Below are 72,089 nucleotides of genomic sequence, written 5' to 3'. Positions count from 1 at the left end.
AATGTTATTTAAAACCCCCCAAAATTCCAATTCAGATTCATGCTATTTTTTTTTAACTAAACAGATTGCCAGTTGGTGGTCCAAAAGCAGATTTTCATTCTGAGATTTCTGGGAAACACTCAAAGATAAGTGTATAAGCCAAAACTCATCTCTGTAGAAATCAAAGATCTTATACTTTACAAAAATCATATACTTTACAAATTTGCCAGTTGTATTTGTATCTTGTGGTCATGTGGCTATTATGTCTATCAAGTTGTACAAAGGGTCATTTTCCAATGTGCATTTGCACATAATTTATGATCTTCATTTAAAAGAAAAAAGGAAACAAATGTTGGTTTATTAAATGCCTAATATATGCTAAGTGCCTTATAAAATATTATCTCATTTGATCCTCACAACAATCCTCAGAGAGTGTTGCTAATCTTATCCCTATTTTACAACTGGGGAAACTGAGGCAGGCAGCCTTGCTCTGGGTCACATAGCTAGGAAGTGTCTGAGTCTAGATTTGAACTCATGTCTTCTTGACTCCAGTTCTGGTACTCTAAACATTTGCAGATGACTGGCCAACAGCCTTGCATAAACCTGTTTGCCTCAGTTTCCTCATCTGTAAAATGAACTTCAGAAGGAAATGGCAAACCTTTCCTGTCTCTTTGTCAAGAGAACTTCCAATGTGCTCACAAAGAGTCAGACACTGCTAAAACAACTGAATGACAACAATTTCCTCACTCTAGTCCCTAAGTTTTATCTACCCCACCACCTACAAATTGTTTTTCCTAACAAAATGTAAGCTTTTTGGAGGCAGCAGCTATTTCACTTTTTGTCTTTGTCTTCTCAGCAGAGCATGGCATTTGGTGGGTACTTGTTGGCTGTAAATGAACTCAATTATTGGAAAACCTCTCATGTAGAAGAGAGATAGACTTGTTCTGTTGGAGCCCAGAGGGAAAAACTAGGAGTAAGGAGTTGAAGTCCTACACAGGCGAATTCCATCTCAATATCAGAAAAAGTTTCTGAATGATTAGAGCTATTCAAAGGATAAATGGGCTGGCTCACTGATAGTGGGTTCCATCTCTTTAGACAACTTTAAGCAAAAGTCCTTATGGCTGAGTGACTACTTGTAGGAGATGTTAAAATAGAGATTGCTGGGTGTATGAGTTATAATTGGTAGCCTTTAAGGTCCCTTCCAAATCTCAAATACTGTGATGCTTTGAGGTCTTCTCTGAACTTCTACCCCTCAACTGTTCTGTTCCTACTCAGATTATCTTGGATTTATGTTCATGGAAATTTATTACACATTGTGATCCAGGACAACCCCTTCATTTTATGGATGAAGAAATGGATATTGAAACTTTACATGAGTAGTTACTATCAGAGAATAGGGATTTAAACCCAGGTCTTCTGAGTATAAACCCAGAACTTATTTCACCATGCTCTATTACATCTGTTCATAGCCTTTGGCCATTTATTCATTGTGAACTAGAAATTTCCTTTGTATATTTTAACTATTTCTTATATGTCTTAGATATCAAATTTTAAATAAATACTTGCCACGAATATTTTCCTAATTCATCATTTTCTTTTTTACTTTGGTTATTTTTGCTGTAAAGAATTTGTTAAAATAATGTAATTAAGTACATTTCTCTTGTATCTAATAATTCTTTCTCTTTATTCAATAGAAAAAGTCAGGCATTTCCCCTTCATAAAAATATGTTCAGTCCCTCTCAGTGAAATATAAATTCCTTGAAGGTACGGGTTGTTTTAGATTTGTTTTTGTAAGCTATGCTTGTACAGAGTAGGTGCTTAATAATTGTTGAGTTGAATAATTCTTGAACATTAGAATATTTTTTGATATTCCAATCATGAGAAATTCAGTTAATATTCATGTGGCTTTGATACAAAATTATATGGGAATTCTACTAAATTTTCCATAATTAATGCCTGCCAATTATAAAGTCCTACAGTTAGAACACTTGAAAGGACTTATGTTTATACATAAAAATATTCCAATCATCAGAGAAAATAATTTCTTACAACTCAACCCTTGACATTAATGAAGAAAATGACTTTGTAATGTAAATATGAAGAATATTTTCCAAATAGCAAACATAGAGGTACTGTTGGCTTAAAATGTAAATTCAATTTGGCATATTAAGTAAATGGGGACAAATTCCTATCGTATTAAGAGTCAAAAGCTTACTGCAAGTCATTCAATGACTATAGACATGATAGACATTAGGGGGAGCTATGTAGTATAATTAATCAAAAGAAGTTCTAAAGTTATCTGTGAATTAGTTGAATAAAAGACGACTAGAGCTAGAGGAAAATTTAGAAAAACACTCTCCTTTTACATATGCTGACCCCATGCTCTCAGGAGCTACAGGAAAATCCCTTTGCTTTGTCACTGGGTCAAGTTAATAAGCATTTATTTTATGGTTTTTTTTAACTCTTACCTTCTGTCTTAGAATCAATGCTAATTACCAATTCCAAGACACAAAAATGTGGTAATGGTTAGGTAACTGGAGTTAAATGGCTTGCCTCGGAAGTTAGGAAGTGTCTGAAACCAGATTTGAACCAAGTACCTCCCATTTCCATGCCTGGCTCTTTATCCATCTTTTATCCCTTCAATAAACATTTATTAAGCATTTACTATGTGTCAGGTTCTGTACTAAATGCTAGAGATACAAGGAAGAGATAAAGTCTCTCTAGGGACTTATCATCTGATGAGGGGGACAACACACAAACAAGATAGACAGCATAGATTGGAAATAGTCACTCAGGGAAGACACAAAGATTAAGGAGATCTGGGAAAGACTTCTTTTAGAAGTTGGATACTTTAGCTGAGATTTGAAGGAAGTCAGCGAATCTAGGAAGTGGAGATAAGGAGTAAAAGAGTTCTAGGCATGGGTGACAGCCAGGAAAAACATCCAGAGTAGAGAAATAGAGTATGTTGTGCGAGGATCCTTAAGGAGGCTAGTGTCGCTGGATTGCTGAGTATGTAGTGGAGAATAAGGTGTAAGAAGACTGGAAAATTAGGAAGGGGAAGGGATCAGGTTATGAAAGCCTTTAAAAGTCAACAATTCTGAGGGACTTATGGTAAAGAATGCTATCCACATTCAGAGGAAGAACTGCAGGAGTGGAAACACAGAAGAAAAGCAACTGCTTGAATACACGGGCTGAGGTGGACATGATTGGGGATGTAGACTGAAAACTACCACACCAATGCAACTATAAACAATTTGGAAATAGGTCTTGATCAATGACACATGATAAAACCAGTGGAAAAGCGCATCAGCCATGTGGTGGTGGTGGGGAGCTGGGGGAGGGGTGAAGGGGAAAGTAAGAGCATGAATCATGTAACCATGTTAACTTTTCTAAAAAATAAATATTATTAAATGTTAAAAAAAAAGTCAAACAAGATTTCTTCTTTGATCCCAAAGTCAATAGGGACCCACTGGAGTTGAGTGAATAAGGAAAAGATTTACTGAGATTTGTGATTTAGAAAAATAAAATTGACAGATCAAGAACCAAAGTATGGACAAGTTACTTCATGGTAATAAAAATCTCAGTTTTTTAGGGGCAACAAACAACAAATCTCACAAATTATAGTATCCTAGAAGGCAAAGGATGTATTTTTCAAGCTTAATAATCCTTCCCTGTTGTGAGAAAATGAAGTGAGCTCTCTCTAAACTCAATATACACATTGTAACTTGTAATGAATAGAATTTATTGCCTCAGAATTCCTTCCTAAATCAGGATTAAGTTATCTACACTGAACTGACTCTTAACTGGATGCCAGATATTGATTGGCAAACAACCAAAAATAGACCTACAGTATGTTTTGGAGTATTTAGGGGAAGAGGAAACTAGTTGTATTTGTCATAAGCAAATCATAGACTCCCAGAAAGTGAAAGCAGGGAGGAACATTATTAATTTCTAGTACAATTCCCTCATTTTATAGAAGGGGAAACTGAGACCCAGTAAGGCAAAGTAATTTATTCAACATCATATAGTGAGAGACAGAGCTGAGATTGGAACCCAGGCCCTCAGCCTCACAATCCAGTGTTCTTTCTATTTCTTCTCTTTACTTGGTGATTTTTAAAATCAATCTTTAAGGCTATTTTACAAAAAGAGAATTGGAGCTCATATGTATGAAATGCCCAAGTGTAAATTACACAAGAAACAAGGTGCGACATAAATCTAAGATAATATTTCTATCATTAATAGCTGAGAGAGAATAGCTCTTTTAATTTATTAATAGAAGCTATGAGCTAAAAACCTTCAATATTATCCAAGGGTTGAATGAGAAGTGCACTCAGTGAAATATTTCATGCCTGCCAATTCATAGGTGCTAGAGCTGGAAAAAGAACTCATTAGATTTTTTTTTAAGGCCATACTTTAGCCAGCATAGACAATGTGATTAAAACAAGGCCTGTTCACCTGATTATGTAGTGAGTGAAGTATGAAATCCTAGTCAAGCACATCATTTGCTGAAGTTGGCAGCTTTACGGTTTCCTTTTATTTTTTTCTTCTAATATTGGCATATGACCTATTTTAGACTTTACCAGAAAAAGAAAAGAGAACCAAAGGTCTTCACAGGGCTGATGAACCGCTGATGTATCTTGTTTCTTGTAATACTCTGAAATTTCTTTGTGAGAAGGGAAAAAAAAGAAAAAGGTTCCAGGGGAAAGGTGGTCCAATTGTGAGGTCCATATCCTGTCATTGATCGCTATGCAACACTCTCATTGACTTCAATGGGAGTTCCGCCCTTGGATCAATGTCAGGATATGGGCCTTTACATTTAGACATGAAAGGGTTTTAATAGTGGTCGGCAAACTAGTGATGAGTTAGGAATAAAGAAAGAAATCACAGGCTTTAGGCTTCAGAGCAATAAGCTGCCCTTGACCATTAGTGGAGTTATGAGTATTTCTATATGCAGATTCTGGGCAGCAAATGCTCCTGTGGACCAATGATCCTTGTCATTTGCTCAGAAGCTAGTCTGAACACCATGAAATGTTAAACATCCCAAGGACTAACTCCGCTGAGTCAATTTACCTTTTGGTCCAATGACAACTTAGATGCCCATTTTCCTCCTTTCTTTTCCATATCTTGGTTGTAAGATGGTCAAGAGTTCATCCTAAAGCAAGAATTGTTCACCTTTTATGTGTATGTGTCTTGGGTCCTTTTGGAAGGCTGGTGAAGCCTTTCCCAGAATATTGTTTTTCAATGTTTAAAATAAAATACACAAGATTACAAAGAAAACCAATCATATTGAAATTGTTATCCAAATGTTTTAAAAAATAAAAAAAGATTCATAGACCCAAGGCAAAGAAATTTGATAAAGGGTGATAATAAAATTCTTTTTTTTAATAGTATGGTAGAGAAGCAATGGAAGAAAAAATTAGGCAATTATTTCCATTTTCATGTTAAGAATAATGATGGTTGTTCTTCCATTTGTCAAGGGTTCCATCAATTACCCCAAAATAACTTGAACACCTCCAATATACCGTTACTATTATGTACTAGGTACCAGAGATACAAAGACAAAAATGGAACTGTCTGCTCTCAAGAAACAGTCATTTGAGGGGAAAAAAGCACATGCACAAAAGTCTATACAAAGTATTTATTAAATTAATACAAGTTGATACTAGTATCTGGGGAGATAAGGAAAGACCTAGTAGAGAAGATATTTAAATTATACTTAGCTTTACACAGTAGAGTTTGTCAAATATATAATAACAGAACTTGAGATCACCAATGGTCAAATAATCCATCTTTTCATTTATCTCTATGAGAGACATTATGATATAGTGGAGAGAAAACTAACTGGCTTTGGAGTCAGCAAGATTTCAAGTTTATTTCACCTAGGAGGCAGTTAGATGGCACAGTGGATAGAGAGCCAGGTCTATAGTTGGTAAGAACTGAGTTCAAATCTGAACTCAAGTACTTTTTACTAGCTGTGTGACTTTGAGCAAATCACTCAACCCTGTTTATCTCAGTTTCCTCATCTGTAAAATGAGCTGGGGAAATAAACCACTCCAGTATCTTTGCCAAGAAAATCCAAATGGGGTCACTGAGTCAGACATGAGTGAAAAACTATTGAACAAAGTAACAGTAGCAACAATATAGTACTAGACATTTGTCTCTGGGAAAATTACTTAACTTCTCAGTGTCTAAGACAACTCCCTAAGATTGTAATTTTGAGAGAAGGTACTTGTTTGCATTGTAGAGGATTCTCAGTGGGAGATCTCTACCCTGATAAAATCTCAGACTCAGTTCAAAAAAGTTCTCTAAATTATCCAGGAGAATCCATTCTAAATTTAAAGACCTCCAAAGGAGGAATCTCCTATGGTAATCCATTCTAATTAACACCAACAATTACAAGGAAAGCTTCTCCAAACCTGTTACTAATATCTAGGAATTGAAGTCCATTTCCCCTTGTCTTCTGAATATATGTAAAGAGCATGAGGTGATTTTTTTAAAAAGCAAAACCAAAAGAAAAATTTATTGTATTGTAAAGTTCCTTAATCAAGACAAAAATAACTTAGGTCACTGAAAATATCCTTTCCCTCTATTTCTTGTTTAAATATTGATAAGTTATATGAGTAGCTGAGTATAAACTACAACTTTTCTATATTTTTTTGTGAATCATCTCTTTTCCATTAGTGTAAACTATATATTTTCAAACTTAAAAATTTTTAAAAATCACATGTAGAAACAATTTTTGACAACTGTTATCTGACATATTTCAATTCAGATTCTCTCCCTCCCTCTGCACCTCTACCCCTTTCCCATGAGTTAAAATAGACTGATAAAGGTTACACCAGTGCTGTCATGCAATATATAATTTTCATATTCCTCATGCTATGAACAAAGACATATCTCACATACAACAAAAATCTGAAGAAGGAAATAAAGTGAAAAATGGCACTCTTTGATCTGCAATCAAACTCCAACAATTCCTTCTTTGGCTATGGATAGCATTTTTCATCATGAGTCTCTTGGGATTATTTTATTTTGTTGTTTTTTTTTTATTTAAAAATTTTATTTTATTTAAAAAAATATTGCATAATTCATTTTCTTTCCCTCTCCATTCCCAGAGCTGACAAGCAATTCCACTGGGTTGTACAAATGTTATCATTTGATACCTATTTCCACATTATTCATTTTTACCAGAGAACAATCATTTAAAGCCAAAATTCTTGGGATTATTTTTGAACCTTCCTTTACTGATAATAAGTTAGCCCTTCTACTTGGTGATTTTTAAAGACTATTTTCTCTTGTGAGACAGTGAACTCTTTGAGGACAGGGACTTTTTTTAAAACTTCCTTTGTATTCCTAGTGCTTAATTTAGGGAATTAAATTAGGGAAAAAATATTTAGTAAATGCTTGTTGACTTACCTCTAAAGAGGACTGTTTCATTTATAGTTAGATTAAGAATAAAAACCACTTCTTTCTTATGCTCCTTTTAAAAATATGTGTAAGTCATCCCAATGATCCCTATTTCTGTGTGCCTCTTTTTTTTTTATGCTCATTGGTAAATTATACTTAACTTAAAAAAAAACACAACAGATATTTTTGTGATCAACATTCACCAAGAATCCAGCAATGAAATACACACAACCTTTAGTAACATATTAAAATCAGACCTTTGCCAAGTCAAGACTTATTTGCCAGACTTCAGTGTTTTCATATGTAAAACGTGAAGTTCACTGGTCCAGATTTTGGCTTATGTTAAGATACAGTGTGCAGACCCATCTCTCCTTTCCAGCACTGGCCACAGTATTCTCCTAGTGCAAGATCATCAGTCTGAGGGAGGAGCAGAAGTTCAGGAATTTCCATTTCTGTTGAGTCAACATATCCTGCCTTCTAGTGCTCCCATTCACAGAGAATTCTGCAAATTGGGTATTATCCCAGCTCCATGAGTCTGCTTTCCAATCTTGTTTATATTCTAGTGTGTCAGCAGTAGAGTTATTTCTAGTGTGGAAAACTGCATTTAATAATAAATTTAATGAATAAAAAAACCTTTTATAAGAAAAAATGTTATATAGTTTTAATTATATGTTTTAGAGGGGAAAAGATTGGCACTCATCTTTCCACCTTTCTTTTTACCTTTACACGAAACATTTCAAAATCTTATTGTTAGTATTATTAGTGATTGGGTGCCAGGGATGGAAAGAAGTAAAGATACTCAAGGAGGAGGGAAAGAATAGATGCGAAGAAAGAAATCAGGAAGGGAATATCTCTTCATTGATGGAATAGCTAATGAACTCATAATTATGACAGTTATCCAAACATGGATCTATAGGAAAGAAAAAATGTTAATATAAGTTGAGGCATATAAAACATGGCTCTTTCCAGGTGATTTTCCCCCCATTTGTATAAGCAGGAATATTTTACTTGTCTAAAAAAAAACACCCTAAACAACAAAGTAAACATAAGACTTTTTTGTTGGAAGGCTACCTGCATAACTCTTTGCTGAGAGATTAGACAAGTGGATGCTGATTTAAGGCCCATCTTTACCCAGTCAGCTTTGCCTGCCACCACCCACTGACCCCTAATCAAAATCAAGTGACCAAGAGCAATATTATAAATAAAATGCAGGATGAAGGTTGTAATTTCTAGGGAATTATCCTTATGGATCCATGACTAAAGCCACATAGCTACTGGAGAGAACAATGGAGGAGAGGTACAATAGTGTAAAGGAAACCAAACTACTCGTTTTCACTTCCAAATCTGCATGTGATCGTTTGTCTTTACAGAAATAAATAAATGTCTGTTGAATTGAATTAAATTTACTGACTTTTTTTTTTTCTGGAAATCATTCCTCTTGTCTATAATTTTACCCAAATCTAAAAAAGAGATTAAATCGATCTCTTTACAGTGATGAGGTAAACAATTAAACATGCAATTAATCAGCAAACCAATTCAATCAACAGGCATTTAAGGGCTTGCCATATGAAAGATAATGTGCTCAGTGCTGGAAATAAAAAGACAAAAACAAAGCAATATGCTTTGAGATTCTGCTCAGAAGGCAATGCTCAATAAAACTGAATGCTGATTTTTAGAAAATTCTTTGAAAGGCTTAAAAAATAACTCACATTCAAATTCAATGGCACCTTTAAACATATCTTTCCTTCCAACATCTCACATTGCCAGGGCTACCATTTTAAAGTCATATTCGCTATAGCCACATCATACCTGTAAAGTGAAAGCTTGTCAACTTAAAACTTGAAGAATTCTTGATCAAAGCATATAAAAAAAAGCAAATGAGGAAATTTCTTTTATCAAATCTATGCAGAATGAATGTCTTTAATAATCAATGAGCATATATATACATATATTTATTTATTAACCACCTTATTTCCAATCCTACATTTTCTACTTAAGTAGTAAAATATCCAAAGCCAGTTTTCTAGTGCCTTTTATGTTAGAGCAGGAGATATTAGTGTGAGGGTCCATTGACTTTAAAAAATGTATTTTGATGACAATTTCAACATAATTTGTTTCCTATATAATTCTGTGCATTTTGTTTTATTCATTTAAAAATGTTCTCAGAAGGTATCTGTAGGTTTCATTAGACTATCAAAGGGGTCCATGACCTACAAAAATGTTAAGAACCCTTGTAGGAACTTAAAAGGTACTTTCCTGAAGTCCTAGTTGCCCAACATAAGTAGAGATTTGGATTGGTCAAATGATCATTACCTGATCTGAGACTTAGGTACCTAAGTATAAAGGAGTATTTTGCTTAATTATCTTTTATCTCCACTGGCCATTGCCCCCTCCCCCTTCTCCAGCTAGTTGTAGTACCAAACTTTTTGGACATAATGGAAACCCAGACAAATGTCATGCCAGCTCACATTAACCCAAAAAAAGTAATAAATCAAGGAAGAACAATGTTTAAAATATGCAAAAAATAAATTAATTTAACTATTCATTCTGTGGCCAGAGGATAGCCCATTTGGAAGGTTGCTCTGTGTGGATTTATGCTTCCCATTGCCTCTCTTTGGAGGCACTGTGCCTGGACACAAAGGTTGCTGCATAAGCCTGCTGGGGTGTGTGGCCAGGAATGGGGTGGAATGGAGATTACTGAATATAGGTCCAAATGTTCTTCCTGTCCCACAGCTGTGGGGTCTGTGAGCCCACCAACAGTTGACGAAGCAGCTGTGAGAGCTGTTCAGGGCACTAGAAGCCAGCAGCTGGAAAGATTGCAGGCTTCAGCAATATGCTTAAACTCAACCTCAAGGGCGGTTCCACAATAATCCTGGGAGGAGAAGATTTTCCCCTTTCTTTATTCTGACATTTTTTGCAGGCTCTGGAACTTGAAGGGGATAATCAGTTTGAAATATCTTGTTCTGTTTTAGCCACTTCTATTATGTCTCTCACTTGAATCTCAAAGAAAGTAAATATTTGGAACAGTTTAGTTACTCTCTAGAATGATAGTCATATTCATGACATTTTTTTTAAAAATTGGATTTAAATTTTAAAACCAGGAAATTTAGGAATTGATTTTTTTAGTAAAATATGCAAAATGGTGTTCTCATTCACAGGTTTTTTATGTCTCCTACTTGTTTTAAAAAATACAGTATATATGTCTCCCCATTTAGATGTCTTCCAAAAGATTTATTTTTAGCCACATCAGTATGAATAATATTTATACTTTAAAACTTGATTTAGACTTCCTTTCTCTTCCACCCTTACTCTATTTTATCAAGTCTTCAAAGAGAGTCTGTGTGGGACAGTGAAAAGAACCCTGGCTCTGGAATCACATGATCTAGATTCAAATTCTGCCTCTGACCATTACTAACTGGACGACCTTGGACAAATTATTTAGCATTGTTGGGTCTGAGTTTCCTTATCTATATGAGAGGGTTGGACGCAGAGCCCTTCTAGCTCTTGTTCTATGATCTTAATTCCATCTGAGTTTGTATAGTATTTGTTGAAGACCTATTATGTGCTCAGTGTAGCAGAGGGGGTTATCAAAGAATTATTGGACCTTTCCTCGAGGTACATCCAAATATAAAATGGGAAATGGTGCAAGATAGGATCTGATAAGTTTAAGAATAAGTAGAAGCAGTAGATATTATTTGAGTTGAAAGCCTACACCAATGGAGCTTTCAGGAACTATGTAGGATTTGAGATGGGCTTTGATGGATGGTAAGGAGAAATAGCTGATATATTCCAGGAAATGAGAATTAAATGAGAAAGGGCATGGTGATGGTAGGTATAAGGAAACATGTTTAGTTTGGTGGGCATTAGGGACATCTAGCTAGAGTAGAGGATTTTGTTGGAGAGCAGTTAGGTCATGTGTTTACAAGAGCCAAGATCTGGAAATATACATTTAAGTAGAAAGAAAGACAAATTCTTAGTCTTAAGGAGCTAATATTTTAATGGTAGAAGACAATACATAAAAAAGATGCTGAAAGGGAAGTGAGAGTGTTGGGAATGAGGTTACCCGGAGTAGGAATATAATAGATAAAATCCTGTGGAATTGAGTTTAGATAGGAATGAAGATATGATTCACCTGTTTTTCTTAAAAATGGAGGTTTTGAGAGAAACCCACCAATTATCTAAGGGGAAAGTCCATAGAGGTAGAAGTTATTTCCAATCTGAGAAATAATCCGAGCTTATATATACAAAATTATTTAGAGCAGCTCTTTTCATGGTGGCAAAATTAGAAATTGGGAGGAAATCCATCAATTGGGGAAGAGTTGAACAAATTATGGCATTTGAATGTGATAGAAAAAGTTGTACACAGTAAGAGCAATATTGTACAATGAACAACTGTGACAGCTATTCTCAGCTATATAAGATTCAAGCCAACTGGAGGACTTACAATAGAACTAAATGACTTATGGTGAAAAATACTATCTACTTCCAGAGAAAGAACCTAGGGAATCTGAATGCAGATTGAAGCATAATTTTTTAAGTTTCTTTTTATTTGTTTCTTCCTTTCTTTTGCAATATGAAAATATGTTTTGTGTGATTTCACATGTTTAAAAAAACAAGTAGTTCAAGGGTAGAGTGAGCTTCCAAGGTAAATTGTCCTTCATTTTGAAGACCAATGACATTATGAGGGTAATGCCTTAACTTGAGTGTAAATTGGATTGAAGTGAAGCAAAATTAGATAAAGTTGTCAGCTTTGTTCTCTCTTCCAAAGTCATGGAAGTCCTGTGGCAAGGCAAAAGTCAAGACAACTTGTGATGGTCCAGGATGCAATTGATGACTTTGGTGCTTTGATATCTGACCAAGTTCTAGGTGTTCCACAGCACCTGCTTCAGCTGCCTTCATGGCCATTGGAAAAAATTGTTCTTCTCTGCTTACATCCTGCTGGGGAAAATCTTCATATTAGAGGGTAAATATCCCTCTAAGTCATCAAGTCATTTCTTGGAACCACAGGTGAGAGTCGGGTGAAACATGGACACCAAAAATGGATGAGACACCCTGAAAAGTGTTTGATGAGCCCTTACACCAGAGAGATGTGAATCTTCCCTGCATATCCCATATACCCTCCAATGTAAAGAGTTTTCTATAGAATGGTAGAAAAAGTCTTATGGAGATGAATCAAGAATGAGGCCTAGAGAGAAGTACGGAGAGCTATAAGTAGGGGAGAGCAACTAATGCTTTCCCTAGGGTTTCGAAATTTAGAAGGCAGAACAGCACTCACTCCTTCAACATCATAGAAACAATGGAGCTTAGCACTACGTGAGCAAAAATAATCAGTTAAAATAGGAAGCTACCATATGGCATGCCTTTCTTCCCCCACAGCTGCATCCTGGACTGCTTTATCCCAATTATCCCTTACCTCATTTTAAGGTGGAGTTGTCTCTCTAAATTCCAGTATCCCCACCATGAAAACTGGAGTTCCAGGACCCCTTGTACCCTTTTACTAAGTGAATTTGTCTTTAAAAGTTCTTTTCTGCATACTTTTTCAGGTGTTACTCTCTACCCTGTTTTGTGAAGCTTGTCTAGTTAGTGGGATGAAAAAGGATAGATAAGGGGAGAATACAGATTATGGAAAGCAGCACTTTACACTTTGTAAATATTTAATAAATATTTGTTGAACTAAGTTGAATTGAATTTGAATGGGATGAGGCATTGGGCTTGATCTTATAAGCAAAGGGGAGCCACTGAAAGATTTTGTGTGTGTGTGTAGAGAGGTATTAAACTTAATGTAATGGCAATAAATAGGATATTATCTTGTCCCTAGCATGATGCATTAAATACAATAGAAGCCCAGTAAATATTTTTTATGATATAAATGACCGGTAAATATTACAGGATCTTACACTCTCCTAGTTGGCTGTTATTCTGACCTATTACCTGAATAAGAATTCCATCTGCAACACTGCCCAGTAAGTGGCTTTTGATGGCACATCTTTAGTTAGGGAGAAACCTAACACTAGAGGTAGTCCATTTCGCTTCTAAATAGTTACAATTCTTAAGAAGTGACTAAATATATAACTTTGGAACTTAAGAATTTTAAGAGTAAAATTTTGTGCTATTCTAAACTGAGAAAAGGTCCTGTGTATGGTTTATGAACTCTTTGTTTCCTTTTTGGCTACATGAAAACCACTTATATACTTCTTAAATATGCAGCATCCAACAGTTTAATCTCCCTGAAAAAGAACGATAATTACTTTCCCCCAAAATGACTTGTCATCATGGAGAAATTGGATTGACATTTAGATGGGACATTAGAGGCTATTTGCTCAAATGTCCTCATTTTATAATGATTATACTGAGACCAGGAGAAGTTAAAGGACTTGCCCAAGTCATATAATCTATGTTAAAAGTAAGATTTGAACCAAAGTTCTGTTACTCAAAATCTAATATTTAGAACCTGGAAAGGTTCATTTGAACAAGTGAAGCTCAAAGAACTCATCTGATTGTCTTATCCAGTTACTGGAAATATTCTGTCTTAAGTCAGTAAGCATTTATGAATCACTTGAGGTGTACTATGCACTGTGCAAAGCACAACATTTGAATAAATTAGAAATCTGAATTCTAAAATATATTTTAGATGTTTTAGTTTATGAAGTAGATAAGAAAAGTTTACCCAGCACCTCTTCCTTGACACCTACTCTCCCAGCCCAAACAGATGAACCTTATTTCTGAGACAGATTTCTAACTTGCTTATTAAACATTGATATTTTACCTTGTTTTTATTGTAGCTCATTTCTTATCCAATTTAACAAAATGTTTGGAAAAGAACAAGTGCTTAATAAATGCCTCTTCAGTCAGTCATTCCTAATGTACTAGGCTGTAAGTTCTAGATTTAATGGAAACAGTACTTGCATATGGAATGAATTTACCTAAGTTCAAGTCTTGCCTTTGCCACTTCATTAATCTATGAGTTTGAGCAAGTTAATTTGCCTCTTGCCTTTATTACTTTGCCTCCTTCTTCCTTGCCTTTGGATATCTGGAATGCATTCTTCTCCTCACCTGTTTCTCAGGATCTTTAACTTCTAAGTTCAGCTCAAGACTGACTCCTACACGAGATCTTTCTTAGTCATTTCAGTTGTGAGGACTCTCTACTTAAAATTATTTTACAACTAATTGGTTTGTGCTTGTCTGGGAATGCCTTGTATTGTTCTATTAGAACCATAACTTCTTGAAGGCAGGGTCTGTTGTTTTTTTTTTCTTCTTTGTATCTCCAGAGCCTAGCACAGTTCTTGGCACACAGTAGATGCTTAAGAAATATTTGGTGAATTGGATTCAGTTGGTTTTTCCTTTGTGGGCTTCAATTTCTTCAACTATAAATTTTGCTATAGGTGGGATTTCTAAGTTCCTGTTTACAACTCTGAGATTCTAAAAAGACTCATGACCTACTTTATTTTCTGTCCCCTACAGTGCCTTTAACTAAGCAGTTCCTCAATAAATATTAGGAAAAGAAATGAAAAGAAAGTGAACTGTGCCATTATTGAAAAAAGATGAGTAGTAGAGTGCATTATCTTGTCCCAGGAATTTCCTGTGTGTCTAATCATGACAAATATTACAATAATATGAGATGATAGATTTAAAACTAGAACAAAGTTTCCATCTTCCCCTTCCTTATTTTAAAGAAGAAGAACAGGAGCCTGAGAAAGATTAAGGTACTTGTCTGGGGTAGGATTTGAACCTAGGTACTACTTACTCTCATTCAGTGTCCAAGTCACTGCACCCTGCTGCCTCTCTGACTTAAAAATTAGAATGTGTTTTCTCTAAAAAAAAATAACTCAGAACCATGTAGCAGCTATGAACCTGGAAGGCTATGGGCTCAACAGATTTAGTATTATGTCTCAATCATTTCATGGTTATTTGGATTTCTTTGCTATTACTGGGATAAATCCACATACACTTTAGATGGAAGAGTAGGTCATGGTATAAATGTTCCATCTGGCTTCTTGTGAAGGCTCATTATAAGGACCCATGAGACATCCTTAACATTATTTAGCAAAACAGGATTACCAGTAATGAGATCCAAGAGTGCAGTCAATTTACCTCTACTGAGAGTGGTGCTTACTTTGCTGGCCTGGGTAAATATAGACTAGTGATGGGCAAACTGTGGCCCTCGGGCCAGATGCAGTGCCCTGAAATGTTCTATCCTGCTGTGGGACATTATTCCTAATCTGAGGAATACAATGAGTAGGATACAATACAATGAAACTTTGAGAGAGTTGCCTTAGAAACAGACCAACAGATGAGCATTTCCTTTCCTTTGGCCCCCTCTTTAAAAAGTTTGCCCATCACTGATATAGACCATAGCAAACAACAGAACCTTCAAACACCTATATGGTGACATGATAGCCAATCAGTTCACAAATGTTATTGGGTACGTACAGTATGTAGAGGACTCCAATGGGGAATATCATAAGGTAGCTTGTTAGAGAAATGGAACATCTCTCTCTCTCTCTGTCTCTGTCTCAGTCTCTCTGTCTCTCTCTGTCTCTCTGTCTCTTGCTCTGTCTCTATCTGTCTCTGTCTCTGTCTCTGTCTGTCTATCTGTCTGTCTCTCTCCTTAGGGAACTTGTAATCTAATTGAACCATCTCAAATAGGGTCAATGGAAGAAGTACTCTAAGGACAATGAAACATGTTGTCTATAAGCAAAGTAGCATGAGAGTAGAAACTCAGAACAGTGGAAACTCAGAATACTGAGTAGAAATTCAGTGACTCAGTTTCTTCATTTGTAAGTGAGTAGGTAGAACTTAATGACTTCGGAAAGCTCTTCTGACTTTAAATCTATGGCAACCAATATGGTCCAGTGAGAAGTGCTCTAAATCTAAAGTCTGAAACCAGGGATTTGAATCCCATTTCTGACACTATTTCTGTGACTTTTAGCCCTGCTGAGACCTCAGTTTACTCATCTGGAGAATGAGTGAAATCCCTTCTCTACACATATATTTCTATGGTCCTATGAGCCAACAAGTCAGAAAAAGGGTGGTTCATTTTGGACAAAGGCATGTGGAAAAACAGGCATCCAAGACCTTGTGTATAATTGAAACCAAAGGCTGCAGCCCTATAGTCACAAACCAAAGAGCCCTTAGTTACTTTGAAGATCTGCACATAGGACAGCCCTGGACACAAGTATTAAAAAAATACATCTTTGAGGCACTCTCTATGTACCTACCTCTCATAGGCACTCAATGTTCTCCTATGAATATTGGGTAGGGAATGGGGGATGGGAAGAGTTGAATATAATTTACTTTCCAGAGGAAAGTCATCAGATAAAGGAGTGATCTTGAAGGATAGGATGTAAAGAACAACGAACTAGGGGTCAAAATAGATGGATTTGGGTGTCGATTCAGGTCCTTACTAGCTGAGTAAACTTGAAGAAGTCATAATCTATCAGAGACCAGTTTTATCTGCAAAATGGGTACAATATTTGTTCCACATGGGCAATTGTAATGATCAAAAGAGATAATGTTTTCGAAAGTATTCTGTAATCATAAAGGCATATAAGGCAAGATGTCCAAGTTAAATGTTAGGAGTTTAATGTGTTGCTTTGCACAAGAGGATTTATTTTAATTTTAAAAAGAATTTAAATGGCTAAGGTACATGTCAAAATCTAGAATTTAGATTTTTTTAAAGTAGAAATATCCTTGGTGATGCTATAGGAAGGAATAGTCCCTGAAAATTTATAACTCAGTTTTATGCACAAGCACAGGGTAGGGATGAATAGAGAACCACATTTTACCAACAAAAACTTGTTCAAGAGAAGTAGCACAAGGAATGCCATCAGAGAAGTAGGACTGGAAAGGAGACTGGAGGTTTGGATACCTCACTAGTATTCACACTGTCAGCTCTAGAGGGAAGACTCCCAGAACTTTGGGCAAATCTCTTGGGGTGAATTACTAGAGGACAGTGAAAAGAGTCAGACAAGATTAGAAAGCCTGGATTGTTTTATTCTGTACAGTGGGAGAATACTTATCTGAAACCATAGATCCTTTAAAGAAAGAAGAAAGCTTAAAGATACCTTCAACTCCCACCCTAGTAGGTGACTGCCCACTCTACCCAACCAAGCACAAGGGGGAATTTTACTTTTACTTATTACCAATAGGTCCCCCTCCCCTCTGAGAAGGATAACGTAGGTTTTAGGATTTAGAGTTGAAAGGGACCTCATCTAATACAAGGCATCTTATCCTCATGTCCATACATTTATTTTTTAAATCTATTTTTAGAACTGTATTTTATTGTAACTGTTTTAATGTGGAATTCTGTGTATTTTATTTATGTTTTTAAAATGATATCCTGAAAAGGGACTCACAATTTTTGTTGTTCAATGATATATGACTCTACTGCAGTTGTACATGTGGGTGGTAATGAGTACTTATATTAGGTTGATGGAATTGTGGGAATAAAGAGGGAAATGAAATATATAACAACCAACCTTCTCCCTGCTACATCCAAACAGGGAGACTACTCTGCTGTTTAGTCATTTTCAGTCCTGTCTGACTCTTGACAACTCCACTGGGGAGCTCCTAGCAAAGATGCTGGAGTGGTTTCCCATTTCCTTCTCCAGCTCATTTTATAAATGAGGAACTGAGGCAAACAGGATGAAGTAACTTATCCAGGATCACACAGCTAGTAAATTTCTGAGACTGGATTTGAATTTAGCAAGACAAATCTTCCTTAATCCATTCTTGGTGACATGACTCAATCCAATTCCCTCATTTCTCATACGAAGGAGGAAAAATGATTCTCTCTTGGTCACCCAGCACAGTCAGAATTCACACCCAGAGCTTCTGAGACTACATTCAGAGCCCTTTAAGATTAAATTTAACAAATGGACATGCCATTGCACAAATGAATAGGACTCAACAATTCCAAAAAAAAAAAAAAAAAAAAGAAAAAGAAAAAGAAAAAAAGAAAAAAGTTTTAGAGCAGGAAATGCTCAGACCTGAGCTACCTGGGGGTTTGGATGGCATTTGGAATAATAAAGGCAACACTTTAAATATGTCACCTCCCGGTGGTTATTGAATAGGTTTGTAATTCTGTTTGCTTAGAATTTTCCTAGTTCCTTTTGTCCCTTTGTCTGTGATGAGCAGAGGCTGTGTACTAACAAGCTCTACCTAAGACAAGAGACTATTCTTTGAGGTGTGAAATCTTTCTGGCAGCAAGAACTGTGACCACATAGCAAAGAGGATTAGCTGATAGTCTATTAGGAGCAGCTGCAGAGGAGGCAGATGGTGCGCTCCTGCCACCTCGTGGCCCTTCACGGTCTTGCACACGGGATTTCTCAGCTCAACCTCCCGACAGCTGCCAGACTCCGAACTTGAGCAGTCTCTCTTTGCTTTAGAATGAGGTTAAGAGATTTACCTTCCAGGAATGGCAGATTCATTTTCAAATAGATTCTTATGCTCACCTTTCATAGTAAATAGCGCTAGTCTAATGAATGGATTAGAGAGCCTGAGGGAAGGATATAGGATCTAGCGTGAGGCTATCTGGGATCCAATCCTGTACTTCCACAGCCCCCAACCCAATTCCTTATGGGACATCTGGCAGGCAAATCACTTAGCCTCTCTTGGCCTCAGTTTCCTCATCTGTAAAAGATGGGATTAAGAGCGATTCACCTCTAAGGTCTCTTCTAGTTCTAGATCTGTGGTCTTGTCCAATCTATTGCTGTCCCCCCCAACTATCTCATTAATTTCTTGTGGTTTCTTGAGTTTAACAATTTTAAAATGACAACAGCTCTGAAATGATCTCTTTCTTGTTCCAAAACAATGATATTTGTGAGGCATGATGCCTTGGACTTTAGTTTCTATGACTCTGAGTTTGATCATTTGGTCACTGTTATTTTGTTTCATGAGGAACACATTATAACATAAAACATAACATAGTACATTATAGCATAACATAATATTACTTTACATAACCTTCTACTGAATTATATTACAATTTATAATTATTTTATTTCATCATATCACACATTTACATATTTTGGGTTAGGAGATCCAGCTCAGACATCAGCATTCTATAAATCATAAATTTAGAAGGGAAAAAATAGGGCTTTTCCACTTCTTTACTCCAACTCAATTCATAGGAACTGGAACTAAGTAGTTAAAATGAAAGCTGATTAATACTGAAATTTTTTAAATGAAGAAAAGCTCAGTTATGAGAAACAATTTTCCTCTATTTCAGAGACTTTAACACATTTGCCTACTATCTGCCTTATCCAAAAGAGTTCTAGTAATCCAAGGTTTTTTTTTTTTTCCTAGACCCAAGTAAACTTATGGTACGATAAAATAAGGTTCTTGATTAATATAACCCAGTGATTCACAAAGTGGGCACTACTGCCTGCTAGTGGGTACTGCAACATTCCAAGGAGGGCAGTGTTGGCCACAATTTTTTTGTATTACATTCTATTTGAGTACAATAAATAGTTTCATAATTTCCAGGGGGTGCTAAGTAATATTTTTTTCTGGAAAGGGGGCAGTAGGCCAAAAAAGTTTGGGAACCACTGATGTGACCCCAGAAATAACCCTATTCAATGACACTGATCAGGTAATAAGAAATCCTCAAAACAAGGGCATCAGTGTTATGTGAAGGAGTTCACTGTTATCATGGATGACATTCTGCGCAAGATCCTAATGGAAGAAGTTCACCATCATTTCCTAGAAATGATGAAGTCCTCCAAATGTTCCAGTTTGCAGATGATCGTATCAACCCCAAGAACATTATAGAATCAATTTAATGAGATCCATTGTAGCTGGAAAGAGTTTGCTTTAGCAATCTATAGAGCAAAAGCTAAATGGATAAATGATGCTAGACTTTAGCAAAGAATTGGATAGCCAATCCACTGAGTTAGTACATCACAGCATATAGCTGAGACAGGCACAGGAGGTGAGCAATGACTTGGGTCAAGAATTATATAGGAAGAAGGGGAATGGATTACCTTGAGGAAAATGCTTGTTTTTTTTAAAAAAAATATTTTTTTGTTGGTTACATTTAAGTGCTCAGTTAACTTTCTCCCTCCCTCCCTGCTTTTATTGATCCCAAGTTACTCCCCTGTGCAAAGATATAATTTTAACACAACTATTAAACCAAATAGTGATGTTATATGATTACAAATCTCAGAACACTGCACTCTCTGAAGATTTGAAGTTGTACATGATCCCAAAGGCAAAAAAGAGCTCCATGATAGCAGCAAGGAGGCTTCAACCCATTTTAGATGAAGGCTTATAGGCTAGTACCATGGCATACCATGGAAGAAATACTAAAAGTAATTTGTAATTGAAGAATGGTTAACATGTGGTGAGAGAGAGGAATAACAGATTTACAGCTAGTGTGTTTCTATAGTACTTGCAACATGTAAAAAGACCTGGAGGAAGACTTCTAGCATATTGTAGGTGCCATCTGTAATGCTTCAATAGAAGAATGTAAACGGAAATTCCAAAGGATTAGAAGTTATGAGTGTTGACGTATTTATGACTTAACAGACAGTGCCTTATGCATACTGAGTACTTAATAAATGTTTGTGGAAAGGATGGATAAGAAATAAAATATCACCTAGACATCCTTAAAGGGTCTCTGTATGATAGCAGGCAGTATGGTAGTAAACAGGAAGTAAACAGGAAGACCAAGCTGCAAATATTGCCTTTGAAACATGCTAACTTTTGTGATGACGGACTATCCAATATAAAAAGTACTTAATAAGGAGACAACCTTGAACAGAAAAGTAACAGTTGACTTCAGAGTCATTTAAAAGAGCATTCTTATATGCCAGGAACCATGCTAAGTCAGGAAGACCTGGGTTCAAATCCCACCTTTCACACAAAATGGCAGATTCACTGAGAAAATTAGTTTTTCAAAAACTCTGGAAACCCTGGAAATAAATACAAGTTTCAGAGATAATGCTGATCTGTATTTTTTGAAATTACTCACTAGGAGTTCCATACTAATGAATTTACATGTCCAGGCAGGGGAAAAATATCTTCCAGAAATGAACATGACTTTTAATATATTCCTAAAAGTCCTCCACCTTCTACTTAGAAATTCCCAGTTTTGGGAGAGGGGTATACACAACATCCTGAGGCTCTCTATTCCATTTTGGGGTAATTCTTATGTTCTCAGTCAACAAACATTTGTCAAGCACCTACTATGCACCAGACACTGTTTCCTAGAGATACAAAGACATAAATATATCAGTCCCTAGTCTCAAGGAGCTTTGATTCTATTTGGAAAGACAACATGCACATATATAAATACATATATATATATATAAACACATCCATATATCTGTGTTATTTAAACATGTATACACATATTATTTATTGTATGTATGTACACACACACAATACAAGGTATTAGAAGATAAGAGACTACATTCTCTCTTCTCCCAAGCAAACATATTCAGTTCCTTCAATCAATCTTAAAATGACAAGGATTCAAAGTTATCCTCTGGATGGTCCTTAACCTAATAGATCTCTCATAAGTCTGTAGAATGTATAATTAAACTAGATCCTTCAGATGCAGTCTTGTCAGGAAAGAGAAGTATTCCTATCATTTTCTTATACCTGAAAGTCGTGTTTTCCAATGCATGATCATATTAGCTTTTCTTGGATACCATGTCATAATATTGACTTTTAATGAGTGGGATAGAGGAAAAGAAATAAACCAGGAGAAATAGTTATCACATTAGGTTACAGCGCCTATTATGTGCAAGGCACAAATTATCTCATTGGATCCTTGTGACAACTCTGAGAGATAGGTGGTGTTATCATCCCCATTTTTTAGTGGAGGTAACTGAGGTAGACAGCGATTAGGGGATTTGGCTAGTATCTGAGACCATATTTGAACTCAAGGTTGTTCTGACTCCAGAGCCAGCATTCTATCCTGTGTGCCTCCTAGCTGTCTAATTTTCCTAATGAGCTTAGCAGTCCATTAAATCTCTCAGATCTTTTTCAGATGAAATACTATATAACTATTCTGTCATTATCTTGTGTTTGCAACTTTGATTGTTGGAACTTCTGTGTGGAACTTTAAATTATATCTATTAAATTTTGTCTTAATAGATTTAATCAGATGTTCTAATCTGTCAAAGTTTTGGGATCCTGACAGTCATGAAGTATGATAACTAGCCCTCCTAGTTTTATGTCATCTGCAAATTTGATGAGATAATATACATTTCTTCATCTAAGTCATTTGTAAAAATGTTAAATGGCATAAGACACAAGAATGTCCCTGGAGTACACTATCAAAGCCTCTTGCCAAACTGATGCTGAACCATTAAGAGCTACTTTTGAGTCAGTCAATTTTGGATCCATCTAATTGTACTGTTGTTCTAGTCCAAATAATTTCATCTTTTCCCCCAAGAATATCATAAGATATTTTATCAAGCAGAGGTAAGTAAACTATGAGACATATTTCCCCTGATTTATCAGTTTAATAACCCTGTCCATAAAAAAGTGCTTAATCTGGTATGATCTGGACTTGGTGATGTCCTGCTGGCTCATTGAAATCACTGCTTCTTTTTCTAGATATTCATTAACCATTATCTTAGATTTAAACTCCCTATCATCTATTTTTGTTCCATCCTTTCCTGTCTGAATGTCATTCTCTTTGGCAGAGAAAACAGGAGCAAGATAAGAATTGAACAGTTCTTTCTTCATTCTGTTTTTAGTTATCATTAGCTTCTTTACTTGAGAAGCATCCCATCCATTTTTTGGTCCTCCTTGTTTCCCCAAAAGAGCTTTTAAAAAATCCTTTTCACTATCCCTGGCTTTGTCCACCAGCCTCAGCTCATTCTTAATTTTGACACTTGAGACAATGTTCTTTTGAGACCATACTCTGGTATTTATCCTATTCCCTTTACTTGCCTTCATCTTCCATATATCTTTGCAAAATCTGAAATGATTAGAAAGTTCCTCATTCATCCACATAGATATCATCAGATAACTCTCATTTTTTCCTCTTGAAAGTCTTTCCCATCCTTTCTGGACAATTTCCCATGTAGAATTTTAGTTCATGACATCCTACCTATCCTTCCTTTGAGTTCTTTGTAATGTACTCTACCAAAATGAAGAGTGAGTACAAGACTATTCCTGGATTTTCTCTCTCAGAAACTCCATGAAGTTTGGTCATTTACTCCAAGGGTTTCCGCATAAGCTCCCCTCCCCCCTTTTTTTTAATTGTGAGAATTAGAGCCAGAATAGAATTTCTCTTTGTTAGTCCATCCATTTTTTTTTTGAAGGACTTATTATTGTCTTAGAAGTTATTAGTTGCTCTGCTTGTGGCAGAAAGAGCTCAAGTACATTTCTAAATAAATGAAGTTGCTATCAGTGCCATATTGAACAGATCTCTATGTTAGAATTGTAATCTGTTCCACAAACTCCTCATCTGTTTCCTTTCTGTCCAGGTGGTCTATGCACAAAAAAATTGCTTGTGTTTTTCTCTGGCTTTATCTTTAGTCAAACATTTACCCATATGTTTCTCCCCTCTGGTTCTTCCTCTTCTTTAACACAATCTGTTTCATACAAATAAGGTAGGCCAACCCAGAGCCATATTCTGATTATATTTCATCCCGGTGATATCTAAGAGATCAAACTCACCTCTTTGTATTAGGACTTCTTAATCATTTTTCAGTTATGTACAACTCTTCAGGAAGGTTTTCCTGGCAAAGATACTAGGATGGTATTGCATTTCCTTCTCCAGCTCATTTGACAGATGAGGAAACTGAGGCAAATAGGGCTAAATGATTTGCCAAGGGTCACATAGCCAGTAAGTGCCTGAGGTGAGATTTGAACTCAGGAAGATGATTCCTGACTCTAGGGCCAGCATGCTTTCAGCTGTGCCACCTAAATATGCATTTGGGGCTTCTAGTTATCAGCAATTAATGTAGCATCTATTAACATAGCATAATATAAAATTAGCTTTCTTAGACTGCTATGTTTCTCTGTTGAATTTTGGAGTATTAAATGAAATAATTTAAAAATTGCTTTGGCAGTCCTGAGAGACATAGGACAAAGAATCCTATCCACCTCCAGAGAAAGAACTGTTGGAGCCAGAATACAGATTAAAACATTTAATTTTTTAATTGTTTATTTGGGTTTATGTTTTGGGCTTTTGGTTTTATAAGATTATTCGCTTACAAAAGTGAACAATATGGAATAAAATTAAATAAAATTAAAAAGTGCTTCGAGGAAAGTAATAAATGTTGGAGGGGATGCGGCAAATTGGGACATTAATGCATTGCTAGTGGAATTGTGAATTTATCCAACCATTCTGGAGAGCAGTTTGGACTGGCAAAGGTACCAAAGAGTGCTCTGCTTACAACAGAATCATAGGATTTAGACACAAAAGTGTTCCTAGTGACTATCTAGCTCAACTTCATTTTGTTGGGGATATTAAGATTATTGTAATTAATTATTATATTATTGTTATTACTATTAAGCTATTAAGAGACATTCCATATTATGTAGAGATGTCTTCAGGTGATGTAAATCTTTAATGCCCCAATCTTATTTAGGGATGTCTTTTGCTAATTTATCAAATTTTTCTATTGATAAAAGTCAGCTAGTATGAGTAGAATTATATATTACTAAGAAAATGCCTAAAACATTCAGCTTTGGGTCCTTGAAGTGTATGAGGAAAGAGAGAATTTAAAGAGGAACAGGAATCTTTTTTATTTAAACCCTTACCTTCTGTCTTGGAGTCAATACTGTGTATTGGCTCCAAGGAGAAGAGTGGTAAGGGTAGGCAATGGGGGTCAAGTGACTTGCCCAGGGTCACACAGCTAGGAAGTGTCTGATGCCAGATTTGAACCTAGGACCTCCCGTCTCTAGGCCAGACTCTCAATCCACTGAGACACCCAGCTGCCCCCACTGAGCCACCCAGCTGCCCCCGAGCAGGAATCTTAAAAGCAAGGAAGAGGTTAAAGGACTAATCTAAGTTAACTATCATTCATAGTTGGAAGGCTTCCTGATTCCTAAACCAGACTACAGTATTCAATTCTGATTGCTCCTTCGATGTTGTTCAGGTACTATAGTTGTAGGACCTCAACTCAAATACATTAGGAAGAACATTGATCTAATGAGGTTCTTATAGTCTTCACAGAGACATTCTTTTTCTTCACCCTAGCAGTCTGAGGAGTAATCCTTATTATTGACTCCTTACATGGCAGGATCTTTGTTTCATCCCAACTCTGAGTTGTATGGACCTCTTATTTCTTTCCTGGAACGATATATTAGTTGTCCAAGAGAATTCAGGCCACTCCATCATTTCTCAGTTTACTACCACTGTGAGTCACTGGAAGATAATCAAGCTGCTGCTGCTGTTCAGATGGTTTATTCATGTCTGACTCTTTCTGGTCCCATTTGAGGTGTCTTTGACAAAGACACTCGAGTGTTTCCTTCTCCAGCTCATTTTACAGAGGAGGAAACTCAAGTAAACAGGGTTAAGTGATCTGTTCAGGGTCAGACACAGGTAAGTGTCTGAGGCTGGATTTGAACTCAGAAAGAAGAGTCTGCTTAACTCCAAGTCCAGCATTTTATCCACTGTGCCACCTAGCTGTTCAATCTCCAAATAAATAGGGGTTGTCTTTACCTCTTCCAATGTATATCGGGCACAGAAAGAAATCTCATAAGTCCACATGCTATGACAGTAATTAAAATTTGACACATTTTCTTTGATGAATGAAATGTTCATTAGAGGAATATTAAGTGTTATGGGTCTGGTTATATTACTGGTACTTATCATGAGGGATTATTTTCCATACTCCCTGTTATTGTAAAGGGTAACACCATCCACCCAGTCCCTTAGGCTTGAAGCCTATACTTCACCCTGGACTTCTCACTCTCTCTCATTTCCATCCCAACATCTAATTTATTGTCAGAGCCTATCAATTTTACTTAGCAATATGCCCCTTTACCTCTCTAATATATCCCTTTCTCTCCTCAGAGATTGGCACCACTCTGGTACAGGCCCTCATCACTTCACACCTAGATTTCTGCAATAATTGCTAGTAGTTTAACCTCTCTTCACCTCAATTCATCCTCTATTCAGTCACCAAATTGATTTTTTTCTAAAGTGTAGGAAGGACCACGTCACCCTCCCTTCAATAAACTTCAATAGCCCCCTATTGTCTATAGCATAAAATACAAAATGCTTGGTTTGGCATTCAAAACTCTTTATCACCTAGCCCCCCTCCTATCTTCCAATATTCTGACACCTTAACCCTCCACTACAAAGTTTTCTATTCAGTGACATTGAATTCCTGACTGTTCCATGAATGTGACATCCCATTTGTTCAGACATTTTCTCTGGCTGTCCTCCATGGGCAGCCTGAAATACTCTTCTTCCTCCTCTCCTACAACTGAACTTAAGTGGCATCCTTCAAGCCCCAACTAAAATCTCATCTTCTATAGGAACTCTTTCCCAACCCCTCTTAATTCTAGTCCATTCACTCTGTGGATTAGTTCCATTTTGTTGTTATCTGCATCTTCTTTGTACATATTTGTTTTCTTTGTTGTCTCCAGGATTAGACAACTCCTTAAGGGCAAGGACTATTTTTTGCCTCCTTTTGTATCCCCAGAATTTATCACAGTCCCTGGCATATAGTTGATGTTTAATAAATATTTATTGATTATTGACCATTGACCCTTATAACAGATGGGAAAGATTAGGTTGAATATTTTGTTCCTGCAGAGAGAGTTTGTACCAGAAAGAATGATTAAGTAGTTTTGTTGTCTCAGATTCTAAGTGGCATAGTAGAAAGTGTTTTTTTGTTTTGTTTTGTTTTGTTTTGTTTTTAAATCAAGGGGATCTATGGGGCAACTGGGTGGCTTAGAGGAAACAACAGCCAGGCATGGAGATGGGAGATTCTGGGTTCAAACCTGGCCCCAGACACTTCCTAGCTATGTGACACAGAGCAAGTCACTTAATCCCATTACCTAGCTCTTACCACTCTTCTGCCTTGGAAACAATGTATTCAGTACTGATTCTAAAATGGAAGGTAAAGAGTTAAAAAAAAAGGAGGAACTGGGTCCAAATGATAGCTCTGCTATTAATTAGATGCAACTTTTCTCAGTTTCTTCAAGTGAGTTTTAAATTAGATGAACTTCTATGTCTAAATCTATAAACTTATTCTATTCTTTGCAATGTCTTCAGAAGAAGTAGTGTTTTGAAGGATTTTGATGATATTCATTCAAGATTGAACATTTAGGGATCCTTCAGAAAGATCCTGTACTTATCCTGATATAGTATTAATAGAAACATCATCTGATTTTTCCTATGGTAAATTTATATATTTTTAATTCCAGTTGGTGGATGATTACATATGTACCATAGGGCAGAACTTCTTCCTCAGAATTTTCTTGAAAAAAAAAATATATATAGCAAAAGTTTTCCTGAGAGTGGGGAATAATCTCTTTTACTAGCTGTTAGGAAAGCTTCTTTTTCTGCATTCTTTTAGTCTTAATTCTCAGATTTTAACTAAACTTTTAGCTTTTATTTAAAAAGATCATTCAAATGTATGTGACCAAAGAACCTTTAAACTAATCCTCTTTTCTATCTAATTCATTATTATTGGCTCCTAAATTCCTAAGTTTACTTTTCTTTCAAGAGTTCCTGTCTAAATCAACACTATTTAGATGTGCTAAAAATATGAAAAAAAGAAAAATTACTAAAAAATTGAGAAACATGCATACTTGTCATGTCATGCTGCTAAATGACTCCACTTTCACATAAATCTACTATTACCTGCTTTGGAAGCTAATTGATCGTTCAGTGTCAGGAGTATGCATTGTAAAATCAAAAAGTTTCTGTCACAAACCTTCATGAGAATGCAGATGTAAATTACTTTGGGGTTCAGAGAGATACATCAAAAATATCAGAAAAGTATTGAAATCTTCAAATAAAAAGCAGCTGAGTAAACCAATGAATTCATTAAGAGTAACCAGTAACACTTTAAATTGAACTAGGACTGCAAGTTTTCAAATACTTGAACAAACTTTCTGAGTTTCCATGACCTATTAGGTGCACAGGGACCACTGGATATGCAAGGAAGTATGACAGGCATTTATGTTCCCATTAGTGCCAGAGCCTGAATCAAGGTTATTTGTAAAAGTGAAATGTTAGCTACCTCCCAAGATTGTTCTTTCATGCTATTGTGGAATTCTTCTACTGAAAGTTACTTATTTAGCACAGTAGTGTACCTTGAGAACTACAATTAAAAGAAAACAAATAGGACTCACTGATTTTTTTTTCTCTTCAATTAAATAACATTTTTATTCTGACTTTGGCTGTCTTTTTTTTTTATCCATCTTATAAATCATTGAGATGATGTCAAGTATTTTCTTTTGTACTTATACATGGTTTTTAATTTTCTTAGCTCATAAATAGAGTTCTTCATGAATCTTTTTCCCTCCACTTTAATTAAGGTTTACTCTTAAATGAGTCCTTGTCTAATTAAAATGCAAGGATATTACTCCTTTTAGGACCATAGTATTTTGTCCCCTTTGATTTCTCTATAATTGCATGTTGTCGGGATTCTCAGAGTTGTTTCTATAGTATAGAGTCATATTGAAGGACTACTTTCCTTGTTTTGTTTATTGAAAAGCAATATCTCTGAAATCATAAAATTCAAAAGAACTCCCACCTAGAATTTGGAATGGTTCAAGCCATTCCAGATCTCCCTAAATACTTTGCATCAGTTCATGTAAATTTTCCCAGGTTTCTCTAAAGTATCCTGCTTATCATTTCTTACATTATGATATTATTTCATAATAATCATACACTACAGCTTGTTCTGCCATTCCTCAGTTGAAGGGCATCCTCTCAGTTTCCAATTCTTTGCCACCACAAAAGGAGTCATCATAAATATTTTTGTGCAAATAGGTCCTTTCCCCTTTTCTTTGATCTCTTTGGGATACAGATCTAGTAGTAGTATTGATGGGTCAAAATGTATGCTCAGTTTTATAGTTCTTTGGGCATAAACCCAAGTTGCTTTCCAGGATTGTTGGATCAGTTTCACAATTCTAGTGCCTCTATTTTTCCTTATCCCCTTCAACACTTATTTTCCTTTTCTGTCATATTAGTCAATCTGATAGATATGAGGTGGTAACTAAGAGTCATTTTTCTTTGCATTTCTCTAATCAATTGTAAATTATTTTTTCTTTATTTTTAAAGTATTTTTTATTTTATTTTCCCAATTACACATAGATGCAATTTCTAATAATCATTTTCTGACATTTTGTGATCCATGTTTTCTATCTCCCTCTCTCCAATCTCCCTTCCCCAAGATGGCAGGTAATATGTTATAGGTCATATATGTGCTATCTTGCAATGCATATTTTCATGTTCATAACTTGAAAGAAGACACAAATTACTTAAGAAAAAACTCATGAAGGGAATAAAGTGAAAAAATGAGATACTTTAATCTGCATTCAGATCCTTTCTTTCTATGGTGATGAGTAGCCTTTTTCATTATGAGAGTCAGTTATCTTGGATCCTTGCATTGCTGATAATAGTCAAGTCATTCAAAAGCTCTTCTTTTAGCATTTCTTTTATGTGAGTCATAAATATTTCCCCTTCTTCCTTTCCATTACCCCTTCTTCCAATGCATCCCTTTTTCTCACTTCTTCATTTTATTTATTTTTTGAAATTGATCAAATAGAAAAAAGTTGATTTTCATGCCTTTTTACTATTTGGGCAATTCTGTTTTTTTAAGGTATTATTTTCTTTGATATTTTTGTGTCTCACTTGTCAGCTGTTTACACTCTTCATAATTTTCTTGCATCTCATCCCAACCTCTCCTATTTTTCCTCTACCTCTCTTCTTTGATTTTAAAATTTCTTTTTGAGATCTTCCAGGAATTCTTATTGTGGTTTTGTGCAATTCACATTTTTCCTTGAAGATTTGCTTGTGACTGTTTTATCATCATTGTCTTCTAAGTTTCTGTTTGTATCTTCCCATTCACCATAGTGACTGTATAGGGGTCAGGTTATTTTTGTTGTTGTTGTTGTTTGCTCATTTTTCCAGCCTATTGCCTGACTTATGACTTTATGTTAAAGTTGGACTCTGTTTCCAGGTTTAAAGAGGCATTTTCCCAAGCTTCAAGTTTTTCATACTATAGTTTTCAGAGCTAATTCTTGGGATCTGTAGATATTAAGTGGTTCCAAGGAGGCATGATCTAACAACAGTTGTGGTCACCGCTCTCCTAGCTTGTGCTCTGGAGTGTGAGTGACCATAAGCAACTTTCTCCACACTGGAATTATGACCAGGGCCTCTATAGATTCAAGTTCTCTCACTCCTTATGACACAGGAAATGTGAATTGAGGTCCTGCTCTCCTGCAGTCTGCAGTGCTGCTTTCTACCTTAGACACAAGACTAGGGTCCCAATTCCCCCATGAGTGACCACAAGGGCTCTTATTTATCCTGGGGTTATAACCAGGGTCCCTGCTCCTCAACATCAGCAAGCACTAGTGTGTCAATGTTCCTCTTCACTTTAGGATTACAACCTGGAACTATGTATGGGCAATGAAATAATCTTATGCTCAGTACCAGCAAAGAGTCCCTTGAAATTTCCTTCTGACCAGTGGTATGACCTCTGACTATCTAGTGCAGGCTGAGAGCTCATGAAGCTGCTTATTCCACTGATGCAGTTACCTCCAACGTCTGCTGCTGGTACTCCAACTGTGCTTCAGGTCAACCACTATGCTGGCAAGAAAGACCTTTCTTATTAACCTAGATTTTCTTGGAATGGTTCCACTACAAAGAATTCATTTTGAGGCATTATTTTAAAATTGTTTGAAGTGGAATTTAGGAAAGCTCAGATGAGTCCCTACCTTTCCTCCTCTATCTTACATTTTTAGTCCTTGATCTCACTAAAGCATAGACCACTGTTGAAGTTCTGACATAGTCAGCCATTGGAAAAGATAATTCCGGGGTTATTCCTTTACTCTAGAATTAATCTACTTTGAAACTTAACTATCAGATATACTTTTCAAAAAGCACAAATTTTTGCCCATATTGGATACAAATTAACAACTGGATACTTTATTAAAAGAATATTTGAACTTCTGTGTGAAACATTGAATTGCATTAAAAAAATACAAAAAAATAAACCCTATCTCTGACTTTTGAGTAAACCTATCAAAGCAAGCCATCTACTGAAAAATTAAGCAGGGTTGCTAGATATAAACTTTAGATTCCTGTATATTTTCAGCTGATATATCTGATCCCAACTCAGAGGAACAGAAAAACATCAGTGTTGGAAATCATGTAGATGGAGACTGGAGAAAAAAGCCCATCTAGACAACTGTCAATTTTTAGATGAATGTCTAAAAGAGCATCATTAAGACAGGGAAAGGTTTGGAGTAAATACCAATAGGAATATCTAGAATTTCTATAGTATTTAAAAACACTTCATATATATTATCTTATTTGGTCCTTACAATAGCCTTGTGAAATTGGTCCTATTATCCTCATTTGATAGTTAAGGAAACTTAGGTTGGTGGAAGTTAAATTCCTTGCCTAGGGTCACACAACTATGAGGTTGGGACAGAATTTAAATTCAGATCTTCTTGGCTCCAGGGCTGGAACTCTATCTACTCCACAATTTTGCTACCTCTAAATAGTACATATTATGATTAGGTTGATTGAATGGAATGGGGATGTTTTTCTTAGAGAAGACTTCATAGGGAATTGATTACATTTTGTAAGGTTGTCAAGATGAAGGATTAGATATTTCTGTCTGACTTTAGTAACCATAAGCAAAAACAATTGTAGGAGTAAAAAGGAATAAATACTCCTGGTGTTTTAAAAGATATATATATATATATATGTATATATATATACATATATATGTGTATATAAACATTTATATGTTTAATATAATTTAATAATAAACAAAAAGAAGAGAAAAGAAAAGGAAAAGGATTCTTTCAGTAAAATGAGCAGAGAAAAGAGTCAAAAACCACACACAAAGCAAAGCACAAGCTCCCAAAAAAGATCCCCACAGCAGGTCTCACTCAAATTTATCTCCCAAGCCCCTGTATGGCAAATGAGGACATAACTTAAAAGGATCCTGGGAATGTAGCTCAGGTGTGGCAAATTTTTCCTCCTGCACACAATGGATAGTTGTAGTAAAGAGAGAGATACCTAGGCTTCAGTTAAGACATAATTTTCTCACTTATCCAAAAGAAAAATGAAGTTTTTTTTTTTTTAAAGACAGTTGTGGGTTATCAGTAATTTTCTTTTTTAAAAGGCTAGATGACTGTCAGAGATGATGTAGAGTTTCTTAATATGATTTGGACTAACTGGCCTTTAAGTCCCTTCCAATTAGTTCATTTGTTATTTGATTTTCTTTGCTTCCTTGGCTTCTGTAACTGTTATCATTGTCCTCATCCTACAATTATGACCATTCTTTTCTGTCTCCTAATTGGCTTCTTATCTTTTATACACAAGTATTTCTCAAGATCTTATTCTTGCTTCTATTTTCTTTTCATATCTTTCCTGTTGTTAATTGTGTGTAGGTAGGTGGCATAGTGGCTAGAGTGCCAGACCTGAAGTCAGGAAAACTCAACTTCATGAATTCAAATTTGGCCTCAGATACTAGTAGCTATGTGACCCTGGACAAGTCCTTTAATTCTGTTTGCCTCAGTTCCTCATCTGTAAAATGATGAGGAGAAGGAAATGGCAAACCTCTCTAGTATCTTTGCCAAGAAAACCCCAAATGGGTTCACAAAAAGTTGGACACAACTGAAAAATTAATAGCAACTTAAAATTGTTAATCTCATCAACATTTATGTCTTCAACTATCATAACTGTGAGCCTAGCTCCATAACTTACAGTTCTAGTCTATATTTCCAATTGTTTTCAAAAAGCTCTACTAGTAATCTTCCTACCAGCTCACAATCAATATTTACAAATCTAAATTCTTGATTTTTAGCTCCTAAATGTGTTTTTCTCTCCTACTTTTTCTTTGTCTGTTAATGACTACTTTTTCCCCAGTCATTGCGACTTAAACTTTGGAATTATTTTTGATTCTTTTATTTTCCTCCTTCTAATATCCAAACAGATAGGTTGTTGATCTGCCTCTGAAATATCTTAAGCATTCCTGATTTCCTTCCTACTGCCATTGCAACTACCCTATTTCATGCCTTCAACTTTTTATCTAAATTAATTTCCTAAATTCAGGTCCTCTTCTCTCTAATCTATTATGTTAGGAAACATGGAGGCAAAGATAAAAAAAGAAGGATCACAGAATTTAAAAAACTATTATAAACCAATGAAATAATTATATATAAGATTTAAATTAATATCCAAAAACTCCAAGTATTACTTTTTAATAATCACTTGAAGTAGAAAAAAATAGGTCACAAGTAAAAAAACCAAGTAAAGAAAAGTTTTCCCATCCACGTTCACGAGGAAAGAGAGAGAGGGATGGGGTCACACAAAACTCTATCTCCAAAATGTAAGGGCATAATGAGAATGAAAGTGGGATGCTGGGATTTAAAGTCCTGGGGAGCAGATTCTAATTATACATGTATAATATTGATACCTTTTAAAAAAATTGAACAGAAACTTTTCAAAGTTACTTGTCAAGACTAACTTTGGATTTCACTTCTTAGTTTGGAACTCCCAATAAATGAAATGGTGATGGCATTTGTTTTTTGTTTGTTTGTTTGTTTATCTTAAAGGTTTTTATTTTTTATATTTTATTAATATTTATTTTTTTAGAAAAGTTAACATGGTTACATGGTTCATGCTCTTACTTTCCCCTCCACCCCTCAACGTCCCCTCCCTCTCCCCCCATAGCTGGTGCACATTTCCACTGATTTTAAAATGAGTCATCAATCAAGACCTATTTCCAAATTGTTGATAGTTGCATCAGTGTGGTAGTTTTGAGTCATGTCCGCCTCGACCCATGTGTTCAAAGAGTTGCTTTTCTTCTGTGTTCCCACTCCTGTAGTTCTTCCTCTGAATGTGGGCAGGGTTCTTTCCCATAAATCCCTCAGAATTGTCCTGGGTCATTGCATTGCTGCTAGTACAGAAATCCATTACATTTGATTTTACCACAGTGTATTGGTCTCTGTGTACAATGTTCTTCTGGCTCTGCTCCTTTCACTCTGCATCAATTCCTAGAGGTCTTTCCAGTTCACATGGAATTCCTCCAGTTTATTATTCCTTTGAGCACAATAGTATTCCAGGTGATGGCATTTGTTAATGGTTTATTTAGAATACATTTCACATACACTATCTTTTTTGTTTATTAGGTCTAATGTTGCTTTATGTTTTAGTGGTTTAATGCCCCCAAAATCTTTGATTTCTTTGGGGTAGGGGCCCCTTAACCAAGACAAATTGTAACTAGTGTGTAATTTATAGTCTTGGAGAATTTCCTGAAGTTCAAGTACAAAATTAACTGCCCTATGGTTACAGAGCTAGTATCAGTGGCATAATTTGAAACCAGGGCTTTTCTCAACTGGTAACTCAGGGAATATCTAGCCTGTTCCTCCACCCTGCTCCATTTCCAGCCTTTTCCCAGATCTTTCAAGTAGTATTTGTATGATGTTATATATTCCATATATAGTTCTAACCGCCTTTCCTCTACTACTCAGTTATTATAGAGTTATATGTTCATAGATAGAGCTATTTGTTGACCATCAGAGAATTTATTGGATGGTTGTTAAATATTCATTATGCTCATATGCCATTCACTTGCAACACAGTACTAAACTTTGTAATGCTAGAAAGAATTCTACTACACAGAAAGGATCAATTGAGTGGAATTTGGTTTTGTTGATTTTTTTTTCAAGCTCAAGGCTCTCTTGCACATAGAACAGGAAACTCCTAATCAAAATGGAAATAGTTGCACACTCAACTAGACTGACATTCCATATCTGAACAGCAAGACAGTTGGAATGAAATTGAAAAGGCAGTTAGATTGTTCATAGTTTTGTGTATGTGTCTGTTCCCCCTCAGAGCATAAATCAGAATGCCTTAGGGAGAATGGACTGCTCTGGTGCTGAAGCATTCATACAGGCTTACTCAGCTACTAGATCCAGAGGGGAAAGAAAGATTTTGAGGGTAGTTCTCTTTCTTATAGGTGCAGCATAAAAATGCTTGGGGCTTGAGGCCACAGGAATTTTGGTGGGAAAGGAAATAAGATGACTAGAATTTTTAACGCACCCCCAAACTAAAATCACATTAGCATCTCTAATTTTCTTGTCCTAGAAATCTTTCTTACATTTGTTGTAGAAATCTCATCTAAGAAATTCAACTGTTAAAAAGTTGAAATTATCTTAGCCTGTCCTTTTAGGCACTGAATTAGTTTTTTCCTGCTTTCAAACTATTTCAGATATAATTCTTTTCTTTAGTGAACCCTAATCTTTCTTCAATATTCTTTGACAAAGATACACTAGAAATAATCCAAATAAAATATTTTCCTATTGATCTTCAACCTTTTCTTATTTAGAGGCCTTATATTTGGTTCTAATTTCTTCAAAGTAATATGACAACCCTAACTAGTCTCATATAGTGCTTTAAGTACTACAAAGTGCTTTATATATTATTCTCATTCATTCCTCATAACAACTCTTTCAAGTAGGTGCTATTATTAAACTCTTCTTACAGATGAGGGAACTGAGGTAGACAGACAAGCTCTTTTGCATAGAATCACACAGCTTAAAGGCAAGATTTGAGCTTGTGTCTTCCCATTTCAGGTCTAGCACTCCTTTAACTATTACCTTTAGTTACCTTGCCAAGTGACCTATCATCCCAAACACTTTCCCTTACTGCCTGAAATTAGGAAATTGTTGTTGTTAAATTATCTTATAGTTTAAAATCAGGCTGATGTAATGGACTGGCTTCAGTTACAGGAAAGCCTGTTTTAGTCCTGCTTTTGACATACACTAACTGTGATGATGTAGGGCTGCCCTGAATCTCTCAGGGCTCCAGAAAACTTAGTGTACTTATAATTTAAGATTATAAATTGAGGAGAAGGTATATTGGTAGAATGACTTTTCTCACTTGGGAGTTCCCCATATCAAATGAAATTAGAGTTCTAGATCCTTTTCCTATAGTTTGAATATAAACTTAGTATTAGAAGAGAATGCTGAATATGAACTACATAGAAAATTTCAGACATTATTTTTTCCATAGAAGGTATCAAATTAATCTGCCTCAATGTTTCTGAAAATGAAGCATAGGTGATGGGCTTGGGAAAAGTGACAATATATTTCAAACCTCCAGCAGCTAACATGCTAGAATCTTTGACTATGTGATTTGCACAATCATCCCAATTTTTTCTTAGTGTTATATGAATTTATGGATGTGATAAAATAGGGAAAGTGAGAAGCTTACCAAGAGGTATATGGCTAGCTTATTTTATTTTATTTTTTAAACTCTTTTCTTCTGTCTTAGAATTGATATTGAGTATTTGTTCCAAAGAAGAAGAGCAGTAAGGATTAGGGAATTGGGGTTAAGTGACTAGCCTAGAGTTACACAGTCTGTGGCCATATTTGAAGCAGGGACCTTCAGTCTCTACACCTGGCTCTCTACTAAGCTCCTTAGCTACTTTAGGATATATTATTTTTAAGTTATCTGAAAGAAATATGTCAAACTCATTTTTGAAGAGTTCTATATAATCACTTTTGGAATCAAATTTGTACTTTTAGTTTTTTTTTTTTTTAAATACACTTGAATACATCTGATTCTTGAAGTACCTTGGCTAAAATCATCTGTGCTAACCTTCAGGTGAAGGGCCACCAGGCACTTCATTGGGTGTCTTTCATTGACAGGGATACATTCCTTTGCTGGAAAGTACAGTTGGCCTGCCAGAGTTTACTCTCTCTGCAAAACCTTTGGATTTGGAATGCTGTGAAGTGCGTTGGTGGAGGGGAGTACCCAGAGAGAAGAAATCACAGATCTTTCAAAGTATCCAAGTAAAGTAAGTATTTATTAAGTGCTCACAAGTCTGTACTCTTCAAGACCAATAAGAAGATATAAACCCCTGCTCACAGCTTGGGATTTAAGCATAAGTGAAAATTTGGATTAAAAAAAAAAGTAAAGAAAATCAGGGTTTCTCAAGATAAACATACTTTAGTTTTTTGGCCTTTTTTTCAGGATGGTTTTCTGAAAGAAGCAAATTACCAAGACTTGAAAGAGAAAAAAGAGCAGATGACTAACAGTCTTGCCAAGATATTATAAGAAGTTAATTTTTTTTCTCAGAATTGAAAAAAATGAAGTCAGAAAATCAAAGTAAATGGGAACCAACATGCAAAGAAAAGTCAGAGTGATGCACATCTTTTGGCATGAGAGAGCATACACAAATACACACACATACACACTACATAAAACACATATATGCTCACAAACAGACTCATCTTATTTTCTAGGCAGAAGATAACCATGTTGCTCTGCATAAATACAGTTGCAACTACTAAGGAGTTGCTCCTGAAGTTTCCACTCTACCTATAAAGATGATCATTTTCAGCTTTTTAAAAAATTGGCAAGTCAACAATTCAGAGAAATAAATATCTCTTATTTTTTAAAAATAAGTTTTAATTAGTAAATAAATAAATATTATATTTATACTGATTATATACAATTCACAAGGACTCGAAAGACAAAAACAACACAATTTATGCTTTTAAGGAGCGTACCTTGCGCTAGAGTAATACACCTGTACAAATGTAAAGAAATACAAAATATGGGAAAAGTAATGCGAAATTATTTTAAGGAAGAAAGAGTGCTAGTCATTGTGCATAGGGCATGGATTCAGATGATAGATTCAATTAGGCAGAGCAGAGGCAGGAGTGAAATTCCAGACTACATAGGCGACCACTTATGCAAAGACACAGACACGAAAGATGGGGTGTTGTGTTTAGGGAGCAGCTGAGAAGTTGTTTGGCTAGAACAAAGAGTATAGAAAGATATGTAATAGGGTATGTGATTAGAAATATAAGTGGGACCCAAATTATATGGAGCTTCAAAAATCAGGCTGAGAATTTTGTATATTATTCTAGAGCCAATAAAAAAGCTATTTGAATTTTTTGAGTCAGGTGACTCACCTATTTGGGTTGGCATAGTCAAATTTGTGTTTTAGGAATTTCAATTTGGTTGCCCTGTGGATGGGGAAAAAAAAGGGAAGAAAGAGGGGAAATTGAAGAGGAGTTCAATTGCTAGAGACAAGAAATTAATGGAAGTGATATTGTTTCTCTTTCAGAATGGCTAACAATTTCATTTAAAATAAATCACGTATTTTGTAACCATGGCCCATTTTGTCCTGTCATAAAAGTTTTAGGGCATGTTTTAGTGCAGGGTTAGAGCTATGTATAAATTGAATTCTGGTAATTTGGAAATTAGCCAAATGCGTGATATACATTTTGACAAACATGCCCTATCTCTACAACTAGATTATAAATCCCTCTAAAACATAAAGTCTCTATTTTGTCTCTCAGGACCTAGTACAATATCTTAAACATAGTGAATATTCATTAAATGTTATATATGATGAAATAATGATTTAAGAGTACAAAATTTAGGATGGTATAATATTAATGAGGATCCATTTGTAATAAATATTTATGCCTCTGTTCTCATTTTTACCTCATCTTTTTATTGCTTATTCCAGTGATGGGCAAACTACAGCCTGTGGTCAGATGCAGCCCTTGAAATGTTCTATCCGGCCCCAGGACATTATTCCTAATCTGAGGAATACAATGAGTAGGATACAATACAATGAAATTTTGAAAGAGTTGCCTTAGAAACAGACTGACAGATGAGCATTTCCTTTCCTTTGGCCCCCTCTTTAAAAAGTTTGCCCATCACTGGTCTGTGTCATTTACCCCTTCATCCTTAGCACCCTATTGAAGTGTGAGTGCTGCCTTGTTTCTTGCTGCCATTGTGGTTTTTCCTGATGAGCACCCAAAGAACTGGGTATACCCATTCCCATTTCACAATTTCATAAATTAGTTATCAATTCTCTAATCTCAATTGCATTTCAAGATTTGCCATTGACCCTCTGTTGACATTAATGTTAAGAACATATTTTTAGCTAATTTGGGTATTCTATCTAATTTGCCATCATTTAGAGGGGTAGCCACTATCCAATAGATGTCCCAATTGTGTCAGTATTCAGTGATGACATCATTCACCTTTTTATAGGACTTGTGATTTTATATTGGTATAGGGAATTTCTAGTAAAGAAACTTCCTCTATCAATGCAGAGAAGTTCCTATTCTATAGCTTAAGGAATTCGAAATTTTCCCAGGGACACTGAGAGGTTGTGACTTTCCCAGAGTCACACAGTCAGTATGTTTGAGAAGCAGGAGTTGATCCTTGGGTTTTCTGATTCCCATTCCAGCTCTATTCACTGTATCATGCTGCCTTTCAAAGACAGAGTTCATATTACCTATGAACTCTGATTTTATGTTAAAGAATGAGCATATAGGAACATCAATGAGAGACCAGATTTTTATGTCCTTTCATACTGCAAAGATATTAACTACAAATCATGCACTACATGTTTACATATTAGGTCTTCATGATGGTTAGTATTGGCACCTTGAAATTTAATACATGGGGGTGTGATGAAGTATTTAAGTTATTCTTATCACTAAAGTTCAGTAAATCCAAACAATGATGACAAAATTTACATATGGTGAAGTCCTCTCTTGGCTACCTTATCTTACCTTCTTTGGAATTTTAAGGAAAAAGCAACAGATTCTTATATGAATTTCACAGATCATAGGGTCCTTGTGCTGGAAATTCATCACTTAGTTCACAGGATCCAGGACCTGAATTCAGGCTTTTAAAATTTCTGTACAATTTTCATCGGACCATGCCTCTTTAGATAGGAAGATAAGACACTTAAAGATATTTGTAATTAACTCTATTCTGAATCCTTATGTTTTACCTGAAACTTGATGCTATAGGCTATTCTTCAGCATATATTATGCTAACTTTTCCTTCTTTCTTGTCAGGTCTGGGTAGGAAGATCTAAATAGCATAAATTAGTGTCAGCATTAGCTTGAATTACTAATGGAAATCTTTGACTGCATTTAAGTTATTTGCCTGGAATGGACTTTAATATCTTTCAGGATTATTGTTAGTCTCTAAATGTATATTATAAGCTCTACCAAAGGACATAGACTTCTTTATGTATTTTATACATATGTATATAAACATATGTGGGCAATCTTCGACATGCATCAATTCCTAGGCTTAGTTCAACTTACCTCAAAAAACATTTATTGAATGACTGCTAATTTCAAGGCACTAGGGATACAGAACCAAAAACAATCACTACACCTAAGGAGTTTACATTGTATTGGTAAAGGAGTATATATCCTATGAACAAATTAGTAAATACAAATTTGATGTAAGGTGATATTGAAGGTATGGAGAGTGCTAACAACTGGGTGGTATGGGGAAGGCTTTGTGGAAGAGTTGGTATCTGAGCTAAACCAAGGAAGCTAGGTGTTTCAATGGGTAGACAGCCATTTGGGAATTTTGATGATCTTGACAGGTACTTAATGGACTTGAAAAGTTTCCTAGGAGATTGGAAATGACTTCGAACCCAACTTTCCTTATGTCAGTTTCCACAGTTTCATGAAATAGAATTAATGACTACCATGTAAGCATACTTTAGTCAGAGAAGAGAGAATGGTAATGGAAAAAGAGCCATCAACCCTAATTTGATCAAGTCAACAGTGAACTTCCCAGGGTGATCAAACTTACTAAATTTATCTCAGATCAAAAAGCTACTGACAATGATAAAGGAACAGTATGTCAGAGCCAGAAATAACTTTGGAAACCATTTAATCTAATCCCCTTATTTTATGGATAAGGAATATCAGGCTCAAACAAGGAAAGTGAATTACAGCAAGTAACAGAGAATTAGTAGCAGAACTCTTTCCCTTACTCCACACAGCTTCCTTTGTCTATCTGTCTGTCTGATATGATACCAGAATTAATTACTTGGGGCCAGGGATAGATAAGGAAACTGTGACCCATGGGAGAACTCTTGATATAGAAAGAACTTTTACCCTGAAGTCTAAGGACTTGATTCAAATCCAGCCTCAGCCATTTACTATCTGGTGACTTCGGAGAAGTTATTGTAGCTCCCCAGGTCTTGGTTTCCTTATCATGAAGATGCTGAACTAGATGACTTCTGATATCCATTCTAGTTTTCATAGAAATGATTGATCTTATAACCATCTATTTCTATATTTTAGAGGACTAAACATTGTTCTCAGGATTTCTATGCTGTATCTTTTAAGATGCAAAGGTCTTGTTTTCTATAGTCACATTAAGAGCTAATGCTCTAGGATTAGCTCATATTTGAGTAAAATATCAAACAGTTAATTTATAAAGGCTTTTCAGCCAAAAATCTTGCAGAATAATAGTGCAAGAAAAAATGTGAACTAATTCAGATACATGATTTGGTATTGGTTTTGGATTTAGCAATAGGAGTAAGGAGTCAGAAGTTGTTCCAGAGCAGTGTTTATGGAATACCATGGAATTCAAGACGATAAAGAACTGAGGAAAGTGGTGTATTGAGTAGGAATGGTAAGAAACTCAATCTTTTCCATGCTAGCAGAACTTCAGGAGGGAGCGAGAGAGAGAGAGAGAGAGAGAGAGAGAGAGAGAGAGAGAGAGAGAGAGACTATTATATTATCAAAGTTCTTACTTGGAGCCTTCACAATCAATGAAATCATCAATTAAAATCCATTAGTCAGAGTTGCAATTAGTAAAGCACTAATAAAAGTCTTTCCTTATCAAAGCCAGGACAGGCTTATTTTTATTTAACGTTCATTGTTCATTGTGCATTTTGATTTGAAAGATCATTGCATTTGTGTACAGAAGGAACAACACATGCTTAGAACTTACCTACTGATTCCACTTTGAGGATTCACAAAACATATTATCATACCAACATGTCGAAAATACTAATCAGGCATACATATATACATATATACATACATACATATACACAACCTAAAACCCTTTGATGTAGCAGATAAAGAGATTAGTGTTTTGTAGTTTCATTTAACAATCTCTGAGTTCCAAGGCCATATCTCTATACTATCACCTATATCTATTTTCATACAAAGACAGTAAACATCCATGTCTTTTAAAACTCTAATCCAAATTAAATCACTTTAATGCTTAGTGGTTTGAACTGAAACAAAGATGTAGAAATTTTCCAGGTTATAGACTAAAGAAATATAGATCTTTAATATTTAAATGGCAATGAGAGAGGTAGAGAAAAGAGTCTTAGAGGTTGCCATGACAACATGAGGCAATGTTCTATTGCAAAGGATTTGGTCTTGATCATATTTGCAGTTGTCGTGGCAACATGACAGCCTGACTCAAGGAAGGAGGTGTCACTTTGCCAGTTCAAACTGATTTCAAGATGCCCAAACTGGATAGTTTAGAGAATTAGAAAGTAATTTACTTGTTGGAAAGATAGACTGAGAAAACTGGATTTAGAGAAGAGGTGGAGACAAAAAATGTGTCAAAGAAGCACAAAAGTGTGAAAACAAAAGAAAAAGAAAAATGAATGAAATAAAAAACGGAAAAGGAGAATGGAGTTATAAGTCAAACCATTAAATTCTGCTACTAATGGGAAAGGTGAGAAAAAATTAGGGAAAAAGTTGCTATGGAAACAAGAATTCAACTAAGATGAACAAATAAGAGTGCCTTCTATTGTGTATATATGTTTTTTAATCAATGATATCATATAGGCTCACATAACAATTTAGAACAGGACCAAAATTTTGTTCTGGATTCCTAACAATTCAGTTTTAATTGAGCAGATCTCAGAAATCCACATCAAAATATAAACTTAACTAACATGTTCAGTTTATATTTTGAAATTTTATAGATTGTCTAGTCAAACTACCTCAGGAAAACAGGCCAAGAGCAAGAAAATGATTTGCTCAAGGTCACATCAGATGTAAGCTACAGAACTGAGATTTGAACTAGCTCTTCTGATTCTCAATCAAATGCACATTCTGCTATACCACACTGTTTCCTAAATTTGATGTAGTGATTTTATAATAAATAAGTTAACTTGAATGTGAGTCCAAGCTCCAAGTCATTTAATCTCCTCCTTGCCTTATCTGTAAACTGGAGGTCAATAATACTTACACTGCCTGTCACAGGGTCATATTGATCCAGAACCTATTTAAATAACCTAATTAACCCACAAATAAGGTCAAATGACTAATCTAACATCACAAAGTTACTAAATAACTGAGGCAACATAAAATATACATCTTTTGAGTAGAAAACCTTGCTAAGACATCAACTCCCAAAGCTATTGTGAAGAGTATGTTTTTAGTGCCTTAATAAATCTGAGTTAATATTATCATTGAAGTCATGTCAAGTGGACATCTGTTGCTTTTAAACCATTTTTCAATCTCTTCTATGCCATGGCACACTGGGACACTATGATGAATGTTAGTGACAAAAAATGTAGAGAGAAACTTGAGGATAGGGTAATAGTATGGAGATTTTCAATTGGCTATCTGTTATAATAGAGCAAATTTTAGTACAATATTAAATTCTGTTTGAATGTCAAATTTTCTATGAAACTTTGGTCTTTTCATTATGAATTCTTGAAAGTTATCAATATCATTAAATATGTATTTTTCTCCTTGTTTTATGGGTGAATTTAATCCATTCACATTCAATGTCAAGCTTACTAGTTGTGTATTTCCCTGCATTCTGTTTTTCCTCACGGTTCGTTCTTCTATTTCTTTCTTTTTTTTTTGCTGTATCCCTCCTCAGACTTATCTTAAAAGTCCCTTCCTTATCCCTCAATTTACCCCCTATTTCTTGATATTTACTCACTTCTCAATATCCTTCCCTTTTCCTGTCCTCTTGCTCTCTTTTCTCTTAATCTACTCTTTTTCTCTTGTCCTATAAGGGTCTTTACTTTTCTTGTCCCTTCCTTATCCTATTGAAGTCCCTCCCTTATCCTCTCCCCTTTTCCTCCCATTTCTCTATAACTTAAGAAGATTTTTATCCTTTTTAATATGACATTGTTTTGTCCTTATCCCATATCTGATTAGACTAGTATTCTAGTACTACCCATCCTCTACCTTCTCCTTCCCCTTTCTGTGGCAGTTTCTTTACACATTCTTCTTCCATATGGGCTAGCCATTCCACCCTACCTCCTCCTGGACTACTCCACTATGTATGATTTTAAAGTGAACCAATTTTGGTTGTTATCAGCCCCATCTTTTGATTGGGTACCCATACATACTATGTCAGGATGCCAGAGGTCTCATGGCTTCCTGACATCTTTGAAGAGGCTTATAGCATGTCTACATGACTCATGGCATCTGGAACACTGGCCTCTGACCCAGACTGAGGTCAAGTCTGTCCAACCAGAGAGACCTACAATAGCTTTATAAGAGAGTGATTTTATAAGAGAGGGGACTGAAGAAACAAGAAAGTCATTTTGGCTTGTTGACTCTAGGCATGCTCTTAGGCTAGAGATTCTTCCTGGTGCAGCTTCATTTGGCTAGCAAATAGAGACAAGAATGGTTATATGACTATCTGTCTCTCCTACACTACAATTTTTACTAATAAATAATTCTACATTAATATATAGTCTCTAGAGAATTTTAATCATAATAATTATATTTTGGTTCATTCCATTGCGTTCACCTTGACCTCATATTTCCATCTATACATGCCACTTCAAAATACCCAAGCAATAATGTAATTCCTAGGATATCTTCCATGTTTCAGGGCTCAGGGAGTATATTATACTGTCCCCAACTCTGACTATGCCTAAAATAACTTTTAAGCTCAGTTGAACCTCAAAAAGAAACTAGAATATCAGGAGGGGATAGAAAGATTATCACCAGTCTTTCTATGTAAAGATCCCACCCATCTTTCCTTGACACTGAAAAATTAAATAATAAATTTGAATTCTAATTTTCCAAAATTCAAGCTGTTTGCTACTTGAAGTAAATCATAATCTATTTAATTTAATAGAGAATGGACAGAGTAGTCAAAGATGTTATTTTAATTCTTAGAAAAGGCAAGGACTATTCCAGTTTCATAATTTTGTAAAAGGCCTGATACCAATGCATAGCAAAACATGAAATTCATTCATTCATTCATTCTACATTAAGAAATAATTTTATTATGATTATTTTGGTAATAACTTTCCTAAAATTTGAAACAAATTATTCCTGCGGTGATATGAAATGAAGAAAGATGCAATAGAAAAGTTTTTATGTTTTCTGAAAACAGAAGAATTAACAATAAAAAAGGAAGGGGATGTTTACCCAATTATATAGTAATTTGTGCTATATACATAAGAATATTTAATTGTGAAGCTCTACTGTACTGACTCCATCAGGGCATAAAATGAATAATGAAAATATTTATTTTCTTCCACTAACTGGGAATATTCTTTAATCTTATTGAAGTGTAAAAGTGGCCTAAATTTATATGCAGAAATATTTATTTTAAAACATAACATTACCTATAGTATCTTGAATTATGACATAATAAGGTAAACTTTAAAACTTTCTTAATTTGAGGGGTCAGATAGAAATAATTTATTTGCTAGGCTGGACTGTTTGATCATGATTAGCATACAGCAGAAGCTACCTATTATAGAAGTGAGCAAATTCAAAATCTGAAGCATCATACTGAGTCAATATCTATTAAAATAAGAGCTTAGGACCCCCTATACAATAATTTATAGGTCGGAGGAATCATCAAAGCAAGCTGCATGATTGTCATTCATTTTTGTACAATATTAAACTTGATATATATTTGTATTTTATTTTGTAATTTTACTTATTAATTTTCCAAAGGAAATGTCAACTCACTTTCTTGGCACTTCAGAATGAGTGTGGCATCTTATCTCTCTATCCTGTAGATCCCTACATTTCAATTAAAGAGAGGTTTATTTTAATCTTACATTTATAATTCATATTTACATGTAGATGTGCATACATATGTGTAGTATTATATATAAAATAAAAATTTAATAATTAGTAGAATATATGATTATGAAACCATGTGACAGAGTGTATAGAAATCTGTACTTGGGGTCAGAAAGACCTGAGTTTAAATCTTATTTCAATCATTTACTACCCATGTGACCCTGGCTAAGTTCCTCATCTTACCTTGGCTTCAGGTTCCTCCTTTGCAAAATGGGAAAAATAATAATAGTGTCTGCCTCAGGGTTGTTGTAATATCAAATATATATAAAGCATTTTGCCAGTTTACTGTGCTACATATGTATCTAAATATCCATCTCTCCATCATCTCTTTATCTCTATTTTCTTGCCCTTATTCTCTTCCTCCTCCTCCTCCTCCTCCTCCTCCTCCTCCTCCTTCTCCTTTTCCTTCTCCTCCTCCTCCTTCTTCTTCCTTCATACTTACCTGAGGTGGGACTTAAAAAAACTAAATAGATTTATGATAGTAAGGCATATGATAGTTGATCTGAAGGAGTCAGAATCAAGATAGTCGAGGTCAGAACAGTTGAAATAGAAGATGTGATCAAGTTGTTGCTGAGTCATTTTTCAGTCATATGTGACTCTTTGGCACCCTATTGGGAGTTTTCTTGGCAAAGATACTGGAGTAATTCTCCATTTCCTTCTTTGGCTCATTGTACAGATGAGGAAATTGAGGCAAATAGGTTTAAATGGCTTGTCTAGGGGTCACACAGCTAGTAAATGTCTGAGGCTAAATGTGAATTCATGAAGAGAAGTCTCCAGACTCCAAGCCCAGCATTCTATTCACTGTACCACCTATCTGCCTGTCCTAAAGAAAAGAGATCAATAGCCAAGGTCTGAAAGGATGTTTCAGAACCATTGAATCATAGGATTCTAATTCTACAGATAGGAGGGATCATAGAAACAAGGGCTTAGAACGATGGACAAATGCAAACAATAGCACAGCCTCAAACAGTATGATAGGCAAAGTTCCAAAAGGAACTTTGTTTTATTTTTTAAAAATATTGTGGATGACATAAAGGAGATTATTTTTCTCCTTCTCCATCTACTTCAGGGCCCTTTAGAACTAGGATAGGAGAATCTCTATTCTCTTCATACTCCCTCCTATTGGTGAGTTCTTCCTAGAATTTACATTTTGGGAAGGGATCAAACCAGTGACCCATTGCTCTCCAGATCACCACTATTCACTACTTGAATTAGCACAGTGACAGATACATAGTAATCACTTAAGAAATGTTTGACTTAAAGAGAATAGGAAAACAATAACAAATCACAGGAAGAAAGTAGTATTGTTCAACTCTTATTGTTTTATTTTTTATAAGGGGAATAAATTTCAGAAAGAAAAGGATAGAACTAAAATGGCCAAGCAGAAATTGAAACCCCAGGTAGGGACGTTTTAATAGTGTGACTAACTGCCTTAAATGATTTCTAGCCAATTGTCCAGAGGGAAACATACTTCAATGTATTGGAAGAATTAGAAGATATGATTCTAGACCTACTTAATGATGATTTTTGAGAAGACAGAGAAATGAGAGAGTATTTTGTCAGGGATTTTGCAGTAGAGATTATTTATCCATTTGGTGGTTCAACTGGGCATTGTCTAAAGTCCAATACAAATGTGAGTCTCCAAAAAAATTTACCATAAATTAAAAGGAATGAGAAATTTAATTTTATTTCTTGATTTTATTTTTAAGGAGACAATTGCCATAAATCATCAGCACTAATCCAATATATGTTAACATCCTACTATATTGCCAGGCACTGTGTTAAGTTCTGGGGATACAAAGGAAACGATGAGTTCCTATTCTTAGGAGTTTATATTCTACCAGTCTCACCTCTGCTCTGAGACAGAGACAGAGAAAGACACAGAGAAAGAGACAAATAGACACAGTCAGAGATAGTAGAGAATAGCAGCAACTTAAAGGAACATAGACCTAAATCTGGAAAGGAACTCTGGGACAACTCCCTCCCTTTACAGCGTGATAATGAGATTAAACCTACCTTGCCCATTTTTTAGATCTAATCACCAAAAGTGTTAACAACCTCACTTAATTCTCAAGTAAGGAAAGTCTGTAACCCAAGGGTGCAAGAGTGGGTGATGAATCAGAATTGACTGACTGACCCCTGGGTTGTCCTAAGCAAAGTGTCTTTGTGATTGGACATGTAAACTAAGAGGAAGGCACAGGAAGTGATGAAAAAGAAGCACTTTTAAAAGGGAGTGACAACTTCCATAACTCACTTCTTATTCATTTTTTGGACCTGGAGGAACTCTGGCTGTGACCTTGGACTTGGTGAGACTGTTCTTAAATCTTTCCCTTAGAACTACATGTGGTGAGTGTAAAGACTGACCTTTGCTGGATTTCGCTGAAGGAACTCTCCTTTCAAGAGAGATTTCATGACTAAAGCTTTTGCCCTTGGCCCAAGGCTGAGCCTTCTCTGGCTGAAGACTAATCAGGCCTGCCTGGTTTGAGCCAGAGGCCAGAGCAAATTATTTAGTGTGTTAGGTTAATTATTTTACCTTATTCTCTCTCTGATTTTCTTACTTTCACTCTCTCTTCTCGTTTGTAAATAAATTACCATAAAATTCATTTTGACTTGAGGTTTTTCAGTAGGAATTGATATTTATTCAATTCCTTGGAAACCACCCCTTTTTAATATTAGTCAACCAAACCCTAATTTTCCCCCTTACAACAGGTGAGAAAACTGATGCCCAAAGGTGTTATGTTAAGTGACTTGATCAAAGTTAAGATAATAATGAACACAGACTCAAGAAGCACTAGAGGAAATAGGGGCTTCTGTATAAAAGACAATGATTTGGAAATAAAAAGAAATTATGAGTGACACCTAGTCAATTCCCCTTTCTCTTTTTTCTTATTATATCTAATTAACAGCAAGAATAGACATCTGTAGAGTATCAGCATATAACATTATTATTTTTTTCAATATAGTAGTTTTGCATGGAATTATCCTCAGAATCAGGAATACCAAGTTCAACAACAGATACAAAAGTTAAACTTGACAACAGTCAAGTCCAGCTTTTGATACATACTAACTGGGTGATTCTGGGCAAGTAACTTAACTTCAGTGCTTATCAACTCTGAAAAGCTATAGACTTTAGAGATGGTCCTGACTTACAGTGTTGAAGAAATTTCCTCAACCAGGATTTACCACCATCAATAAAATCCCAAGTCAGGGGCCTTATCCCTATCCCTGTCTTACAGTTACAATATACATCTATTTTTTCATTGTTATAAACTTATTATGGGAACAGTCCAAGTTTCATCTGTGATATTCTTGATGAAAATATAAGAAAAAATCCATATCTCTACCCAACCATGTCATTTTGTTCTTTATTTAGTGCCAACAAATCATACATCTAGATGCAAAATAATCAACAAGCAATCATAATTTCTATTGACTAAACAAATAATAGCTTCTGGGTGGTAATTGTGGCATAGTGGATAGAGTGATAGACTTACACTCAAGTTGAATAAAGTCCAAATCCTGCTTCCAACACATGTTAAGTTTTTAAAATGTAAATTATTAACAATAGGCTTCTCTTTAATACCCCCTCAACATCATGAAAATATTCTTATCTAGATTATAATTTTGATGATTCTTTTATGAAATGTGTTTGGAAATAAGTCTTGCATATTATTTTTAACTGTAATTATTCAAAATAATTTATTCTACTCATTCATTTCAATGAAATTTGGAAGAAACTGTATATTGAGTAATTCAATTAGTTAAAATAAAAACCCAGAATAGAGTTCCATGGGCAGAGCCAAGATGGTGGAGTAAAGCAAAGAAGCTCAGAGTCACCACGAGAATCCTCTCCAACCAATATTAAAATAATGTCATAGAATGAATACAGGAATGAAAATACCAACAGGGAGACAGAGTGAAACAACTTTCAAGAAAAGAAAAAGCCAAAGGGAGGCAAAGAACATCTAGGGCACTGGGAGAGAGGGGAGCACAGTAAACAGGAGGCTATAGAAAAGACTGAAGAGCAAGTCAAGAGCAAACCACTGCCTACCTCACATCTGCTATTCAAGGTTCAGAACCTAAACCCAAGCCAATATTCAGATTTTAAGACTCTGCTTGGGCAAAATAATGGTCCAATGAATCTATACCCCTTGAAATTCTAAACCTGTAGTAAAGGCTAGAATCCCATCCCAGGGAAATCGGTGCTGAAGTGGGCTGATCTGTGTAGGGCCAGAGCAAAACCAGGATTCCCAGTCTGGGCTTGTGACAAGGACATAGATCCCAGTTTAGGGAAATAAATAAACCCAAAGGGGGGATCTTTTTGCCAAAAACTCAGGGTGGAACTCCAGGATAGGGAAATCAACAGTGTGGTTGCTTAGATCACTTACACAGTAAGACCAAAAACTTACACCTAAGCCTGAGGTTAGAATTTGAGCAGTCCCTGACCTGATCAGGCTCAGAGTAAGACCAACAGCTTACACCCAAGGTTGGGGAAAATCTTTAAGCTATCAGCAACTCAAGTTAATTGAATCAACAGTGGGAGGTGGCCTTCAGAGCTCCTAGCCCTCAGGCCATCATGCCATCTTGGAAGAACTGAAACTGGGAGAAACCCAGAAAAAAAAAGCTAAGAGTAGCATCAACAAAGGACTGAATCTTAACAGGGTACCCTAATCTCCCAGAAAACAGAGCCTACCTGTAAAAAAGAACGGGAAAAATGAATAGACAGCAAAAAAGTACCTAACTAAAGAATTTTTATGGAGACAAAGAGCAAGGTACAGACACAGAAGGAGACAGTGAAAGCAAACTAAACACATGCAAAGTCCAAAAGAAAAATATGGATTGGACACAGATTCTAGAAGAGCTCAAGAATGACTTCAAAAACCAATTGAGAGGCAGAGGAAAAGTGGGGAAGAGAAATGAAAGCAATGCAACCAGAAATGGGCCAAATGAAAAGGAGAACTAAAAGCTAATAGAGGAAAATTAGACCTTAAAAATTAGAATTGATCAACTAGAGACTAATCATTTAATAAGAAATCAAGAAACAATAAAACAAAATCAAAAGAATGAAAGAAAAAGAAGAAAACATGAAGTTTCTTATTGAAAAAACAAGTGATCTGGAAAATAGACCCAGGAGAGAGAGACAATTTAAGAATTATGGAACTACCTAAAAGCCATGAAAAAAAAAAACAACAAAAACTTAAGACTTCAAAATTCAAGAAATTGTCAAAGAAAACCATCCAGATATCCTCAAACAAGAAAATAAAATGGAAATTGTAAGAATTCACAGATCACCTCCAGAAAGAAATCTTCAAATGACAACTCCTGGGAATATAATAGCTAAATTCAAGAGCCCCCAAGCAAAGGAGAAAATATAGTAAGCAGCCAGAAAGAAACAATTCAAATACCATGGAGCTACAATCAGGATCACACAGGACCTAGCAGCTTCTATATTAAAGGATCAAAAGGCATGGAATATGATATTCCAGAAGGGGAAAGATCTAAGTTTATAACCCAGAGTCACCTATCCAGCAAAACTAAGTATATTCTGTCAGGGTGGGAAATGGACATTCAATAAGACAGAAGATTTGCAAGCATTCCTGAGGAATAAGCCAGACCTTAACAAAAAAATTTTAAGTCCAAAAATGAGACCCAACAGAAGCCTAAAAAGGTAAATAAGAAAGAGTAAATATATGGGACTCATTAAGGTAAAATCGTTTACATTTTTACATGGAAAGAGGATATCTATAATTTTCAAAAATTATTCTTTATAGTAGAGCAGATAGAGGGAATTTACTTAACAAGAGCATCCTCTAAGAAGTAAGCTGATTATAATATATGTATGATGATATGATGTGCATGTAAATATGATGATATGAAATAATATATGTATGATATGTATGTATATGATATGACATGTAAAAAGTCATGGGGTGAAAAAGGGGATTGCACTGAGAGAAAAGGGAAGGGAGAGATAGAATGGGGTAAATTACATAACATAAAGAGGTGTGAAAAATCATTATGAGAAAGGGAGGGCAAGAGTGTTGACAGGGAATGCTTAAACTTTTTACTTTCATCATAACTGGCTCAGAGCGGGAAAAACAAATATATACATTGGGGTATAGAATTATATCTTAGCCTACAGAGAAGTAGAAAGGGAATAAGACAAGGGAAGGTTGAGGTAAATGGATGGAGCAGGAATTTGGGGGGTAATAAAAAGCAAAACAGTGGTGAGGAGGAATGGAGTAAAAGGTAAGAGAGCAGGATAATACATGTATAATCCAGTGGAATTGCTTGTCGGCTTTGTGGTGGGAAGAGAAAAGGGGAAAGAAAAAGCATGAATCATATAATCATGGAAAAATACTTTTAAAAATAAATAAAAGGTTGATAAATAATAAATAAATGAACCCCCAAAGTAATATAACTCTAGATTAAGGAGGGAAAATAATTTAAAGCATTCAATCAATACAAAAAGGAAGATTATCTAAAGAAAGGAGCATAAGATTTGAATTTGAATCCTGCCTTAGTAACTTACTAGCTATGTATCCACAGACAATTTGATCTCCTCAAGTCTCAGTTTCCTCATCTGCAAAATGGGATAATAAAATCTGCGGTACCTATTCTGAAGAGGTGTTGTCAGGATCAATTGAGATGCTTTATGTAAAGTGTTCTGTAAACCTTAAGCTCTTCTTAAGATGTTCATTATCTTCATATATTTAATTTAAACACAAAATAAAGCAAAAACTCTGAATATAGGCAAGTTTGTGACCATCTGTCCTGTCACTAATACTAGTGCTATGTCCTAATAAGAACTCATAACTGATGGTTCTTATAAGCAACAGAAGAATAATCAGATGGCAAATAAAAGTTTTGTAGGTAATTTGTTTTAACCCTATAAAATCTAACAACCATTTCAAAGCTATTAGGTGAAAGAGAGGAACTAATTTTATTCTAATTCAGGAATGGCCCTAAACATTTGGATTTATAATTCAAAGCAACAACAGCTGAATATCTGTTTTCTATCTATTTAAATTATCTGTATTTATATACTGAAGTTTTATTATAATTATTATCATCATTATGAAATCAATTTCATGTGTTTTACTTTTTTGAGGGCAAGGATTGTTTTCTACTTTGCCTTTGTATTTCCCAGTGCATATTAGGCTGTTTTACACACTGTAGGCATCTGATAAATTCTGGCAGGATTGGTTTTGATTGAATATATAAAGTACCACTTTTAAAGAATTGCCTTTTGCAATTAATTTTTTTTGTTTTGTATTAATCAAAAAGTGTCTTTTTTGAAGGCTCTATCTGTTGTTCTATGTATAAACAAATGGATATACTTGCTTTTTATGACTATTATTATCATTAATATCTTTATTGATATTGTTAATTCTACTATTGTTATCATTTTTACTTGAAGGGGAGATGCTGAACATTCCCCATCTATAAAGGATCATGAAGAGGCTGAAACAGGGAGCTTGAAAGTGAGAAAACTTGTCCTCACAGCTTTCCTCTATGCTATGGTGCTGAAAGCAATTTTACTAGGAGGAGGGCTGATTGTCTCACCAAATGGATTATCTTAACTAGGATACATGAGAGTATTTGAAATATAAATTAAATCTGTGCCAGTGGACATGTTCCTCTTACAGTTTTAACAGCTAAAAATGTTAGGCAAGGATTTCCATGCAAAAATGGTCTCAGTGTAGAAGCAAGGAGCTTCCTCTCTTCACCACCTACAGATATAATGCACCTCAAAAGGACAAAAAACAAAATCAGAAGAGTGAAGGGGCTATTCTGGAGGGTGCAACATTAAAAGTAGGCAAAATTTGGACATTTCCATGCTATAGGGGATAAAATTACTCTACCAAAGTGTGAGCTGATCACCCCTCACCCACTGCATCTAAGGTGCCAGAATCACAGGGCAATCACTAGGTTCTTGGTGGGGGAGAGTTGGCCTGGCATAGGACATCACAGACTTATCCCAGAGATCAGTAAAACATCATACTCGAGGAAGCTGAGGAACATGGAGAATGGGCACAGAGATAGGGCAGAGAGAGACTGTGTACAGCAGAGACAGAAGAGACTGAATAATAGCCTCAGGGCAAAAAAAACACTCTGTAGCTTAATACAAAGACCTGCCTAATCTCCTCACTCAGACTTCTGACTGGGAAGGGAAGTAAGAACTAACAAAGCAATGGTCACCAACAGCCAAGAACTACAATCTACAACTATCAAAAAAAAAACCCAAAAAACAAGAAAAAGCCTCTGACCCTGGATAATTTCTATGAAGAGAAACTCCAGACTATAGAGAAGACAGCAAAGAACAACAAAGAAGCAAACACATCCAAACCTTCCAAAAAAAAAATGGAAATTGGTCACAAGCTATTGAAGAGCTCAGATTTGAGATGATGAATCAAGTGTGAAAGAAGAAACTTGGCAAGAAAAGTGGGAAATACTTAAAAAAGAAAACAACAGTTTAAAAGAATCTCCCACTTGGGAAAAGAAGCCCAGAAATCAAATGAAATGATGAGCAAATTGAAGACCAGAATTGACGTGCTGGAAGTTATGAAAAGCAGGATAGACCAAACCAAAAAAGGAAAATAAAAAAATCATAGCTGAAAACCAGTCTTTAAAAACTAGAATTGGGCAAGTAGAAACTAATAATCTCTCAATTTAGCAAGAATTAATAAAGAAGGGTCAAAAGAATAACAAATTGGAAGGAAACATGAAATATCTCATTGAGAAGATGGTTGACTTGGAAAACAGGTCCAGGTGAGATAATTTGAGAATCATAGACCTCCCTGAAAACCTGGAAATAAACATAAATCTTGACATCATACTACAAGAAATTATCCAAGAAAACTGCTCTGATATTCTTGAACAAGAGGGCTAAATAGACATTGAAAGAGTCCATAGATCACCCTCTACATTAAATCCTCAAAAGACAACCCCCAAGAACGTAATTGCCAAATTCAAGAGCTTCCAAGCTAAGGAGAAAAATATTGCAAGAAGTCAGAAAGAGACAATTCAGATATTAAGGAGCACCAATCAGGATTACACAGGATCTGGCAGCCTACACAATAAAGGACTGCAAGACTTGGCATATGATATTCAGAAAGGCAAGAGAATTGGGCCTACAACCAAGGATCACCTACAGGAGAAATTAATAAAATTGAAAGTAATTGAATTAATAAATAATACTAGAAATTGGTACTTTGGAGAAAAACAAATAAAATAGATAAAGTACTGATTAATAAAAAAGGAAAGAAGAAAACCAAATTAACAGTATCAAAGATGAAAAGAGCAACCTCAATTCTAATGAAGAGGAAATTAAGGTAACTGTTAAGAACTATTTTCCCAAATATATGACAATAGATATGGCAATCTAGATGATATGAATGATTATTTACAAAAATATAAATTGCCTAGATTAACAGCAGAATAAATAGAATACTTAAATAATCCCATATTACAAAAAATTTGCACAAGTTATCAAAGAAATCTCTAAGAAAAAATTCCCAGGGCCATATGGATTCACAAGTGAATTCTAGGAAATATTTAAAGAACAACTAATCCCAATACTATACAAACTATTTGACAAAATAAGCAAAGAAGGATTTCTACCAAATTCCTTTTATGAAACAAATATGGTACTGATTCCAAAGCCAGGCAGATCAAAAACAGAGAAAGAAAACTACAGACCAATTTCCTTAATTAACGTAGATACAAAAATCTTAAATAGAATACTAGCAAAAAGATTCCAACAAGTGATCACAAGGATTATTCACTATGAACAGATGGGATTTATACCAGGAATGCAAGGATAGTTTAATATTATGAAAACCATACACATAATTGACCATATCAACAACCAAACCAAGAGAAATCACAGGATTATATCAATCCATACAGAAAAAGCCTTTGACAAAATACAAAACTCATTCCTATTGAAAGTACTAGAAAGTATAAGAATAGAATGGCCTTTCCTAAAAATAATAAACAGTATATATTTAAAACCATCAGCAAGCATCATCTTCAATGGGCATAAATTAGAAGCCTTTCCAATAACATTAGGAGTGAAGCAAGGATGCCCATTATCATCTCTATTATTTAATATTGTACTAGAAATGTTAGTAGTAGCAATTAGAGAAGAAAAAGAAATTGAAGGGATTAAAGTAGGCAATGAGAGGACTAAACTGTCACTCTTTGCAAATGATATGATAGTCTACTTAAGGAATCCTAAAGAAACAAATAAAAAGCTAGTGAAACTAATCAACAACTTTAACAAAGTTGCAGGATACAAAATAAACCCACATAAATCATCAGCATTTCTATGTATTTCCAACACATTTCAGCAACAAGAGTTAGAAAGAGAAATTCAATTTAAAATCACCCTAGATAATATAAAGTATTTAGGAATCTATTTCCCAAGACAAATACAGGAACTATATGAACACAATTACAAAACACTTTCCACATGACTAAAATTAGATCTAAACAATTGGAAAAACATTAATTGCTGCCCTTGATACAGTCATACTACTGCTGGGTTTATACCCCCAAGATGATAAGGGAAAAGACTTGTAGAAAAATATTTATAGCTGTGCTCTTTGTGGTGGCAAAAAAATGGAAAATGAGGAGATGCCCTTCAATTGGGGAATGGCTGAACAAATCGTGGTATCTGTTGGTGATGGAATACTATTGTGCTAAAAGGAATAGTGAACTGGAGGAATTCCATGTGAACTGGAAAGACCTCCAGGAACTGATGCAGAGCAAAAGGAGAAGAACCAGGAGAACATTATACACAGAGATGGATACACAAACTAGCAGCAATGAAATGATCCTGGACAATTCTGAGGGACTTGTGAGAAAGAATGTTATCCACATCCAGAGAAAGAACTGTGGGAGTAGAAACACAGAAGAAAAACAATTGCTTGATCACAAGGTTTGATCAGGACATGATTGAGGTTGTAGACTCTAAATGATCACGCTAGTGCAAATATAATAATATGTAAATAGGTCTTGATCACATGTAAAACCCAGTGGAATTCCTTATTGGCTAAGGGAGGGGCAAGGAAAGAGGGGAGGGAAAAACATGATTCATGTAACTATGGAAATATATTAGAAAATGAATGAATGAAATAAAATTAAAAGTATCAGGTAATATAACATTTATTTTTATATAAATTTTTTTATATTTTATAAATTTTTGTATACATTTATAAAAATGGTTTAAGAAACACAGAAAAGCCTCAAAGATGTAAGGACAAAATAAGCAGGACTTTTAAGTCAAATTGATTCAATGCACATTTATTTAGCACCAGGTATTGTGCTAAGCTTGGGAAATACAAATTTTGAAAAGGACAGTGTCTGCCCTCAAAGAGCTTACATTGTAATTAGGGAAGACAACACACAAAGGTAGTTAAAAATTGTGTGGGGAATATGGATTGTTGGGCATCAGGAGGTACCCAGCAGGAAATCTATGTTCTATGAAGTAGAAACCAAGTAGTTTTGATGAAAAATAGTCTTTGCCCCAAGGTGCTAAAACTAAGAAGGGATTGACACACTTTTACCTTTAGCAAATAGAAACAATTGCCCAGAGCACTCAGTTGACATATTTCCTCACCCAATTCAGTTCTGCTCTGCTTCCTCCCCAGTGGCAACCTTCCTGTCTCAAAGTCTCTGTTTCCCCATTATATGACATTGTACTAGGATGTCTCCCTTGGTTAGGATCATGTATCATGAGAACAACAGCTTCTCCCTAAGGAATATCCTCCTTAACTTTTCCCCATCAGTTGAAATCACCCTTCAGACTTAATTTATCTACAATTTGGGGGCTGCTTGATCTAAATTTATGCTCTACTTCTTGGGTTACCAGAACAGTAGCTGAAAGAATCTTCATCCATCTAGTTTAACCCTCTCATTTTTATAGATGAGAAAGCTGAGGCCCTACAAGATTTATGACCTTTTCCAAACTCACACAGGTGGCAAATGACAGAGCTCATAATAAAATCTTTGCTCTGACACAAAATCCTAAGCTTTTCATTGTTATAGCCTTGAAAAGCCTCATTTAATAAACCTGAGTAGGATCTGTCTGCAATAGTATGGATTTGTCCTAAAAGCCAACTCTGAAATCACCAACAGATATAGCCTTTTTTCTTCAGATATTTTGTAGTCAACACCTTAAACATCTCTTCAGACTCCACTTAGTAGATAACCTAGATCTGCTTTGCAATTGGGAAATAGTTTCTGACTCTTGTTAAAAAGAAATAAGTAATAAGAATTTTTTTTGTTATACACACACACACACACACACACACACACACGGATATATGTTTCTAGATCTAATTCTAAGATATCAGGAGGAATCACACTGAATTTGTGACTTATTAGCTATGGTTAGACCCAAACAAAACAGATCGATTGGGGCTTAAATTAACCTCCTGCAGTGTGAAATTTGGAAAAAGACTTTATCAAATAAAGACAAAGGAAAGCAATGGTCTGGCAGGTAAATCTAATTGCTTGCTGTTCAGGTTTAATAATCAGTGAGAAAGATCACTTACCTGATAAAACCAGAGCAGGTCACAACATGTCTAAGAAATTCAGGGTATCAAGGAGGAAAAAAAATCAATTGCCCATACCACATTATCTAAGACAATAAGGGGAGAGAAATGCACATATTTGCTATTTGGGGAAATTATGAAGGGATTCTATTTCTTCACCAAGGACGTAGACTAAATCTATACATGGGCAAAGAGTCAATGTTCTAGTAGCTTTCTCTCTCAGGTAACAGGTCTTAGATTTAGTGAAATTTGGGCTCTTTTCCAATAGCCAGTAACTGATCAATGGGCATATAACAATAAGTCAGGGATTCTTAACGTAAAGTCCATGAATAGTTGGGCAACTATATTTTAATATAATTGATATCCTTTGTAACATCTTATGTATTTTATTTAGTCTGGATAACAAAGACTCATTGTGAGGATGCAATAAGGTAACATAAATGATAGATATTATCATGGTTGTGGTTTTTGTTCTATGCATTTTATTTTATTTTTTAAATCTCTCCTTTCTGTCATAGAATCCATACAAAGAATCAATTCTAAATCAAAAGAGTGGTAAAGGCATGGTAAAAGGGGTTAAGTGACTGGACCAGGGTCATACAACTAGGAATTATCTGAGATCTGATCCTCCAGACCCCAAGCCTGGTGTTCTATCTACTGATCCACCTAGTTGCCCCTATTACATGCATTTTAAGACATTGTTCTGAGAAGTGGTCTAGAGCAGTGATGGGCAAACAATGGCCGCAGGCCAGATTGGGGGGGCAAATGTTCTATCTGGTCCCACTACATTATTCCTAATCTGATGAATACAATGACAGATGAGCATTTCCTTTCCTTTGGCCCCCTCTTTAAAAAGTTTGCCCATCGCTGGTCTAGAGGTTTTGCCAGATTGCTTAAGAAATACATAATGTCCAGGAAAAAAAAGGAACATCTCTTGCTTTAGGGACTTTTGAAAATGAGGAGTTGAATGACTTGTCAGAAGCTATGTAAGGATGTATCTCGACAAGATTTGAATCCAGAACCTCTGGCTTCCAAACAAGTGTTCTTTCCACAAGTCAGGCAATTAGGTGGATTTTTTGGTGTTATCAGATCATTAATAAACTAAAATGCCTACTCAGTTTAGAGAATAAATGCCCTTACTGGCTGGTACATTTATCCCAATCTAGTCCTGAAGGATTTGAGTATAATGTGAAATCAAGATAGTACCTTGTACACAGCATGTCAGAACTTTCCTGACTCTTTCTTTCTGAAAATTCTTCCTACTGGCCAAGACACCCTCTCTTCATCCCCATAGTTGCTATAATATTTGTTTTCAGTTCTGTTTAGTAAAACAGAAGTATCATAATCAAACAGAAACAGACACTAAATAAGAATCCCTAGCAGCAACATATTGAATTGAATAACCACATATTAACATTATCTGTGTTTTACTCTATTTTTATTTATTTTTCTAAGTCTTTCCCAATTACATTTTAATCCAGTTAGGGCCACACTTGGCAGAAATACTGCACATTCATCAAATCTGTGGTAAAGCATCTCTTTGTGAATATGACATAATCACTTTTCTCAATGGCAGCATGATTTCATTATGGTTCAACAAACTAGGTAGTTGTCTCTGGGATGATTTTTTTACTGGTTTATCGATAACCATAATTGGGAACTAAATTGTTTAAACCTCTCATAGTCTGAAGGTTCATTTTTTCATAGAAGTGATTTTAGGAAACCTCATGGAATTGGATGAGAGATAAATGTAGTGTACATTTAAAAACCCTGTGAGGTAAGTACTAGAGGTACTATCTCTATTTTATGGATTAAGACATTGAGGGTAGAAGATGTTAACACAATTTGTAGGTGGAAGGGATAGCCCTTGATCCTATGTCTCCTGGCTGTAGGACCAAAAATACTTTTCGTTATGTTCTTGGATATACATGTATGTGTGTGTATGTATGCACACACACAGAGACAAATTTATGCTTATATACATATATTTGTTACTTTCCCATAGTTCTTTCCCTTGCCATACACATAATAGAATTTTTTCTAACAAAGAAATACAATTAAGCAAAAAAGAAAAAATCCAACACATTTGCCATATCTGACAATGTGTGTCTCATTCATTATATGCCTACAATCTACTTCTTTTCTGACGAAAGTTAGGAAACATGTTCTATTACTAGTCATATAAATCAGGACCAATGCTCTTGCCTCTGTACAGTAGAGATTTCTCCCAAAGAGAAGTGTTAAATCCAGGGAAGAGTGAGGACAGAAGATAAAAAGAGACCACATTCCATCTACTTATCTCTTCCTTATGTAAAATTGTCCATCTATAAAGGACCCAGAAATATAACATAAGCAAAGATAACAGGCTCTGAGCATTTTGATTTCTCTAGTTTCAGGTCCAATGCCCCCCAAAAATTGGTTGGAAAAGGGAAACATCATCAGTCATCAAAGTAAGGTCCTGGACGTATCAATTACTCAATCAACAAGCATTTTTTAGGTTCCGAGGTTCTGTGCTGGGGCTAGGAATACAAAAAAAGAAAGGATTTCTGCCCGTAAGGAATATATTTCATTCTATCAGCAGAGACAATATCTAAATATATGCAGATGATTTCACATATATAACTGATATCTCATTTTTTGCCTTCTAAATGAGTGGGGGAAGGGGCAGAAGGTAGGAGAGAATTCGAAGTTCAATTAAAAATGTTAAAAATAAACAAAAAAGTTATTTTTAGAATAAAAAATAAGTATATGCATTATATATGCAAAATGAATATAAAGTTGTCTAGAGAGGTAGGGCAGTAGCATGATTTGGGGGGGGGGAAGTTCATAGATTCTAAGAAGTAGAGATGATGCCCCAAGATGTTACAATCACAAGAAGCTGTAAGAGGAAAGGCACACAGAGTGAAGATGGAGTGTAATGTATGAGAAACATCAGGAAGAGGAACAAAAAGTCAGCTACCTATAGTCCCACTTACTTAACAAGGGATCTGAGGAATGAAAGCCCTACAAAAACCAATAAAACCATTGCTGATTCATGCTAGTATTGCAGGTAATTTGGAGTCGAGTCAAAATCTTGTTCTAAGGGCAAAAATCTGAAAACTTAAAATTAGCTTCATAGTTTGTAAAAGAAAGCTTCCTGGTAACCTTGTTAGTTACATTTCACAAAGAGATGAATTCTACATATGCCAAAGCATGGGAGGATTAAGTCTTTGGGGGAAGTAATATTAACTCTTCAGTGCAATTGGTTATGGCAACTTCTAAAAGACTATTTTAGGAATTAGCTTATGCTTTAGGGAATAGTGGTTCCAATTTTAGGAGAATTTGTTGCTATTCTTTCTGTGAAAAGGCTTCAGAAGCCTTTAAACTCCCTGTTATTCCAAAAGGACTCAAAGGACCATTTGTGGATGAAAAATATTTTGAAATATCAAAATGTCACTATATGAATAGAATGGTTCAAAAAGAACAAGATGTAGACTATTGATCTTTTTCATGAACCTCAATGAATAAAAATATACCAATAAAGGAATAACAGTAATTTATGCGGCATTAGATTCTGTCAGTTCTGGATCATTCTATATCTCAGCATGAAAATCTGCAGAAAGCAATAATTAAGAGTCAATGCATTTGCTGCTCATTACTTGAGAGGGTTGAAACAGTTACACTGGACACAGCTAAAAAAATAGGGATAAAGGAAACTGGTTAGAGGGCTCAAATTCTGGGATTTTTCAGCTAGTTGTCACATTCTACTGACCAGCTGAAACAGAATGAAGAAGAACACTGTCATCACTTGTTGGTCCTGTAGTTTGGACTCAAGACTTTTGTCCTTTTAGTCCTCTTAGGTATAATATTAAAAGTATTTAAGAAATAAAAAGCCAATAAAAACATTCAACTAGGAACTTTACTAATCAAGGGAAGCTTGGCTGAGAGGACCTACACTACATTTTTCAAAATTTTATTGATGCCTTTAACTTATCATCAGAGCTAGTACTTGATATAACTATCCCCTAACCACCAAGCCCTCCCCAGGAACAAAGAAAGAGTTAAGCAAAACTGAGCAACAAAATGGCCATGTTTGACAGCATATTAAACATTCCACATCTGTAATTCTTTACTTTTTAGCTTTTTAGCTGAGAGGAAGAAATTATATTTTATGTTTTCTCCAGAACCAAAATGGCTCACAGCATTTGATTTAACTTCAGCTGCCTATTACATGCTTTTATTTACTTTAGGAATAGATATTGGACTGCTGATTTTGTTAGTCTGGGGAATTCTCAAGTGAGAAGGCATTGGCTGATTCCTTTGAAGGTTGGAACACTTGAAGTTCAGGACACAGTCTTAGAGCTTTCTTCCCCTTTGCCAGCGAGTAAAAATGTGTTCCAAATTAAGCTAATGGGTTGTGGAAGAAACCTGGGAATCTCAGAGAAGGGAAAAAGAAGAGAAGATGGAGTTGGGAAACAGTGAATCTCAGCCTGATAATAGAAGTTTTTCTCTCTGCCTGAGGAACATGATCATTGCTGTGAACAAGCTGCTACCATAAGCTCTGATACCTACATTTTCCCCTATTGCCTTTGTGGTGCTCTGAGATCCTACCAAGGGAGAATTCAGCTTTGTGGAGGCTCTGATTCTCATCTTGACTCAGAATCTCTTCACCCCTGCAAACTTCAACACTGCTTCTATTGTTTTGGGCTGGACTACCACTCCAGTGGCAGTGAGGGCAGTCTATCTGGGGAAGATAGTGTTTTGAAGAAATGGACCAGAAGTCCAACCATGATTTTGAAATTGAAGAGTGCTCCCTGGCCTTTAATCCTCTCTCAGAAGTCTGAATTTCATTGTCCAGGGTTGATTCCATGATCCATTTCAAGAAGAATGGCACCAGAGAAACAGGAAACCTTGGAAACTCCCTCTTCTCCTTCCTTGTTTGGTAGACTGCTCTTGGCATCTTGATGAACTTGTTCAGTGGACTCATCTGAAAAAATTCACCAGGAACCACAAGTCATTGAAAGTAAGAGCACAGAGCTCTGATTATTATGCCTTGGTGGATGAATAAATAAAGTCTATCTTACCAGCTGAAAAAAATCAATCAAATCAGGTTGGCACTTTCTCTGTAATTTATATTTTTGGAGAGTTGCATATATTATTTCAAGATTAAGTGCCTTGTACAGGTTTATCCAGCCTGTATGTGTCAAAGGCAAATCAGAATATGAGTCTTTTGGTTTCAGGGCAAGAATTTTCTGCTGTGTCGTCTTGCCTCTACCTTTATTATTTTAGCCATTTATGATTGGGCAGATATGTGGAGGATAGGTTAGAGAGAAGAGAAATTAGATACTCTCTATACTTCTTTCTCTTAGAATTTCCCACTTCCTTCAAAGCTTAGTCAGAGAGGGGGGAAAAAAAGCTTAGCCAGAGTGCTTCATCCTTCAAGAAGCTTGTCCGGATGCCCTCAGTTTTAGAATCTCTCCAATATTACCTTGTATTTAATTTTCTGTTCTAGTTCTGCTTCTATACAAGTCTTCCTGTGATTCTCTGAATCCCTGCTATGCATAGGATTATAGATTTAGAGCTGAAAGTAATCATGAAGGCTAACTAAGTTCTTCCTCATTCTAAAGATAAGGAAACTAAAGCCAAGGAGGTGACTTGTTCCCATAAGTAGTAAGCAACACAGGCAAAATTTGAACCCAGCTCCCTTGACTCCAAATCTGACACATATTTCCTGCTATACCTTACCCATATCTTTCCCTATTATCTCCATTCTTATTGTTAACACCCTAGATCACAATCTCATGAACCCTCACCTGGACTATTGGAATAATGTCCAAATAGTTCTCCCTGAATCTACCTTATTGACTCCCTGTGTCTCATCTCTCTAGTCCATCAACCACATAGCTCCCCAAAGCACAGGTCTTACTATGACACTCCACTATTCCATGGATTCCACTGGACCTCTCCTATCCCAAACCCCTATACTTCTAGGAGAAAATGCCAATTTTTCAGTTTGACTTTAACATTTTTCACAAGTTGTATCCAACTGACCTTTCTTGCCTTATTGCATACCACTCTTCTTCATACACTCTATTTTCTGGCCAGCATGACCTTTTTTTAAATTATAGATTATATTTTGTTGTCATGCAAAACATACTTCCATGTTGGTCATTGTTGTAAGAATACACTCATTTATAACCAAAACCTTAAAATAAAACCATAAATACACTAATGTGAAAGATGGTTCTAACAGTTCTTTCTCTGGAGGTGGATAGCATTCCCCCCATAAATCTTTCAGTTTTGCCTCAGATCATTGCATTGCTGAGAATAGCTAGGTTTTCACAGACAATCATTGAACAATATTGCTGTTATCATGTATAGTGTTCTCCCAGTTCTGCTTATTTTGCTTTGTATGTTTCCCCGCAGACCTTTCTGGCTTTTTCTGAAGTAATTTTGCTTATCATTTCTTATAGCACAATAGTATCCATCACTAACATGTCCCACAATTAGTTCAGTCATTCCCCAATTGATGGGCATCCCCTCTATTTCAAATTCTTTGACACTACAAAAAGAGCTGCTATGAATATTTTTGTACAATAGGTCCTTTCCCCTTTTTTATCTCTTTGGGATATAGACCCAGTTATAGTACAACTGGATCAAGGGGTATGTATAGTTTTATAGCCCTTTGGGCATATTTCCAAATTGCCCTCTGGAATGGTTGGATCAGTTCACAATTCCATCAACAATGCATTAGTGTCCCAATTTTGCCACATCCCCTCCATCATTTACCATTTTCCTTTACTGCCATATTGGTCATTCTGATAGTATAAGATGGTACCTTAGCATTGTTTCAATTTGCATTTCTCTAATCAAGAGTGGCTTAGAACATTTTTTCACATGATTATTGATGGCTACTTATCATTTTAAGAAATGACCCACTTATTCAATGCTTTCTAGTATTTTTATAGGAATGGGTTTTATATTTTGTCAAAGGCTTTTTCTGCATCTTTTGCGATAATAAAGTGATGTTTGTTAGATTGAGTTATTGATACAGTCAATTACAACTGGTAGTTTTCCTAGTATTAAACCAGCCATGTATTCCTGGTATAAATCCCATCTGGTCATAGTCAATGATCCTTGTGATATATTGCTGTGTTCTCCTTGCTAATATCTTATTTAAAATTTTTGCATCTGTATTCATTAATGAAATTGGCGTTTAATGTTCTTTCTATGTTTTTCTTTACCTGGCTTAGGTAATAGTACCATATTTGTTTCATAAAAAGAATTTGGTAGGATTCCTTCTCTATTTTTTCCAAATAGTTCATGTAGTATTGGGATTAATTGTTCTTTAAATGTTTGATAGAATTCACTTTTGAATCCATCTGGCCCTGGGGTTTTTTCTTAAGCCAGCTAACAATAAGATAAGGTTTAAGTATTTCCTATTACCACCCTCATCTTTCCCTCCACCATAACGGTTTTCCACACCTCTTTAGGTGAAATAATTTACCCCATTCCATCTCTCTTTTTCCTTTTCTCTTAGTGTATTCCTCTTTTTTATCCCTTGATTTTTTTGTCATCTTAATCAGCTTATTCTGTCTATGTATACTTTTTCTAACTGCTCTACTACTAATAAACTTTTTTAAGAATTACAAATATCCTCTTTCCATATAGGAATACATAGAGTTTGACCTTATTGAGTCCCTTAAATTTTCTCTTTCTCATTTGCCTTTTAAGGCTTTTGGGGAGTTTTGTATTTGGACATCAAATTTTCTGTTTAGATCTGGTCTTTTCATCAGGAATGCTTGGAAATATTCTATTTTACTGAATGAACATTTTTCCCTGCCCCCCCCCAAATAAAAAGAATATACTCAGTCTTGCTGGATAGGTAATTCTTGATTGTAAACCTGGATCTTTCACCTTCCAGAATATCACATTCCACACCTTCAGATCCTTTAATATGGATGCTGCTAAGTACTGTGTAATCCTGATTATAACTCCACAGTATTTGAATTATTTCTTTCTGGCTATTTGCAGCATTTTCTCCTTGGCTTAGGGGCTCTTGAATTTAGCTATTATATTTCTGGGAGTTGTCATTTACGGATTTCTTTCTGGAGGTGATCTGTGGATTCTTTAAATCTCCATTTTATTCTCTTGTTCAAGTATTTCAGGGCAGTTTTCTTTGATCCTTCCTTGTATTATGATGTACAGGCTTTGTTTTGGTTTTTTTTGTTTGTTTGTTTTATCATGGCTTTATGGTAGTCCAATTATTCTTAAATTTTCTCTCCTGCATCTATTTTCCAGGTGAGTTTTTCTAGTGAGATATTTCATGTTTTCTTGTTGTTGGTTTTTTGATTTTTTTAATTCTTTCTGGATGTCTTATTAAGTCATTATCTTCTATTTGCCCAATTCTGATTTTTAAAGAAACGATTTTCTTCCATGGGACTTGAAACTCCTTTTTCATTTGGCCCATGTCTTCTTGCATTGCTCTCATTTCTCTTTCCCATTTTTCCTCTGCCTCTCTTAACTGATTTTTGAAATCCTTTTTGAGCTCTTCCAGAATGTGAGAGCAATTCATATTTTTTCTTTAAGCTTTGCATGTGCTCTTTTTTGCTTTCATAATTCCCTTCTGTCAGTCTTGTTCTTTGTTGCCATAAAATTTTTCTATGGTGTTTTTAAAATTTTTTCTATTCCCCCTGCTTTTTTTCTTGACTTTCACTTTTATTTTAAAGTTGGGTTCTATTCTCCAGCAGACAGGACACTCTCTTAAACTTCATTTCTTCCTTGATGCTACCCTTAGCCTTATTTCTAGGTTTCAGCAAGTTTCAGTTCTTCCAAGTTGGTATGATAGCTGTGGGTTGGAAGCTCTGAAAGCTACCCCTCTCTACTGATTCAATCAGGCCCTGAGACTCATAATGGTTCCAAGTCTGGCTTGGGTTGGGGCTTTTGGTCTCACTCAGAGCTTGATCTGGTCAGGTACAGTGTAGACTCCCTTGTCCTGGGGCTCCTTCTTTAGCTTGGACAAGGGCTAGCTAGGTATGGACTCCCTTAGGCCAGCACCCTGGGGACTGTCTTTCTTTGGGATCTAAGGGCCTAGCCCTGGGTTTACACCAACTTGGAGTGCCACACAGACTGCCTAAAACTGGGTTTCAGGCCTTCACTACAGGCTTGGGCTGGAGCTCCTGGCCTCTCTCTGGGCTTATATAGATCAGGTCCTCAGCACAGACTGCCTCATGTTGGACTTCCAGATCTTACTTTAGGCTTACTTGGAACTTTTGGGAGTGTGCATTGGATTGCACTGCCATTGGCTTAAGCAGGGTCTCAACATCTAGATATTGGCTTGAGCCCAGTTTCAGAACCTGGAACAGTAGATGTGGGGTGGGGTGGGGTGGGGGTGGCTGGCTGTTGGCTTTCTTCTTACTCTTTGTTGTAGTCTCCTGTTGGCTGGGCTCCTGCCTCACCCCAGTGAACCAGACATTCTCCGCCTGCCTTTCAAGTCATTCTATGCATAGAAGTTGCTTCACTTCTTCTCGTTGTTGGTTCTTTTACTACAATATTTGTTTTGTATTGTTATTTTAAGATAGACTGCAGAGGACTTTAATAGTGGTTTTGAGTTTTCCCTGCTTCTATTCCTCCATCTTGGCTCTCCCTCAATAGATCCAGCCTGGCCTTCTTTCTGTGATTTGGATGTAGCATTATATTTTCCATCTTAAAGTCTTTTAGAGTCTTTCATGCCTATAATGAATTTTCTCCTCATCTCTAGATTCTTTAAAAGTTCAGTTCAAGTATCACCTCTTAAAAGAAACCTATTTTTGTTCCCTAAGTTGATAGTACTTAGAAATTTCTCTCTCTCTCTCTCTCTTACTCTCTCTCTCTCTCTCTCTCTCTCTCTCTCTCTCTTTCTCTCTCTCCTTCCCCCTCTCTCTCTCATATGTATATAATCTATACATATGACTGTTAAATTATATACTATTAATTAAATATAAGTTAAATATGACATATATATAATATTTAATTTGGTGGTACATACTTCTCCCCCTCATGTAAAAGTCTTGTTTTTGTTTTATCATTTATCCTAAGGGCCTAGGACAGCACCTGTCACATGGCAGATACTTAATAGCTGATGAATGAATGAATGAAGTTATTCATGGTTTTTTATAATGAAATGATAATTTTATTCCATTGATATATCCCAATTTGTTCTGCTATTCTCTAATTGATTACCAATTTTTTGCTAAAACAAGAAATAACATTATGTGTATTTTGGTATAAGTGTTATCTAAACATTTAATCTCTTTGGTTTATATTCCTCAAAGAAGGAATGCTGAGTATGATCAGCTGAGTGACTTTTCTTGCATCGTGCCAAATTATTTCTTGACACCTCACTTTTTGGCTTGTAGATTATTCCTTTAAATAGCAGAGACCAGGGAGAAATCTCACAAATTAAAGCAGAAGCTATAGACACTGAAGATAAAATCAATCAAAGAAGATATTACAATAGTTGAGTTCCTATATGATCTCTGGATCCTTTGGAATCCATTTTTGTCATTTGTCCTTTTGGGGGGAACAATGCTTTTAAGCTATACATTCTAACATTCCTGACTATAATTTAAATAGGTTCTTTTTGTAGCTGAGATCATAAGAGGTGAATGATAACCTTTAAAATTAATTGATCTTTTAGAAAGAAAACACTAAATCACCTATTTGTCCTCAGGTGATTCCTAATCAATAATCAATACAGATTGATTGATTAATTGGGAGTAAGTATATGTATGTATTGTATAAATACAACACATACATACATGATTATATATAATTTCAGTGGAATGAACATGTATATTTTATATGTGTATATATATATATATATATATATATATATATTTGTTATATATATTCCATTCAAATTCATTGACATTTTTGTTCAGAACTTGGACATTTCAACAATAAATGATGTGAGGATTCTTTTGAATGTTTCAAAATTACTTTTTTTTTTAAACCCTTACCTTCTGTCTTGGAGCCAATACTATGTATTGGCTCCAAGGCAGAAGAGTGGTAAGGACTAGGCAATGGGAGTTAAGTGATTTGGCCAGGGTCCCACAGCTAAGAAGTATCTGAGGCCAAATTTGAACCTAGGACCTCTCGTCTCTAGGCCTGGCTCTCAATCCACTGAGCCACCAAGCTGTCCCCTCAAAATTACTTTTTAAGAAGACAAGAAGAAAATGAATGAAGACACAGACCAAATTCCATGAAAGCCCTTAATTTTTCTCACTGAAATAGAAAGTAACTGCCACAATAACTATGGTAAACCAGAACCTTTAATTAGTTTATTTTAGTCATTCTTAGTCACTATACTGTACTAAGGGCTTCCTTGCTTGTATTATACCTGGAAATGAAGAAAGACAAAGATTTCCCAACAGTGACAGCTGCATATGGTCAAATTTTAAATAAAAATGTGATAATACCATGAAAAGAAGTGCTTCCAGTTTTTAAATCAAATTACCAAAATGCTCTTGAAAAAAAAGTAGTATTTTTTTAGAAGAGAGAAAAACTTTCATAGCAAACAATTAAAATCTTTAAAAAGAATACCTTACATGTTTTAGCACAATGATGACATAATTCCATTTGGTCAATTAACAAATTCAGGGATTACCTCTAAGGATAGTTTAAAAAACTTGAGAGTCCCTTCTTTAGATTTTCAGACATCTTTGTATATTCTGTACCATTTTCTGATCCTTTCCAGAGTTAATGAAGGAAGTATACAGAGTCTTAGAATTGGAAGGGACCTCGTACCTGAATAAGCTTTTAGAAAATACCCTATAAGTGATCAGACTTTCTGTGAGGACCCTAAAGGCTTAGGAAAATATTACTTCCTCACATAGCCCATTTCATTTTCTGATAGCCCTGATTATGAGGAAATTTTTCCTTAGGTTATACCTAAATTTTCCTCTTCCTAATGCCTCCACATCATTGTACAAAGTTCTTATCTCTCAGACCAAGCATAATGTAATCCCTTTCCATTAGGGTGTTTCCACGAAATTCTCATCCATCCTTAACTATCTCTGTTCTTACCTTAACTATCTCAGTTCTTTCCAGCACCTTGTATCTATCTTCAAGATCTCCTTTTCCTAGACTTTATGTAAGTATTGAAAATCAATGACAATGAAATTGAAGACCATTTTCGATCTTTCCCAGAGTGAGCAATGCTTTTTTTGTTGTTGTTTTTACTGGAAAAGACAAGGAAAATTATCCAAGTTTAGCAATATTGCTGTTGTCTTCAACTCTGACCACATTTCTCCTTCTAAGTGCCTGGAATACAGTCATCACCAATGACTGAAATGTACTGGGCTTCTAGCAATTGCCCATATAATTGTCTATTAAAATATCATCCCATATATCTCTTTAAATATGGGAGTTACGTATGGCTTTCATTTTATTTGTTACCACAAAGAAGTCTGGATAATTTTTAAAGATATTTTTAGTAAATCAATCTATGGAAAACCAATATTCCCTCCTCCCCCTTTTCTAATGTTTCCAAGTTTTTCCTCTTTCATATGGCCCTCAAAAACAATGCCTATACTCCTTACCCAAGAGAAAAGTTATTACACCCTTTTGAGTGTGCCTCAGGACTAAACTGTCATTAAGAACTGACAGTTTGTATCTGAATTCAGTAACAAGTTTCCATTTAGACATTCATTCTTGAGGGCAAGATGTCCATCCTTTTGGTTTTCCACCAAACTTTTCTGAAAAAGAATGACTATTATAATATATTTTTCCTTTTCATTTGTTCAGAACATTTGTTGTTTTCTCATTTTAGGTCTATATCTATGATCCCTGATTTGAGTGCCTTTAGCTTTAGTTACCCAGTATTGAAACTTCAGGTAATTCCCAAGTCCTTATTCTTACTCACCTCACATAACTAAACAGTTGCTAGATTTAAGTTTTTTTTTTCTTCTCTATAAAATCTCTCCTGTAGACAGAAAGCCAGCTGATGGCACAGTGGATAAAGTGGTAGGGTTGGAGTCAGGAAGTCCTGAGATCAAATCCAAACTCAGATATATACTATTTTTATTTGCCTCAGTTGCCTCAGCTGTAAAATAAAAGATGATGATAGTACTTACTTTAAGTGTTGTTATAAAGATCAAATGAGGTAATATT

The sequence above is a fragment of the Gracilinanus agilis genome, chromosome 3 (assembly GCF_016433145.1).
Source record: "Gracilinanus agilis isolate LMUSP501 chromosome 3, AgileGrace, whole genome shotgun sequence".
Taxonomy (NCBI): Eukaryota; Metazoa; Chordata; class Mammalia; order Didelphimorphia; family Didelphidae; genus Gracilinanus; species Gracilinanus agilis.
The sequence above is the reverse complement of the archived record's forward strand: the minus strand, read 5'-3'. Positions refer to the sequence as shown.